Raw genomic sequence first — 72,089 nt, 5'->3', positions numbered from 1 at the left:
AATGACATGCTGGTGAAAAGTCAGGACGAGGGAAGGCGTCTGGACGACCTGCAAGAAACGTTTGACACACTCAGGCAGTATAACATGAGGTTGAATCTCAGCAAGTGTGCTTTCGGAGTGTTATCCGGGAAATTCCTAGGGTTCATGGTTTCACATAAGGGGATTGAAGCAAATCCAGACAAGATCCAGACGATATTGAACATGGAACCTCCACAGAATATCAAAGAAGTTCAGTCTCTTACAGGACGAGTTGTTGCCCTCAACAGGTTTGTTTCTAAAGCCACTGATAAATGTTTGCCATTTTTTAAGGTACTTAAAAAGGCATTTGAATGGACGGACGAATGTCAAAAAGCCTTTCAAGAAATGAAAATCTACCTCACTACGGCTCCTCTACTAAGTCCATTCGTGCTGGGAGAGGAGTTGTATTTGTACTTAGCAGTTACCCCACATGTCATTAGTTCAACATTGATAAGGAACGAAGGAAGAGTGCAAAAGCCCGTGTACTATACAAGCAGAGCACTCAAGGGATTGGAAGGACAATATCCGCTAATAGAGAAGCTGGCTTTTGCATTGATAACGGCTTCCAGAAAGCTAAGGCATTACTTTCAAGCTCATGTCATCAATGTCATGACTGACCATCCGCTCAAGAAAGCAATGAACAAGCTAGAAGTTGCAGGACGATTGATCCAATGGGCTGTCGAGCTTAGTGAATTTTATATCAGATATCAACCAAGGCATGCAATAAAAGCTCAAGCCCTGGCAGATTTCATTGCAGAGTTCACTCCGAGTTATGAACACTTAAGCGAGGTGGAAAATAGAAACAAATGGGTCATCCATGTGGATGGCTCATCAACACAGTTAGCAGGAGGAATAGGAGTTGTTTTGTTGTCCCCGGAAGGAGATAAATTGAAGCATAAGGTTCGTCTACAGTATCAAACAACCAACAATGAAGCTGAGTATGAAACCTTTCTTAAAGGATTGGAGTTGGCTAAATCCGTAGAAGCAGAAATGATACTCGTCCTGGGAGATTCTCAGCTAGTTATGGGCCAAGTAAATGGGACATGCGAAGCCAAAGAAAAACGAATGAAGAAGTACCTTAATAAGGTGGTACGTCTTGTAAAGAAGTTTAAGGAAGTCGATTTCATTCAGATCCCAAGAAAAGAAAATATGGAGGCAGATACTTTAGCAAAAAAAGCCTCAGTAAGCGAAGGACTGGACAAGTTTGATGAAATTCAATACCTGCCCAGCATAGACTTTCCAGAGGTGCATCAGATAGAGGGTGAAGAAAATTGGATGACTCCAATAATATCATACTTGAAGGACGGAAAGCTTCTAGAAGGAAAAGACGAGGCCAGGAAGCTCAGAGTCAAATCAGCCAGATACGTCCTCATAAATGAGGTGCTATACAAGAGGAGTTTTTCACAACCTTATCTGAGGTGTTTAGCTTCGGACGAGGCCAACTATGTATTGAGGGAAGTTCATGAAGGAGCATGTGGCAACCACTCAAAAGCCAGATCACTTGTCCACAAAGTCATCTGCGCAGGCTATTACAGGCCAAACATGCAAGCTAATGCCAAGGCATATGTCAAGGTCTGTGATCAATGCCAAAGATTTAGTAATGTTCCCAGACAACCATCAGAATATCTCACCCCAATGATGGCCCCATGGCCTTTTGCACAATGAGGGCTAGACATCTTGGGTCCCTTTCCACTTGGGACGAGGCAGATGAAATCTCTGGTGGTAGGTATTGATTATTTCATCAAATGGGTAGAGGCAGAACCCTTAACAAATATCATGCAACAAAATGTCAAGAGTTTCATCTGGAAGAACATTGTATGCAGGTTTGGGGTGCCCAGAGTATTAGTTTCTGACAACGGACGATAATTTGACAATGCACTTTTTAGGGACTTTTGTGAACACTTCGAAATTCAAAATCATTATTCCTCGCCCGCCCATCCCCAAGCAAACAGCCAGACTGAAGTTGTAAACCGATCCTTGTTGAAAATCATTAAGACTCGGCTTGAAGGGGCAAAGGGAGTATGGCCAGATGAGCTACTAGGTGTTCTATGGGCGTACAGAACAACGGTAAGAACCCCTACGGGGGAAACTTTTTTCAAGCTAGCTTATGGAAGCGAGGCAGTCATACCTACAAAAGTGCACATGGCCAACCACAGGGTGACGATGTATCAGGACAAGGATAATGAAGAGCAACTCCGTTTAAACCTCGATCTAATAGACGAGGTAAGGACGGACGTAGAACACAAGACGGCCGTTGAACACAAGACGTCAAGGTATAAAAACCAAATGGTTAGGCAGTATGATGCAATGGTGAAGCCGAGGTGATTCAACATAGGAGACCTCGTCCTGAAAAAGATTTCTTTGGCAACCAAGAACCCGGCTTATGGGAAACTGAGGCCTAATTAGGAAGGACCCTACAGAGTTATCAACTATAAAAGGCAAGGATCCTACTACTTAGAGGCCCTGGACGGGAGAAAATTGGAGCATTATTGGAATGTTGAGCACCTAAGGAGGTACTATCAGTAGAAGTGCTAGCTTGGACGAGTGTTACTATGGACGAGCTTGGAGCCTGTTTGTCTACTTATATTTTACTTATGTTTAATAATGCTTGCTGCTACTTTATTATTTATGTTGTGGTTATGAAAAAAGTTATGGATTTGTTTGTACTTGTTAAACTCCCAAGAAGGTATTTGCTTCTAAGTATATGCCTCGTTTGTGAACAATATTTATGACATGTACATAATTTTGTGTGAATCTTAGTTTCTATGCTATTTTTCTTTCAAATTAATTCACAAGATGGCTGAAAGGCCCAAGACGAGCAAATTCTGTAGACGCGGAGATGTAACGTCAATAAACTTTCCTAAGGGCAAAGCAAAGCAAAGCAAGGCATCCTCGTCCAAGTAAAGGACGAGGTAAAACCTTAGCTTTCCTAAGCAAAACACAGCAAGTTCAGAGGATGTTTGTCCATATAACGGATGAGGTAAAGCGCAATGCATGTCCAACCCATGGACGGGGAAATGCATAAGTAAGTGGTTAACTTATTGATTAAGATGCCTGCTAAAACAATCCAGTTTATGGACGAGTGAAAAGTTGTATCTTACCTTTGTTAAAGGTGAAAACCAGCTAAGTCCAAGGACGAGTAATGCTGATAATTATTATCTCATAAACGAATTACACTTGGTCGAACAATGGACAATGGACGAGCTGAGCTTGAAATCTGTTGTTTATAAAAATAAAGCTTTCTTTCATATCATGATAAAGGAAAAATAACATTCATTCAGATTGTTTAAGGGCGGACAACCAATGTCCAAACACCCTTACGAAAGTAAAGCTAAGTGTTGATAGCCCGTCCTAAAACTATGGACGAGCTTAGTGTAAGCAGGGGGTGCATTAATGTTGGGGTCGTCCTGGGTCAGCTGAGTAGTAGCATCATCCTCCACATTAACATCCTCGGAGCTAGCCTGAAGAAGAGAACTAGTTGCAGTAGCAAGGTTAAGCTTGATGGAGCTAAAGTCCACTTCAGGGAAGTTTTCCACAGCATCCATTCTAAAATCTTCAAAGCCTGCTGCGTAGTGTTCATTTAGACAATCAATATATTCTTTGGACACCTTGAACTCAGCAACTGCATCTTCTTTTGCCTGGGAGAGAAGAGTATTCAACTTGTCATTCTTTTTCTATAACTGATCAAGATGAATATCTTTCTCAGCTACATTGGTTCTCAACTCTCTAATCAAATTTTGCTACTCTATTACTTCCTCCTTAGCTTTGGCAGCCACCTCAGCCCATTTCTTGCATTTGTCCCTTATCTCTTGAATTCTAGTCTCCAGCAAGATTCTCATCTTATCTAATTCAGTGGCTTGCCTAGACGCTGCAATGAATTTTGACATGCCCTATAAAAAGACAGATTCAAAAACTGCTGGTTAGACGAAGAAAAATTATGGGATAATAAGGATGAGACAAAAAGTACAGTCAACACACCTTAAAAAGATCATGAACACTTGAGTGCTCAAAATCCTTTAGGGACATGTCATAACAAGCAGTTATGTCCTCGTCCTTCACAGCTTCTCCAAAATGTTCCCAAACCAAGTCTTCATTTTCAATAATATTTGTGGGAACCCTGGGAGGAAGCTGGGATGAAGTAGGTGCAGTCGTTCTAGGCGGAGAAGCCTTGGACGGGGTAGTCTCAACTGGAGTGGACGAGTCAACATCAACTATATGGACGGGAGGCTGGGATTGAGGAAGCTTAGGTTTAACCACTTGGGACGACCCACGCTTAACCCTTTTCTCTTGTCAACTATCTCGTCGGCTGGGAAGACTTCCCAAATCAATGTTCTTTGACAGAGACTTCCTTTTCTCCCCAACCAACAGACGAGTCTGGGGTTGGGCCTCAGGACGACCCTCCTCGCCCATAATCTCCTTACCTTTATTTTCTTTCATTGTTGCCATTCCTAAAAAAAAAAAAAAAAATTTAACTAAAGCAGAACATAAATATTATAGTATTTATCTAAAGTTCAAAAACTTACTCCTTCGTACTGTGATCACGTGTGCAAGAGCTTCGTCGGACGGATTAGGGCCTAATTTCCACTTGGCAAGACATTTGAGCGTGACCAAGGAATGGAAGCTCCTATCCATGTGTAGACGAGCTCGATGAACACGGTCTTGATGGAACTTACTTAAAGACGGTCGTTCAACAGCTATAAACAAACAAGTAAGAAAAAGTTAGAATATGAAGGAAAGAGAACAAAATGAAGAAAAAAGGGGAGGGACTTACCTTTAGGATGAAGGTTCCCTAGATCCCCGGTGCAACGACCAAAGACGTCCTGGCCAACGTCCATAAGATTCCCAGCCCAGGAATTGGAGACGAAAAAAAATTCCTTCTTCCAGTTTCTGTCAGACGAGGCCAAAGACTTTATCAATCTACAATCTATACCCCTAGCTATGAATTGGTAAAAGCCAAGGGACCGATGTATTTCTGAAGGTTTGTAACAATAGAGGAACTCGTCCACAGTAAAAGGACGATCCCCTCCAAATACTTCCCTCCACAAAATTTGCATGGAAACAATTAATCTCCATGCATTAGGATTGAACTGACTTACTCCTAAACCTAACCTAACTAACAATTCTCTAGCGAAAGCGTTCGAAGGTAACCTTAAGGCCCCCAAAAAATTAAGCCTCATAGACGCATATTCCGAAGTGGGGGTTGTAGCACCACTCTCCACGGACGGGTAGCCTAGGGTTAAGCTCGTCCGGAATTTGGTACCACTTCCTAATATTGTTAAGTCTTTATTCATCCGTCTTAGAAGGGATGTCTATAGCACAGCTATAGACGGTGATCTCCGTCTCGTCCAAAGGACTAGACGAAGGGACGTTGGACGAAGTACCAGCTTGAGACCCTGAATCCTTCCTAATTTGTTCTTGTATGACTTCTAAAGGAAGATCGGGGACACCAGAAGTATACCCTTCGTCTGTGGAACTTCCCCCACTACTGCTATGGCTAATGCTATTGTTAGAACTACTATAACTAGTTGAGTCACGGTACTCATCTATAGCTTTCTCCATACTATCACTAGACGAAGAAATAGTCATTTTTTTGAAAAAAAATGAAGGAAAACCTAAAGACGAGAAAGGGAAGAATACCTGGCTCTAAGACGGAAGGAAGCTACGGACGCGAAGGAACTTCTAGACGGGGCTCTAGACGAGGAGTGTCTGGAAAGAAAATTTTAGAAGTGTGAAGGGTAGAGGAGGAATTCCACTATTTATAGATAGTTGACCTGGGCATTTGAAACGACGCAACCAACCCGGATATGACACGTGGCTTACCCCTCGAAAGAATAAATCGACGAGACTGGTCACCGATAAAATTAGGACACGTGGCATATCCAACTGTAGATATTAAATACACAGGTCTAGGGAAATAGTGCCAAACTACACATCCTTTAGACGATCCCTATGGACAAGGGGGCAACTGATGGTGTTATAAAAAACGCCAACTCCTGTGCTCGTCCATATGGCTCGTCCTAAGGAAATGATGGATGATTATGGCTTGTTCGTCCATGATAAGCTTGTCCGTCCACAAAGTCAGTTGGACGACCTTCTCGCGTCCTGAACATGTTGAAGTTGTTCCTGTTTTCTTGTCAGGCTACAAACCACTCTCCAAATAAACGGTTATGGAAGTCAGACCCCAAAAATGTGACTTCCTTGGTGGTTGTTAGGGTACTTTTTTTTTTACACCTAATTTTATTTGGGTACCACCTATTTATTTTCAAACACCACTAATAAGTTATTGGATTTTCCCAAATATTTTTTGCTATATTATTATGTTAATCACAAATGTTTTATATCTCATTATCTAAATTGGGTTATGATATAAACTATTACAAAAAGCCTCAAAACTCATATTTTATCCAACTTTATTATCATATTCTATTTAAAACCCAAGAATACTTATGCTTGGCAATATTTGAGAAGCCCATGATTCAAGTACATGACAAAACAATTTTATAAATGGAATTCAAATCCATGATTAAAGCCCATGATTTAAACCCATGGCAATTTATTTATCCAAAACCCAATTCTCATTGGCAACATCAAAACCCAATTTTCATTGGCAACATCAAAACCCATTTCTCATTGGCAACTTCAAAGCCCAATTCTTATTGGCAATATCAAAAGACCAACTTATGTTGGCACTATTTAAAACCCAATTTTCATTGGCAACATCAAAACCCAATTCTCATTGGCAACATCAAAAGCCCAACTTACATTGGCACTATTTAAATCCCAATTCCCATTGGCAATATCAAAGCCCAATTCTCATTGGCAATATCAAAAGTCCAACTTACGTTGGCACTATTAAAAGCCCAAGCTAACTACTTGGCACTATTTTATCAAAAGTCCAAGGTTATTAATACTTGGCAAAATACTATATCATAATTATTTCACTCAAAAGTCCAATAGTGAACGATACTTTAAATTCTTAAATATATTACATGCTCATGGAATTTATGAATTACCTATTCTCAAAACCCATGACAATCATCTTGTAAAAGACCATGGAAAGTTATGATTGTTAGACCCATGACATTTATTTATTTCATGTTATAAACCCATGAAATACATGGACATCATTTGCATCGCGACATCCATAATATACGCCTTCGACACTCATGGTAAACATTCAAACCCACAAGATCATCATTTAAGTTATGATGCGATTATTAGAAACCATGAACATTATTGCAACATGGAATTTATCAACATAAATATTATTTACAAAAGCATTTTGAAACTTGTCCTATTGTCTCAAACATTACAACTGATTGTCCAAAGGCCCATTGCAAGTATTTATGAAAAACCCAAAAATATTTACTAATAAAATCCATGAGGAATGAAAGCCCATGGCAACATGTGCATACAACCCAGCCCATGTGAGCAAGCCCAAGCAAAAAACATAAGCAACTAACCAAAAGGCAACTAGAGACTCATACAAGAGAACCAAGCCTTTGAGAATGGACTAAGGGCTATCCCATCAATTTTCTACCACCCTTTGCCTGACATGAACAGTGCCCAATGGCTGTCATATCAGCTGAAGTCAAAAGAATGAAGAGACTCTATGATCTTCCTCAAAATTGCACCTCCAGCGGAAGGGGAGCTGAAACCAAATTATTCAAACTTCAACAAATTGATGCTATAAATGTTAAAAACGATCAAGACATGATTCATGTACCAAGCCCATGAATCCTAAAGGGGAAAATTTGGGAACATGTGGTTTGGAGGGCATAAAGGGATCTCCAGCGGAACCCCCTAAAGTAGACTAGAACTTGACACCTGGCTTGGGGTGTTGAAATTTTACTTCTTGGGGGACTAAATCTCAGTTTGCAGCATTAGGATTCATTCTTTATACACAATAATTAAGCTCAGCCCCAAAAATCTTGGCACTTAATGCAAAAAGCTCTGAAATTCCATCATTACCAAAAGAAGCAAGACAACCCCTCTAAGTGGATTTTCCTACTTCTGATAAAAAATCTCAAGAAAGTTAAACCTTGATTTCATCACCCTTAATGAGTCATGCATTCTTGGATTCTTGTCAATCAATGCTTCTCTAAAACTCCATTATAAAAATATACACACCTCAGCCCACTGGGGGAGGAGGAAGCCTCTCTAAGAACTTCTGTCATTGACTACATTCTGTAGAAATTCAACCCCTATTAAGCTTTCTTTAAGCTCCCCAAGCTCTCTTGAGCTCACTCATAACTTTTCTCAGCCTATAGTCACCATAACACCAACATTCACCACCTTGCTTACATCTTCCTACTCCATAAACATCCCATAACTTACCAGGACAGCCACTCCCCTTGAAACCCTTGGTTTATTTACTACTTTGCTCGTGGTTTAGCTTTCCTTAAGCTCGCCACTCATCATCTTCAGCCTACACTTATCTAATCCCAGATATTCTCCCCACCCCTCTACACAACCACAGCTCAAAAATGTCCTCTAACTAGACACAAACAACCCATTACTCACAAAAAGCTTCAATCTCAGTGTTAATTCCATCTCACTCACTCAAAATAGCCCACATTCACCTCATTCATGCCTTATAATCATACACTCACCAAAATCTTAGTTTAATACTTGCTGCACTAAGCTGGGGATCTTTCTCTCCCTTCATTCCATCCTATTTTTCCTCTTTCATTTGTAACTATGGAGCCTTTAATCATTGTTTATTATTATGATGAAGAATATAATGTATTTGTAACAATTAAATTTTTCCCTCACAATTGATGTAATGATGGCTGAAAGTACTATAAATTCCCTTGACCAAGACACACAAGGACCCCCAGGAGTGAACATTTTCCTAAATTTATTTAATTATTGGTTGCTGGACTCTAAGTATAATTTCACCCCTACCGTTGGAGATAATACCGTACTGCTAGAGGACAGATTTGAACTATGACGTCATAAAAAGACTAATAATATAACAAACTAACAATACTAACATAGTTATTGGGCTTTATTGTTATCTTCTTGTTAGGGTGCAGCCTCTATCTCTTGCTTGGGCGGACTTACACCACACTAATAGCCTTTGGGCTTTATTTCAAGGGCCCATCGTTGAGTTTCGGCTTAGCTACCCCATATTCTATTTGGGGACATCAGAAATTTTCCCCTCAACAGTGGTTAGGGAAGTTAACTCCGAATCCTCCGAACTCTACAACGGTAGAAGAAGGTAACTGTCTCTGGCAAGCAGTATATAAGAGTTCTTCTACGATAAGGTAATTCATTCAGACATTATTTTCCATTCAACTTGGAATTCTGAGAATACTAACTTTACCATCGGAGGATACTTGACCCGTCTTCCCCGGTCTACTCTGACATTGTGTTCATCTTTTCAGGATATTCCAAGTAACACAGATCAACGCTCGAAACATTCAGCCTTACTGATTTCCTTGTGTTCATCAAATAACACAAGTTGGAATGAAATTCCTAGTGCTTCAACTCTCAAAGGACTTCAAAGTTTTGAAAAGTCATCTCTACCAAGCCAATGACACCATTGAAAGGTGCATCAATTTGATCAAGCCTATGGTTGAGATAGCGTCTCAATTGGATGAGAATATAGAAATGTTCTTAAAGCTCAATTTAGTTAAGGAAACAATTCAAAGGAGTATAATTAAGGCTGAAGCACAGATCAAAGAGCTATAGCAGAAAGTAGACACCTTCCCTTTGGCTAAAGGACTGATAAATGAGCTAAAACAAAAAATAGATTCTTTGACCAAACAGAAGGGAAAGGGAAAGCAAGAGAAGAAAATGATCTACACCAATGGAAAGAAAGAAAGAAAGAAAGAAAGAATTCCTATAAAGAACAAACCACAAAAAAATATTAGAAACTCAAGTAAGACTAACAAAATTAGAAGTTTATGAACTACACAAGTTTCTAGTATACTTTAAGATGGCCTCAACTCCATTGCAGTAATTAACCAATGATTTTTCACCTATTCCAACACTAAAAAATTCATAATTCAGCTTGTTTGGTAGATGGTCTCAAGGAAACAAATCCAGAAGCAATTAAACAGCACAATTGACACTCAAATAGAATTCATTACTAAAAAAAAGACTTTGAAGGCAAATCTAACTCTGAAATTCAAAGGAAAATAACTCAAAATGCCCACAAAATCTGAATCTTATTGCAAGCATTTGAATACAATGCCACACAAAAAAAATTGCACAGTCATCAATAGAAACAATTTTTTCAATTATATTCCCCACTGAAACCAAAGATGATCACAACAATATGAAAGACCCACAACACTGATCCACACAAATAAGCAAAATGACAAGTGCCCATCAATCTCAGCAAGTATCTAATGGCACACATACATTAAAAAAACAAACTATAAGAAATAATATGGTACTGGGTATATAAGAGTTAAAATTTAACTTAAGTAGAATGATAATTGTAACTCAACTTAAACTTTAAAACTGAAGGATGAGTACCATAACATTCTACCCAATTTCGTTCATTTGTCATGTCCAACAAAACAACGCAATAAACCATCCCAACTTTCATGAACCAACAACTGCCTAAAATAAAACTAGGGCTTCCAAGCAATCAAAAACAAAAGAGTAAGGCAAGCAAGGATTGACACCATCCTTTATGTCCCATGCTTTCCGAAATACTATTCAGCAAATCTGCAAACCGAGATGAATAAATTTAGTCTCACCTAACACACTAAAAAAAAAAAAGCATGCTTGTCACTTTTCATGGTACAACAAAGTCCCAAAAGAATGTCAATTGAAAGAAAGAAGATGGTCACTTCAAATAAAAGAATGAGTTTTCAATAATACTATTACAACAACAATTGGATATTCCATATTCCTAGATTGTTAAGCTAGACAACAGCATGCCAATATGGTAAGATTCAAAACACTAATTTCCTCTAACTATTGAACATTATATAGAAATATTGAGGTGATACTCAAGAAAATCAAGCCATTTCTGCTGCAAGCAGGTCAGCCGTTTCCTCTTAAATATTCATATATGCCAAAAGCAACTACAAACACCCAAAAATCTATAGGAATCAGTAAATGCTTGAAACACAGAAATTATTGAAGTCGTGAAAATAGAGTTTTTATCTGGCCTCATTGGGTGCCCAATGGCTTATAGAGTGACCAAATCAGCACCATATTTCCTATTCAAGGTCTCATTAAGAAACCATTTATAAAAATTGACATTGCTTCCATAAAAATATCATTGGGTGTCCATTTCTCTCACTAAATCTCACCATATACTACTGGTTTCTTCACCAATGTAATCCTAACCCATGCTTTTCAGGCAGATTAGTGAGAATTCATTTACCAAAAAGAAGAAATGGAGACTCAGAACCAATTGGACTTTAATTATTTGTTCTCACTCAGACTCAGCCAAGTATTTCTTCTTTAATTATTTGTTCTCACTCATATCCAAAAAGCTAAGAACTCCCGGTTAAGTTTACAAAGAAAATCTACAAGAACAACATTATGCACTGCAATGGAAAAGTTTCTTCAAAATTGTGACACTAGACTTGTAAAACCACTCATTTACTTAGCAAATTTCAAGAACCACAGGTCCATAGCTATCATGGTCTGATGACTACAACACCGAACTTACAATTAGGGAAGCAAAAATGCATCATATCATTAGGCATTTAATTAGAAATAAATTAAAAACAACAAGTAATCCAGAAAAAAATACTTGGCATTTAATTAGAACTAATTGAGTTGGAATTATTAAAATTACCTAAGCCTCATCATTATATTAATGTGTCCAGAAATGCATAGGTGTTCAAAATCCTCCACAAGGTGCTCCTCATCATGATCAGGTATAACTAGCAAAGTAAAAAACTAGTAAGTAAATATAAAAAGGGAAAATGCATAATTTAATAAAAATTACAAGTAGATGAAAAAGAGATTTACCCTACCCACAAAACAACCAGCTGCAGGAACATAACAAAACCTCTACATTTTGTGGCAATAGAAAACTGTGGCACTTATCAAGAATTCGACCACCAATGCTAAATGCAGACTCTGAGGCAACAGTAGTGATAAGAATACTCATAATGTCACGAGCTATTAGTGAAAGTTCTAGAAAGTGACCACAATTTGATTCCCAATATTGAAGAAAATCCAAGTCCATATGAGTGTTATGGTCAAACCAGGTCTCTTCCAAATACACATCTAATTGTGACTTACTATCGATTGAACCAGAAATTTGACTCTCAAATGTATCAAAACCAGCAATATCAACATCTCTCACCTTCTCATTAGCACTACTACTAGATGCATTTTCAGCAATATTGTGTGCTTCATAATTAGTGGCGCGTAAATATCCATCGAAAAGGGAATATAACTTGTCACGAAGATCCATCACCATTTTTGTACCATTAGTGCCATAAAGTCATCTATAACTGAACTCCACAAACTGCAACTTATACCGAGGATCTAAAATTACAGTAAATAATAGCACAATGTTGTAGCAATCCCAATATTTATCAAATTTTTTCTTTCATGGTTTTTGCCATGTCACTAATTACTATATCATCATCTTTCATCTCTTTTAAAGTACGCAAATGAATTTTCCATACACCATGAAAGTATAAGTTGGCAGTAGGGTATTGAGTGCCTGAAAAGAGAGTGGTGATGTCATAAAATGGCTTCAAAAACTTTGCTATCTTCCAGGCCTTATCCCATTCATCATCTAAGGGACAAGTGTGAAAACTTCCATCAACAATACTCAAATTGTGAAATGCATTTCGAAATGATAAGAGCAGTCTCAATCATTAAATATGTTGAATTCCATCTTGTTGCACTTTCTTACTAGTTAGATTAGGGAGTTCTTGAAGACATTCGGCAAATCTTAACTTCCTCATATCATTGCCTTTCACATATTTAACACTTTCACGTATGTTGTGCATAGCTTGCTCTATAACTTTCAAAACTTCTTGTACAATAAGGTTTAAAATATGAGCACCACAATGAACACAAAAGAACTCACCACTACAAGGCAAAGATGATCTAAAAGAAGGGTTTTTCTTCAAACTATTCACCAAGGTACCATTGTAAGAATCATTGTCTAAAGTGATTGTGTTGGGGGTGAAAAAGTTTTTCCTTCTGACAAATAAGATTTGTGTTGGGTTGGAGGCCTAAACTGAAACTCGATGATGGGCTCGAGGCACAGCCCAAAGGCTATCGGCGAAGATCCGAAGAACTCACTTTATTTTATGCCTTGGGCCTAGGTTGAGACTGATAAGAATGGCCCGTAAACAATTTCTACAGCAAACATGTCAGCATGATTAAAAGCATATTGTAAGAAATAGCCCAACAATAAAATGTTTTTGTAGAAAATAGCCCAGTGGTAAAATGTCCTAGCCGTAAAGTAAGACAAAACAGAATAAACCTCCAACTATTATCTATTTTATAGATTAAGGAAAATATTCACATTTTCAAACTCATCATCCGTTGGCTCTAGAGAAGAGTCTTCTAACACAACAATATGAGGAAAAAAAATTCTATGGTGATAGTTACATCATAACTTTCAATAGTAAATGAGTAAATGAATATTATGGGCTCCATTATAACAAGTAATGTGAAAAACTTGGTGTGAGATGAAGGGAGAGAGAGAGAGATCCCAGCTAACGCAGCAAGATAATTATGGTGCCAAGACATTCTCGTGAATAGAGTAGAAGTAGTGAGTAACGAGGGACATTTCAGGTAGTATGAGTAGTGAGAGAGAGTGTGTATAGTAAAGCTGTTGGAGCTTTCTGCGAGAGATAGATGAGTGTTTATGAGTAAAGGTATGTAGAGTGTTTGTGAACTAGGAGCTGGGGAACTTAGTTTCTAAGCTTGAAACTAAGAACTCAATGACTTTTTCAGAGCTTAGAGAAGGCTAAACAGAGAGTTTAAGGAAGACCTCCTTTCTATTAGTGTGTCACTTAGTGTATCTCGGTCCCCTCGAAGGATTAGTGGAGAGTTTCATTTATAGTTGAGTTTGAGGGGGTAATTAGCAAATAATTTCTGCTAAATCTTCCTCAATCTTCAGAAAATCCTTAGAGAATCATTCTTAGAATCTTTGGCCAAGAGTAGTAAGCTCAGCTTTAGGATGTTCTTGCTATTTTGGGTAATACAGCTGAGATTTTGGCCTAGCATTAAATGCTGATTTGGCCTTAGCTGATGGGATTAAAGCATGTATTAGGCTAACGATCTTAGTTTTGCTGATGCTAGAATCAGAGTTCCCTAGGGCAGATTGTATTAGCCTAAGCTAGGTGTCAATCTTGGAGCCTTACGCTAGGAACTCTGCTAGGATCCCTTTGGTGCCCTCCAAACCACATTTCCCTAAGTTTTCCCCATTTGGGTTCATGTGCTTGGTCCATGAACCAAAAAGTACACATTTTTGGCATGATAATGAACTGATTTCATGTTGTTCCAGAAGCTTTCATGGCCTGGTTATGGCTGCCCTTAGTGCTTGACAGAATGAGTTAGAGAAGGAATGAGATATAGTTGGCTGAAGCTTCCTAGCTTTTTGTCATGTCACCTCAGCTTTATGTCACATGAGAAATGATGGAATTCAGCTTGGCAAGGAAGGGTTTAACTCCTGTTGGACATGTGTCACTCTTCTGATCTAATTGGACATGCTGGAATTGATGGTGATGGGCTCCAACTGTCAGGTTATGTTGAAATTTGACTGGATAGCTCACGTGAGCTTCAGGTGCTGGGATTTGTATATGAGCTAGGCTAGCTCAGCTGGCCTTTGAGTTTCCTTTGGCTTGGTCATCCCTATAAAAATGAATAGTTTTACCATGGGTAATGTACATGGGCTTTTGTATTTAGTTAATTATGGAAAAATAAGCATAGTTCCCATAAATTTTGTGAAAGAAATTTTTTTGAGAGATAACTGATTTATATTTCCCATAAGTTAGGGACTTTAGTATATATTTTGCCAAGAAATAGTTTTGGACTTTGAGCATAATGTAATAGTTTTTTCCAAAATAATATTTGGGCTTTGTAAAAATGGGTGTCAAAATAGTATTTGGGCTTTGTAAAATAAATGCTAAAATAGCATTTGGGTTTTGTAAAATAGGTGCCAAATTAGTATTTGAGCTTTGTCGGATAAGTGCCAAATTAGCATTTGGGCTTTATAAAATAAGTGCCAAATTAGTATTTGGACTTTGTAGGATTTCGTAAAAATATTATCGTGTAGCAACAGACTTTAGAGGTACCGTATCGTAACGGGCTTTAAAGGGGTTGTATCATAACGGGCTTTTAAAGTGCCGTGTCGTAACGGGCTTTAGAGGCGTCGTGTCATAACAGGTTTTGGAGGCGCCGTGTCATAACAGGTTTTGGAGGTGCCGTATCGTAACGGGCTTCGTAAAGGGCTTTAGAGGTGTCGTATCATAACGGGCTTTAGATGTGTCGTATCATAACGGGCTTTTAGAGTGCCGTATCGTAATGGGCTTTCAGAGTGTTGTGTCATAACGGGCTTTAGAGGTGTCGTATCGTAATGGGCTTTTAGAGTACCGTGTCGTAATAGGTTTTAGAGGTGCCGTATCGTAATGGGCTTTAGAGTTACTGTATCATAACAAGCTTTTAAAGTGTCGTGTCTATATGGGCTTTAAAAGTGTCATATCGTAACGGGCTTTAGAGTTGCTGTATCGTAACGGGCTTTTAGAGGGGGTTTTGTTGGGCTTTTTGAATTTTCCCACAAGGTAAATGTTTTTTGGGCTTTTTTGTGGAGATAGTATGATTTTGTGGCCCAATCTTGGTGGTAATATGATGGGTATTTTTTTGTGGAAACCCAAGTTGGATAATATGTGTGAGAGGGCCCAAGATAATTTATGGGGCTTATATAGGGAATATTTGTGAGAGCCCAAGGTAATTTATGGGGCGTATATAGAGAGTATTTGTGGGAGCCCAATAACATGGAGAATATTTGAGTAATATGTGGGGAATATTTACGTGGGCTCAAAATAGTTTATGGGCTTATGTGGTTATTTTTGTGAGTGGGCTAATGAAATTAAGGCCCGAAAATTTGTATCTCAATAAATTGTAAATACTTTTTTTTCAATGCCCCATTCTTTTAGAATGTTAAACAATCTGTCTGCCAAAATCTTACCACTACGAGGAGGTGGCTTATGAGAAAAACATAAAACCCTCATTTGTAACTCCATATATGCATCAATGTAGTGTGCAATGAATACCATGCACTCATCCGTTGTGGAAGATTTCCACAAATCTGATGTTAAGCAAATCTTGCCTGAGACTAACTCTAAAACATGTTTGAGATTTTCTCTTTCTTTCTTATAGATTTTCAAAACATCTGACTTTGCTGTATTCCTAGATATTAGCTTAACATCAGGATTTAGAAGGATATGAATCTCTCCATTAATCTCATGCTCCGTAGATGAAAATGAGAAATTATGCCTAATAATTGCCATTGCAATCTTTTCACGTTACATATCTTGATCAAGGGGAGGATGGTAAGGCCCACTATCATTTTCTTGATGACATTTCTTAGCATGACGCGTAAATTACTAGTTCCATTCTCCTTATCTGCCGTTAAAATATTAGTACATTTTCTACACTTGACTTTTTGATGGTCATCTTCATATAAAGGTAATATTTCAAAATCATTTCACACTTCAAAAGTTCTACCCCTACTTCTTTTGCTAGCACTTGAAACTGTTTGTTCAAATTCATCCACCCCCTCAGTTATAGACATGGTTCACCTTAAAAGATAAGACAATCATAATCACAATTTCTACAAATGTATATTTCAAATTAACCAAATCACAAAAGGTAGAAACATAGGTGACAATTTGAACAAAACCCAAAAGGTAAAAGTGGATAGATGCAAATCATCAAACACCCAGAAAAGAAAAAAGACTTTAACTTAGAACTCAAAACCCAATTGAGAGAGGGATCTTAATCTTACCTTGAAAACGGGTCCAAAGCCACCTTCACCGAGCTTGTGAGTTATGTGAAAATCTTTAGTAGCAGCAACTAAGGTCTCAAAGGGAAATAGCTTTTGTTCTTGTTGAGCTATCTTTTCCAAGTCTTTTTCATTGCTTCCCTCTAATCAAACCCAAAAAAAAAAAAAAAATCATGGTCAGCAACAATCACAAAACAATAAACAAAAAAATACGAAATGGGCTTTCCTTGTTACCTTTGCTTGAACTGAATTTGAAATGCTTAAACATATTTTGAACCGAAATTTTTTTGTCTCCAAAAACCCCAAACCCAAAATTCTCGAAGACTTTAACATAGAATTCAACCCAAGAATTAAGTGACTTGAGAAATCTGATGTGAAGATTGGAAACCTAGTTTATGTTGCACTCTAATATGGCCTTCGACAAGTTTTTGAGAGGGAAAGTGAGCGAAGGAGACAAATAGACATGACCTTCAACGATGCCTTCTCACTTCTATGCACCGTCGAAACCCGACCTCAAATCTACTCTTCAGGTACCTTCTATCTCTCTCTAGAATTTCCTTAATTTGAAGTTTTAAGCTGTTTGGTTACTAAGAAAATCTAAGGGAAACAATGTATTTTAATGTTAAGGAGAGTGAGATTGAGGGCCAAATTTTTTGGTTTAGAAATTTAAAGGTTATGTTGTTTATTTAAATTTTAGATTTTAAATGGGTTTAGTGGGTATTTGTGGGTTTATTTAAATTTAGATTTTAGATGGGTTTAGTGGGTATTAGTGGGTTTATCCATTTAGACCCATCTAATTAAATAACCTAATGAGTTTTTACCCATTTAACCCAAATATTCAAATGGATTAGGTTAAGACTTATCCAAATAAGGTGGGTTATGAGTGGGTTCATGGATATGGATAAAAATTGCCACCCCTAGTGGTTATTACCTTAAGCTATAACTCATGTTTCATTTTGCACCTCACCGGCAATTTGGCTATCAACTTGGATGGAAAAGCATGGTGCCACGTGAAAAGATCTAACTGCTCATTTTTTCAATTCTCTAAAAACAAATGAGAAATTATACTTTACCATCTTAAATTATATTTCCGATTATAGTTCACACCCTAAACTTTGGTTTTCAGTCCAAGATAATGAAAAAATTGATGGTGGGGTGTAAAATTTAACACGAGTTATAGTTTAAGATACTAACTGTACATTCTGAAAGTTTATGGTGTGTATAATTTTGAGTTTTTTTTTTTTTTTAAATGTAAATTAGGGTGGTAAGGTGTAATTACCCTTAATTTTCTCATTCAATTATATATTTTTCGAGACAATTAAATTTAATACAAATATGTGTTTGAATTTAATTCAGAGCCTTATATACAATAATAAGGGCATGTTTGGTGTACTATAATAAATTCAATAATGGAATGACTATTCATAGAGAATAGTTATTTGATTGCAATTTTATTACGAAGAATAGCTATTCTTTAGTAAATATTATTCCTTGAATTGAGAAATAGATATTCCTCTCTAATATAATTGTAATAGTTATGGCATATTTGGTATACTGAATGAAGATTATGTTAGAAATAGTAATCTTTATTATTAGTAATTAGTAATAAAATATTTTGTAATTTAATAATTATTTATGTTCATAAGTTTGGTTATTATATATGAAAAGCTGGTAAAAAATAAATGCACATGGAAAGTTCGGATATTTTGGAAATATATTAATTTTAAAAATAGTTACATGTAATAAGAAATAACTATTACAACAATTTTAAAGATGAATAGCTATTCTTCGATTTAATGAATATATATTCTGAAAGAATAACTATTCCCTCTAATATAGATACAGCCAAATAATCGAATAATTATTATACATGAATAACTATTCCATTACAAATCTATTACAGCATACCAAACATGCCCTTTATTCTTCAGTAGGTGTAATAACTTTTCAAATTAATATATTTCTAAAATTCCAAACTTTCAATATGCACCACTAAAAAAAAAAAAACCTTCTCTTTCCATATGCACAATTAGAATATATGAATAGTAATAATTATTACAAGTACATTACATCATCGTTTATTTCCCATAATAAAGATTACTAATTCTTATTGTAATTTTTGCACCAAATGTGCCCTAAGTCGAGGGGAATAGTTATGTAAGGGGAGTTTTATTTGTGTTGATTAGGAAGTGCTTAATTTATTCGTTTACATTTTGTATGGACTTTGAGTTTGTGCCCCCTTTCTATTGAGCCTAATGATTATATCTTTAAATTTGAGTATGTTCTTGTCTGGAATCCCATAGAGATGCATGTCATCTTGAATATAGCAACGTGATCACAAGGATCTTGGGACCCATCGTATGAGTCTAGAGTAGGCATCCTGAACTTGGGAGGTAGAGGATGAGTTGTGATTGACGCAGTAAAGGGGGAACCAATTTTGTGGATAAGGTCATCTATGTGTGTTCTTCCCCTCATGGAGCCCTCAATTCTGTCATGGCTATCTTCATCTAGTCCACTTTTTACTCCAACTGTGGTACCCTCTAGGTTACTATTCCCGTTGACCGATCTTCTCCTTCAACGCTACTCTTTGCCCTCCTATCCTCTTGGTCTTGTCCATGCTCTTCTCGATCTGCATGTCGATGTTGATAGTGCTTTTTCTTGTGGACTTTCCGGGCAAAGTCCTAGTTTTGTTGCATCAATTCCGCAACTGCAGTTGCCATAGACTGCAACTGTTGTTGGACGAAAATTGGTGAAGGATCATGGTTGTGGTTTGGACAATTGGAGACGTTTCCAGTTTCTAGATTTTATGGACTTATGGCCATTGATCTAGTCCAAACCATGCAAACTTTTTGTCTTAAGGAGCAAAGTGGCAGTTCCCTTCCCACAAATGGCACTAACTAATGAGGTAAGAAATCAGTAGGCCGCAGGCTCCAAATGCTAATGCAGACCAACAACTTGGAAAAGAAAGAAAGACTATCGAAGTTGACCAGGGTGGAACCAGCCAAGGACCCTTCGATGGTTAAGTTAGTATCTCTCTCTGAGACTTAAGTGTGAGAAGTGGATGAATAGTTATGTATACCTTTGCTTGGTGAGGTTTAGTCCTTTTTATAGAGAGTTTGGAATAGGGCTACTTGTTAGGTGCCACTATCATCGTGAGAGATGTGTGGACTTAGTAGGGAGTGTATAGAAAATTTCGGGGAATTCATCTCATGTCTTGGAATAGTGGATTGTGGCGTAACCATTCTTGGTTTGCAGAGCCATTCTTGGTTTGCAGAGAACACCTTAGAACTTACTAAGTGTTCATCCATCATCTATGGTTTCTTGTCTTTAGATGACCTATCTTCATCTTAGACGAACTTGCGCCTTCCTAGTACTACTATGTTGCTCTTTCCTTCTAAATGATGATCTTCTTCTTATTTGACAAACATTGTTATCTTGGACGACCCTTATGGACGATTTTGACTTTTTAATTACCCATCAAAAGCTTTTTATCTTCTTAGAATTATATGAACATTAGACATTGTGTATAGACCATAAGATGCATTGTATGTGATTCAAGTATGGGAATGAGATTCACATGCAAAATATCTAAATCACAATTCCTTATAAACTCATAAATATTCATAGTCAGTGATGAAATTGGGCATTTCATTTGATAAGACTACAATCATATCAATCATGATGATTTGTCTTGATTATGAAAATGGAGAATTCTGGTTGATATTTTGGTGTATTTATATACATTGAAATAGACCACTATGAGTCGTTCTATAAACTACTGTCAATTGAACAAACAATCTCATAACTACTAAACGTATTTACTCAATCTTGAGAGGAATGTGATTTCAAACATGAAATGTAAGTTACTGTGATGTATTCCGAAGTGAGATTTTACACATTTAATATCTCGGCATTTGTGGGTAATCACAAGTAACATTGTGGGAACACTATTCCTCAAGACGAAATATATAATCTCAATAAGAGACAAGATTTAGGTAAGTTTCATTAATGTCCTTAGAGGTGACGAAGCTATAACTCTTGGATTTTCTAGTTTTCTTTTCAAGGATTACGAAGTATTCCCCAAGCTTGTCATAGGAAGAAAAGAGGTTGTGAAGGCTTTCAGCGGTGGTGTCCTAACCTAGTCCATGAATGAAGAGTTTGAGTTAAGATGAGTCCAAGTCCTTAAGAGATCGGATGGCATTGAGGACGTCCATGCGATGAGAGGTAGCATTGGCTATGATGTCGATGAGTTTCCCCTTGTCAACAATGTGGTCCACAATCTTACACACATCTTCGGGTGGAAGTTTCGGGACGGAGGGGTGTATGTTAGTTAGATCAACGCCGTTTTTGTTGAGCTTTCACTTCTTGGTAAGGTTCATTGGATTTTAGAAGAAGTGTAGAAGTAGGATCGGTGAGGTTAAACCCCACCCTAACCCTAACAAGCAGACACAGAGTGTGTGAAGGAAGTTTGCTACTGCTAGTAACAAGTACATGCAAATAAGGTGTGTTCTGTTTCACTCTTATTTATAGATTATTGTAGCATTAGTAGGGTTTTTTTTTTATTTTTTTTATTTTTTTTTATTTTATGGGATGAGCTTGCTGTTGGAAAAGGTGATGTTTTAAACTGGGCTTACTTGGTTATTCCAATTCTTTTTAGTCACTTAGATTACACTAGGATTTTATATATTTTTTTTTGAAATTTTATTGGTAGCTCGATTTTATATTTTTAAAAACAATTAAATTCAATAAAACCACGTGTTTGAATTTAATATATAGTATATAAGGAACTATACATAAATCTTACCCGTTATTTTAATAGTCAATACTTACTTAGAGTGCATTTGACTTTTGCATATTTTAGGTAGCTAATCTTGTAAACAAGAAAGAGTATGCTTATAAATGATTTTGTGACAAAAATCTAAAAAACAAAATTAAAATTCTAAATTACCAGAAGAGAGACTTCCTTTGATTGATCAACAACAATAAGAAGAGAATGTGTGATCGAAATTTATATAATTAAAGAAATGCTATATAGATATAACAGAAAAAAATTTGGGAAAAAGTGAGTAGTTGAAAAATAAGAGAAATATGCATAGGTAATTGGAAAATAGGGTTTTTGTCTTTTGCAAGTTGCAACAATACTTGTGAATGTGATATATGTGCTTTACCTATTATAACAAGAATTTGGATGTCATATAGACAAAATTTTTCCTATGCAATTAATTTAACTACAATAAATAAAATCCATAAATGAGTCCATAAGTAAAATCCAAGAAAATGTAAACAACTCGAAATGTTATATTTGTGACCTAAATATGATTTTAAAGGAGAGAGTGCAAATCCAATCTTGCTAATCTAATAAACAGGAAAGGGTATTGATGATGCAAGGAAAATCAATGAGCCAATTGTCCAAATGAGGGGAGCTGGAAGACCTATAAGCAAAGAACACACTTGGAAAGCGTCGACGTGATGCTAGCCAAAGGCTCTCCCATGCTTGAGTTAAAATCTCACAAGAAACACAAATGAACTCTAATAGCAGAAAAGTTGTGGGGATTTCACCCATGCCTTGGAATGGAGGAGATCTAGTGTTTATATAGGAGCATTGGGTTGACTTCTTCCATGGTTTTTGTCACTTTCCTTACTAGGAGCGTGACAGAAGAATGAAGTTAATGGTAGTTGGATTCATGGGATTCATGCCTATAATTGGAAAATGTAGGGATGGTGGCATATGCTTTAAACTTAATGCCCAAGGACTTCCATAATTATGTTGCACTAAAGAATGGTCGTCTAGAGGGACAGATGAATGGGCCTTGGATTTCGAACAACCTAAGATGCTGGGTTGCTAGAAGTGCAAGTGGGAGTACTAGGTTAGAAGAATGGTGATTTCCTTAGGATGGGAGATTTGGCAGGCAGTATGGGTCAGATGAGGCTCACACCTTGTCGGATGAGTGACTTTGTTAGTAAGGCTCAATTTTTGAGAGGCTAATCTCCATCAAGTATCTTTATGAATGAGTTCATGACAAAAAAGAAAAGAAAAGAAAATTAGATTTCTATATTACAAGAAGCGAGACTTCCTTCAATTGCTTAACAATAGTAGGAAGAGTTTTCTTTTTAAGCCTCACGAAAATTTCTTTGAAACAAGTCTTTTTCCCATGAGAGCCTTAAGGCTAGAGAATTTTTTGATTGGTCCTATACCACCTTACATGTGCAAGAATGGTAAATTGATTCTACGGCTTGTGTATTGGTATATATGTATGTCCAACAATTTAGCTGACAATGCTGGCATTTGATTGAACAAATTGCAATTCACAACAAGAATCAATATGTCCTTAAACTTTACTCTCGGTATTTTCGACTACTCGTCAATCACTCCAAAAATCACCATCTCTGCCACCTTCCTCTCTTACCAATGCTTATGTTCACTAGCATGTGTAATAGTACTTTGGAGATGTATGGCTTCTCACCATACCTTCACCTATCCAAAAATTTCTTTTGAAATGCTAAATTTTCTTGAGAAACCTAGAATCAACAGGGGTTTTCTTATGAAATTAAGTTTCTCAGCTACCTATTAGAGTTGAGTGTTGGACTCTTAAAAAGCAAAATTCAACAAGTAAACTTGTCTTAGACGACTCATCATGCTGCATATTAGTCATTAGAGTTGCTAGGATAACTATAAGTATGACGCATAGAATTATACAAGATTGCGCTTAAGGTGGTCGAAGAGATGGATGAAAATTTGTAGAACAGGTTCACATGTGCGTTTATCAACCAAAAAAAAAAAAAAACCAAGAAGAAGAAGAAGAAGAAGAAGAAGAAGAAATAAAAGAAAAGGTTTGATCACACTATCATTAATACTAGGACATCCCAAAAAAAGTAGCTTTAATGACTCTATATTAATGGCATGAGAAGTAGTGATTTATCACCGTTAGATCTAATGAGGATCTACGGTCTAAAATTGGTGTAACTCTTGTGAAGTTATACAAAGTGTAACTTAAAGTCTTGAACCCATCTCTCTCTTTCTCTCTCTCTACACACACACTAATGAATAGTGATAGACCTATGCGTTGCATGCTTTTTAAAATAGATTTTTTGTAAATTAGTATTATTATTGTGATGCATGGAAACTCATAAGCATTGCTATTTAAAATATTAGGTAAAAATAACAATTTAATAAAAACATAATTATAATCCTGGAAAAAAATGTTGTTTTTCCTTCCAATCGTTGCTAATCTATAGACATTATTAGTGAAACAAAGAATAAAATTTTATTTCTATTATTTGAGTTAATAATATTACATAAAAAGTCCACTAAAATCTCTTAATATATTAACATTATTTATATAACACTTAGAAATATTAATATATAAAATTTGAGACTATATGATATTAAAATATTTATATTACAATATTTATATCATTCTTAATGTAAAAAGGAAAAAAAAATAGTAAAATTTATTTGATAATGAGATACAAATTAGGGGAAAAATAAAACATCTAAAAAAAATGTTTTCCTTTAAATGTAGAGTATTAATTTTATCATGTATGTAAGTAGTGAGTTTCAATAAGAATATATAAAACAATATGTAACCAATTTTTAGGAGGTAGCGATTTTCTCTTCCAGCACAAATAAGATCAAGCAAGTTAATCAAAAGGGAATTGGAGACTTATTGTTTCTCTCCACTAGAGAACGTGGGTCTTCCCTCTTCTCATAGGGTGTAGAATTTGCGGTCCCTTCTTGGAAGGTGCAGTAGTACCTCTGGGTAACAAGTTACCTGGGAGGCTTGGTGGGTTCTTTTTTGTGGGATACAGGGAAACACAATTTAGTTTTAGGATTTATCAACTGGGAAACAATGGAAGACCTAACAAAATCCTGGAGTTGCCTTACACTGTCAGAAAACGAAGGTTCCAGCCTTTGCTTGACGGAAGAACAGGCTGAGATAGAACACGTTTTGGCTGTGAAATTTCTAACTAAGCGTGCTCTTAATATAGATGCTATTGCAAAAACCTTCACACCTTTATGGAGAGCAAAAAACGGGTTCAAGATACAGAAAGAAGCGGACCAAGTAGTTCTTTTTACCTTCGACGATGCAAGTGAGATGGACAAGATCGTAGCAACAGAGCCTTGGAGTTTTGACAAGCACTTAATGGTGCTGCAAACCTACAATAAGGAGATAGACCTGTCTGAGATGGAGTTCAAGTGGGCTACTTTTTGGGTGCAGATACATGATCTCCCAATCTGTTTCAGAAGCAGACGAGTGGCAGAGAAGATCTGTGAGGACATTGGAAAGGTGAATGCGATGTCGGATGAAAACGAATCGGAAGGGGATGGTTTTGTTTGAATTAGAGTCACCATTGATGTATCAAAACCTTTGTGCCGTGGACGAGTGATCTCTCTGGATAGCGGTAAGGAACTTTGGGTGTCTTTTAAGTACGAAAGACTCCCAAACATTTGTTACCGATGTGGCTGCCTTACGCACGATGACAGGGATTGTGATCAGTGGGCTGAACCGGAAGGAAGCGTGACAAGGGATTCTCAACAGTTTCGGTCATGGATTCGTGCGCCACCTTTTTTCCTTCCAGGAAAAACGTTGTTAAGGTTCCGGGCTTTTACACTCGACAAGCAAAGGACTCCTCCTCTTCTCCACCACCGCCAATGGGGAAGCCACCAGTAGTAGTTATTCGGACAAGGAAGCCGGCACTGGTGGTTGTTAGATCAGAAACGAAAAGCACAGATAACGGGATGCAGGGGAACACGGAAGCGGATTATCAGGAAGATCCTTTGCATGATTCACAGTTAGATTCCTATAATTCAGGGATATTAAGGAATTTGAATTTAAAGATGCCAGCTGTGGGTGAGATACGGTCAGCTGAGGAGATATTTGAGGAAAGGATTAATGAGATTGATAAAGAGCTGAATAAGTTTGACCCAACAATAAATACTGCTGCCAAAAATATAAAAGTCATAGAATCACTCTCACTCTCTGAGGACCAGTCTGAGTACACTCAAATACCACGTGCACAGCAACATACTTTATCAAGTCCACTAATTGGGATATCACGACCAATTATGGACGAAACCTCAGTGCATAAAATACAAAGGGTGGCAACGTGGAAAAGGTTCAACAGAATGGAGATGGGGATAGATGTTGATATGGAAGAATTCGTAGGGGAAAAAAGGAGGGGAGAGATTAGTGATGACCAATCTGAGTTACTTAAGAAAAGAAAGGTTTCTCAGGAGGGTAAGGATAACAAAATAATATTGGCGGAGGCTGGTTCCCAGCCCTGCCAGAACCAATGAGTATTTTATGTTGGAACTGTCGGGGGCTTGGGAACCAACGAACAGAAAATCAGCTTGCAGAGATGGTGTGGGCAAAAGATCCCTCCGTTGTGTTTTTAGCCGAAACATGGACGGATGAAGCTAGGCTAATGTGGGTGAAAGAACGTTTGAAGATGAAGAATAAATTTGTGGCTCCTAGAAGAAATAAAACGGGATGTTTGGTGATGTTTTGGAAAGAGGAGTTTGACTTAACTGTGGAGACCTATTCGGAGTATCACATTGATTGTACAGTAAACAAGAATAAGGACGGGGAATGGCGTTTTACAGGTTTTTATGGGGAACCGGATACTCAAAAGAGGCATGAAGCATGGGGGAGGTTGAGAAGTTTGAAAGTAAGAAGCAAGGCGCCGTGGTTGTGTGCGGGTGACTTCAATGAAGTAACTAAGCAATCAGAAAAAATTGGGGGTAGAGCACGACCACATAGACAGATGCAAGGGTTTAGAGATGTACTGGATGAATGCAGTTTTATGGACTTGGGTTTTGTTGGACCTACTTTCACTTGGCATAAACATTTTGAGAACTATACTGTATGGGAGAGGTTGGACCGGGCTGTGGCAACCAATGATTGGTTCTTAATGTTCCCAGATACAAAAGTGTACCATCTAGACACAACGGCCTCAGATCATAAAGCCTTACTAATTCGGCCTGAAGCATGGAGTGTAACCAGAAAAAACCTTTCAGGTTTGAGCAGATGTGGATGGCAGAGCAAGGATGTGGCGCAACCATTGAAGCGGTGTGGAAGAAGGAATTTGAAGTTAATGCTGGTAATAGGGTGATCAAAAAAATTCAGAATTGTGGTGAAGCACTTTTGAAGTGGAGTAAGACTAGTTTTGGGAGTGTAAGGCGTGAACTAAGGGAAAAGAAAAAATTATTATCCAAGGCTGAACTGGCAGCAAGCAGAGGAGGAGATGTGGCATGGGTGAGAAGGCTTGAACATGAAATTAATGTACTATTGGACCGTGAGGCTCAAATGTGGTCCCAACGGTCAAAAATCCAGTGGCTCCGAGATGGTGACAGGAATACCCAGTATTTTCATAGTAAAGCATCGGTAAGGCGACGGAGAAACTACATCAGAGGATTATATAATAGAGAGGGTAGATGGTGCACTGATCAGAGTAGTATGGTGGACACGGTGGTGGATTTTTATCAAGACTTATTTACCTCCTCAAATCTGACCAGCTTTGAGACAATTTTGGAGCAAATCCCACATGTAGTTACAGAGGAGATGAACTCAGAATTGATGGGGGAATTCACAACACAAGAGGTAGAGGTGGCCATCAAACAAATGGCTCCATTAAAGTCACCTGGTCCTGACGGTATGCCTCCAATTTTTTATCAAAATTATTGGTCTTTGGTTGGTAATGATGTTACAGATGCTATACTTATGTATTTGAATACGGGTACTTTTCCACCCTCACTTGGCCACTCCTTTATTACTTTAATTCCTAAAGTAAAAAACTCGGAACACATTTCACAATATCGACCTATTTCCCTTAGTAATGTCCTTTATAGGGTTTACTCTAAGGTCCTAGCAAATAGGTTGAAAAAGGTGCTGCCTACTATTGTGTCTGAGCATCAAAGTGCTTTTATGACTGACCGACTGGTTTCTGATAATATCATGGTTGCCTTTGAAACTTTGCATTATATGAGAAATCATAGCACAGGAGGTACAGGCTTTATGGCTCTCAAACTGGACATGAGTAAAGCCTATGATAAGGTTGAATGGTTGTATATGGAGAATCTGATGAAAAAAATGGGGTTTTGTGAGGCTTGGGTGAAGCTTATGATGGGGTGCATATCCACAGCCACTTATTCGATCTTGATAAATGGGAGCCACAAGGAAACATTGTTCCAACTAGGGGGCTTCGTCAAGGAGACCCTCTTTCCCCATATCTTTTTCTTCTATGCACCAAGGGCTTTCATGGTTTGTTGAAGAAAGCTGAAGAAATGGGAGAAATTAAAGGAGTCTCTATTTCTCGTAATGGTCCTAAACTAACCCATCTCCTTTTTGCAGATGATAGTCTTATTTTCTGCAGGGCACAAGATAATGATTGTCAAAAGTTGTTGGAGATTTTAAATACATATGAGAGTGCTTCAGGGCAGCAGATAAACCGAGAAAAGACCACTCTCTTCTTCAGCAAGTCCACATCCTCAGCTATGCAAGAATCTATAAAGCAAGCTTTAGGAGTTCCGGTGGTCCAACAATATGAGAAGTACTTGGGGTTGCCATCCTTTATAGGAAGGAAGAAAAGGGAGTGTTTTGACAACATAAAGCAAAGGGTGTGGAAAAAGTTGCAAGGATGGGAAGGGAAGTTGCTCTCACAAGCAGGAAGGGAGGTTTTAATCAAGGCGGTTGCTCAAGCGCTTCCTACCTACACGATGTCATGTTTCAAATTGCCAATCGGGTTATGTCATGAAATTGAGGCCCTCATCAAAAAGTTCTATTGGGGTCAAAGGGGAGAAGGTCGAAAGGTCCATTGGATTAAATGGGAAGAGCTTTGTAAACCTAAATCCCAAGGTGGAATGGGGTTTAAGGATTTATCAATGTTCAATGATGCATTATTGGCAAAACAAACTTGGTGGCTCTTGCATGATAAAACATCCTTGTTTTATAGGGTGTTTAAGGCGAAATTCTTTCCGACAAGTACAATCATGGAGGCAGCCACCCCGAGCTCAGCTTCATATGCATGGCGTAGTATAATAAGAGGCAGAGAGGTCATAAAAAAGGGAGCAATTTGGCGGATAGGTGATGGACATTCTATAGACATATGGGCAGATAGATGGCTGCCGAGAAAACACTCTCCCAGGGTATTATCACCTCGGCCTGAAACACTGGTGGAGTCAAAAGTGAGTTTCTTGATAGATGTGGAGCAGAAGCAATGGAAGACAGAGGTGCTGGAGAACATGTTGCCCAGTTTTGAAGTGGAGATCATAAGAACAATCCCCTTGTGTCGCACTAATCAGCCTGATGTACTCACATGGCCCTATAATCCTAATGGAGAATATTCCGTGAAATTCGGGTATCAACTTTTGCAAAAGGAATTCCAGAATCCACAACCTGGACAATCTGATACGTCAAGGTTGAGTCCTCTGTGGCAAGCCATTTGGAAGCTTCCTGTGCCTAGCAAAGTGAAGAATTTGGTCTGGCGGGCAACTAAAAATTCCTTGCCTTCTAAGGACAATCTGGTTCGGCGGAAAATCATTCAAGATGCAGGATGTGAAGCATGCAGAGAGCACACTGAAGACGTGAAGCATGCTCTCTACAGTTGCCCGAAGCTGGAGGAACTTTGGAAAAAAATGCCGATATGGTACCACGAAAATTTGAGAAGAACCATGTCCTTTGTCAACCTTATAGGGACAGTTTTTGCGGAAAATAGAGAACCAACGCTGTTTGCCATGGTGCTCTGGGCTTTATGGAACCGGAGAAACAACCTTAGACTGGGTAAAAATGCAGAAAACTTGGACCAATTATTGCAGCGAGCCTGGACAAGGGTGAGTGAATTTCCACAACACAACACGGCAAGGGGAGTGACAGGGGGAACTCAAACAGCAAAATGGCAACCTCCAGGTCCTGGTCAGTACAAGGTGAACGTGGATGGAGCTCTTTTTGCTGCAGAAAATACAGCCGGTTTGGGTGTGGTTATCAGGGACGAGCATGGGCAGGTAAAAGTTTCTCTATCGGAACGCATTCTGCTGCCCTCAACGGTGATAGAAGTGGAAGTGTTGGCTGCTCGACGAGGCATGGAGTTAGCAGTGGAAACGGGGTTCAGAAATATAGTGTTGGAAAGTGATTCTCAGATCCTTATTAAAGCACTAAGGGAAGATTCCTACTCTTTAGCTAGTTTTGGTCACTTAGTGAAGGATATTCAGGTCATAGCCTCTTTTTTGTCATCGAGTAATTTTAATCATGTTAGGAGGCAATGTAACGGTCTAGCTCATTCTCTAGCAAGGCGAGCTAAGAACCTATCTCAATTAAACGTCTGGATGGAAGATGTACCACCAGATATTTCATCTGTTTTACAGGCTAATCTATTTGGCCTTCTTTAATATAAAGCATCGTTTATTGATTCTCAAAAAAAAAAAAAATTTTTTAGGAGGTAGCACTTGCATAAAAACGGAGATAAAACATCTTATTTAAAACATGAAGGGAAAAAGTTGTATAATTTAAGGATGAATATAAACAATTCTAACCTAAATATTGGATACAAAAATATTGACATAACCATTAAAAACTTTCATATACACAATGAATTCCACAATCATGAAAATACTAATAAAAATTTGGATCACAATTGGACAAAAGTTATACGAAATAACAAAATTGAACATCACCTACAAATTAATTCTTCCAAAAAAAAAAAAAAAATCACCCACTAATCAACACACCAAAAGAAAATATATTCGCATTAACATCAAAATAATAAAAACAATTTCTAAACAATAAAATGTATAAATCAATCTTTTGCCTTAATTATTGCTCAATCTTTAATTCCATATACCAAAAACAATATGAAAAATGAAAAGTATTAAAGCAAATCAGAGAATAAGGTTAGAGATTAATATATTATAGATGTGCATGTGTGGGTGTGTGTGTGTGTGTGAGAGAGAGAGAGAGAGAGAGAGAACAAAAACAAAAATGCAATTGTGAAATAAATTTTTCATCCAAATTTCTAAGCTTGTTGCTTATAAGAAGGATAATGAGAGAACATATTTATATTTTAAAAAGAAGGGGATGAGGAAGATGAAAGGTTAGGGAAGAGGATGCAATACATGTAGGTAATTGAATTAATTGCAAAAACACTTCCTATCAACACCCAAAGCAAATTATATATATATATATATATATATATATATATATATATATAAACACACACCTTTGTGTCAAAAAAAGAAACATCAAAAGCTAAAAGTTAGGAGAATGTTGTATACATTTTATTGTTAGGTGTACAATTTTGATTTCATGTGTTCAAAAAGTGGGAAAAAAAAAGACTTCTAGACTTCTTTTCTAATTGTGATGTATTTAATTATGGTTCCAAAATAATTTTTTTAAAAAAATATCAATATGTAGTATATAATATCTAAATAGATTACACATATATTACTCAATTAAAGTATTTTTTCCAACAAATTACTTCTTTTTTTTTAACAAAAATACTTGAATAGTCTTTAGAATGGGAATGGTTAGGAAAATAAATAGACAAATGATAAATTAAGAATTAGTGGTCATACCAATTAAATATAAGAAGTTGCCACATGTAATTGTAGGATGCTTCATATGGGTTTGTTCATTGTCGTTGTTGTTTGGTAAGAGATTTCTAATAACGTTATTTAAATATTATGGAAATATGTGTAGATGAAAATATATGGTAGAAATATGTGTTTTGGTGTTTAAATAACGAAAACTGTTATTTAAACAACGTTACCAAACAGGTAAAACTGTTTGGTAAGCAATTTCAAATAATAGTTTTTAGTATTTAGACACGGGCTCGTTTGGTAATGTTGTTCTAGTAATATTGTTTGTATTTTTTGGAAATATGTGTGAGTGAAAAAGTGTGTAAAAATACGTATAATGTTGTTTTAAAAATGAAAACATGTGTTTAAACACATGTATCAAACGGACCCTAAATTTATAGGGTAAATAAGAGTGTTTGAGTCATGATTCTCAATTTAGAGTCTGTTTGGTACATATGTTTAAACACATGTTTTTAGTTTTTAAACAATATTACATGTATTTCCACATATTTTTTCACTCATAAATATTTTTAAAAAATACAAACAATATTACTAAAACAATTGATAATAGGCTCTTTGGTGTTTAAAAACTATATTCGGAGAACTCTAAATATCAATTTTTAACTTTTATAACATTACTGAATGACAATTTTTATTAAATTTAGGAAAGGGTGAAATCCATTTGACAACACCACGCCTCTTTCTCACGCTGACCAACAAGCCTCATTTTTTTATTTTTCTCCTCTTTCACGCTTCCTTCTCTCCACTCTCAGATTTATTCATCTCTCTCTTTTCACCTTCATTACTTCTCATCTCATCTCTCTCTCTCTCTCTCTCTCTCCAAATCACAGCAAAACGATTGTGGTTTCTTACAAGTTACTGTATCTAATTTTCGGGCAATCCCATTCCTCCCCTCGATCTAAACTAGCTTAAAAAAAAAAAACCGAAGCTCTACTACTGGGTTTGGTTGCAAGCGGGTCATCATCCACTCTCAAATCAAATGCCACACTTTAACTTGTAAGTCCCTCTCTTCTCAACCCATTTCTGTAACTGGGTTTGCTCTTAGTCTTAGTACAGTGAGCAGTCTTGTGAGTTTCGAGTTTTCCTTTCTTTACTTTCACGGGTTTAGCTTGGGTTTAAGCTCTGCCACTTGCTTTGGGATTAATTTCTTCTTTTCTTGTCTAACTTTAATGCATCTTATTGGTGAATGATTGGAAAGAGGATATCCTAGTTTCGACACAAAATTTCATGTCATCATAAAGATAATGGATTTGAACCCATCATTCACATGTTTAATCATTTTAATTTGACGATTTACTACGAAGTTGTAATAGTAAAACTGTTGATGTGGCTTGAATTATTGTGCACCTTATCACACCTCATAATTCCCTCCCTCTATTTTTGTTGTTGTCGAGAAGTCTGATATGCTAGCAAAGTTTTGCGGTTTGTTCATAGTGTGCTGGAAATTAGAGTTTTAAGAATATAATTAGGTTTTGTGAGAGTGGCTCTGAACTTTCCCCTTGGCGCATCCCATGGACGTAGGCCTAAGTTCAAACCACTTAAATCTTTTTGTTATTTTTCTATTTCTATTTTACACACCCACTATTTGGTTTCCCCTATCTCAACAAATTGGTATCATATTTTAGTTTGCTTTTAAGTTCTTTGTTTAACCAAGTAATTGTTCCAATTGCCATCGCATCTATTTGGTTGTGGCATGTTAAGATGCGTTCTTTGCTAGTGCAATAACGATTTTGGAAAGCACTAAACCCTTGCCAGCAATGCTATCAAATAAGGAAAAATAATATCTCTTAGTGCAATTTTCTCTATTTCTAAAGAGGTTGTAGAGAAGAAGAAAATTGTAGGGTTCTGGCTTAGGCTAGTCCAAGTCTCTCACAAATCAGTTGTACCTTAAGTAGCAACTATACTCATGAAAGATGGTACCTTAATAGAATTATTCTTGATTTAAAGAATATTGATTGAAAAGTAAAGGATAAGGATCAAGCCCTAAATTTTTTAGTGATTACCTACTTTTAGCACGAAAAACTATCTCTATTAATGATATAAAAGATGCATTGAATTCCAAGGAGTTGAAGAAGAAGCTTTCTAAAAATTGGGGCAATAATTATGTTGAATATTTGGTTGCCTGAGGTAGATCTAATGAAAAGGGACCTAGTAGTAGTAGAGGAAACTCTAGTTCAAAATCTAGATCCAATAAAATGCTTAATCTTTTTACCAGTCAACTTCTCAATCTAGACTTTGATCTAGATTTACCTCTATTGCTATTGTTGGATCTACCTTTGGCAACAAGAATCATCCCAATTTTTAGAAACCTTCTTCTTCAACTCATTAGATTTCAATCCATATTTCATATCGTCAATATAGATAGTTTCTCTATTAGATCCATATAAAATGGTTTCAACAAAATGCTCAAAAGAATGAGTGAATGAACATAACAAAATTAGGGCCTGATCCTCATCCTCTACTTTGCAAATTGCAATTAATATTCTTTAAATCAAGAATAATTTTATGAAATTCACCTAGATGGTTAGATACGGGTGTACCTTCTTCCATTTGAATAGGTGTATACATGTACATGCTATCTGTGAGAGACTTAGTCATGTACTGACTTTCTAGCTGTAAGGCCACAATCTTGCAGCAATCTTCTCCTCTACAACCCCTCTTAGAACCTCATCTGATACCATTGTTAGCAAAGCATCCTTGCCCTTTGATGCTTTCACAATCCTTGTTGCACTAACAAAGGACACATTTTAATATGCTACAAACTAAAATCATTCTTCCCATTAAATTTTTCTATCTAAAATTTTGCCGCTGATGAAATGTTTGCCATCATCTCGAAAAACCCAAGTAAACCTCTAATTACACAACCAAATAGATTTGATGGTTATTGGAACAATCAGTTGCTTTAACAAAGAAGCCAAAAGCAAAACTAAAATAGCCCCCCAAATCCAAACAAAGAACCCATGACTTTGATACCAATTTGTTGTGATAGCAGAAGCTTTGATATTTATTTGTTATGTATGTAACCAAAAAATTGGGGGTTTATGCAAAAATAGAATAAGTAATTTCACATGGGAACACAAAGATTTACGTGATTCGGCCTTAGTCCTACGTCCATGGGTTAAACAAAGTTGAGGAGAAAGTTTCAGTAAGAAAATAAGAGCTACAAAGGTGGCACAGAGGCACTCTCACAAAACCCAAACTCCAAATACACCCAAAGAAACTCTCTCTCACAAAGAATAGGAAAAACCCTATTCTATTTACTAATGTTGCGACACGGCATAAAGTGAAAGCCTATGTATATATATAGCATTAAGTCGGTTCAGCTGTGGTGCACAAAACCAAGGTTTTGTGTATTCCTAATAGCACTAGAATACAAAAAGCTAACTGGCTTTGGTACCAATGTCAAGCCACATCTTTATAGAATTCTGCAAATGGCCAAAAAAAGAGTTAGAAAACCCTCTACTTAAAGAGGAGAATGTTGGCAGTAGATGTTTGAATTTCATCAATCATCTTATATTTAACATTTTTGTTGTATGAAATGAAATCGTGTTGCAATTATATTTCTAATTTTCACATGGCATGAGAAACTACCCAATGCATAGTTGGAATGTATATGAGTCTTTTGATAACCCATGGATTAGATTGACATTAAGGAGCATACCCTAAGTTGTTGCTTTTTTCCCTTACTGGCGGTGCCTATACACTGTACCAATTTATATGATACATGTGAGGTTATTATTACCACCTGCATTTAAAGGAAATTTTCATTCAGCAGTTGTTTGATTTTGCAGTCATATGCATTTCTTTTTGTGATACCCAGATTTTTTGGATTTGTTTGTGGATTTGGAATTTGAACATGTTGCATGGGTGTGTGTTAAGTATCACATCAGGCATGTGCTAAGATACACATTGAGCGTATACTAGGTTGAACTGAGCTATATGAGTGATTGCGATGAGACCTAATTGTTACTACTTACTAGTTTTTTCTTCAGGTTGTAACAAATAGTATCAGAGCCAACTCAGTAATTCCATGTGGCTCAGATTTGGACCTTGAAGTCGCATAAAATGTATTAACCCCTTCAACTAGTGGCTAGTATGTTTAGTATGACATTTTAGTGAAGTTATGGGAGAAGCACATAAAAATTTATTAATAGGTTGAAATCGTGTCTATTATTTGTTTTTGTGACACAAATACGACTAGATATAGATAGGTTGATAAATAGATTTATACATATTTATCAAAGAATATGAATGCTAACAAGGAACCTAAGCATCAGGTTGTTGCATATATATATATATATATTTTTGGTAGGTAATCAGAGAACTGTTATTATTGAAAAAATAAGGAATAGTACAAGTTGTCCATGATGAGGAACAACAAGAAAAAGATAAAACAAACAGCAAAATAGAGGGAAATCAAGAAACTAATCTAAGAGAAAACATAAACTCAGAGAGAGAAAAATAATTAGTAAAACCCCAACAATGAGACCACTCAAAAAGACTACATTGGCATAAAACCTTTAACTCATCCAACGTCTTCTCAATGTCCTCAAAGGAACGACGATTTCGTTCCAACGAAACAATCCACATTAAGCAGCCTGGAATCAAATTCCAAATGTTTGAATTATGCTTCCCAAGCCACTGATGCCAACAAAATAACAAACCTGCCACCGATCCTAGCATAACCCAATGTATACCCAAAGCCTGAAGTATAAAAGTCCATAAGGTATGTGTAACAGGACAATGAACAAGAAGGTGGTCCACCAACTCCCCATCACAACAACACATACAACACCGATTTGCCAAAGGCCAACCCCTAAGCATGAGTAGGAATCTTTGGTTTCCAAACACCCTTCCAAGGAAACAAAGAATTCTGAGTACCCCGAATCACATGGTAGTAAGACCGGGTGTCAAACTTACCATCTCCTTTTAGCCGCCAACAAAGAGTATCGCTCCTTTTACCCAGAGGAAAATGAGATTGGATAAATTGAAGGAGAGAATAAGATGTAGCTAGCTCCCAATCTTCAAAAGCTTTATAAAACCTTAAATCCCACACTCTAACAGTACCCCCCTTCGGAATCCACAAAACCTTAGAAATACAAGCATCCTTGGTTGCTGAACACATGTAGAGCTTCGGATAGAGGTTTTTTAGGGTATTATCACTAATCCACCTATCGTGCCAGAAACGGATATGAGTACCTTCACCCACTACAAAAGACAAATGCTTAGAGAAGCTCTCCCACCCTTCATGAATGCTTCTCCAAAGACCACATCTATGAGCCCTCTTGCAAACTTTAGCACTCCACCCCCCTTGACCCTCACCATATTTTGTGGAGATAACTCTCCACCAAAGATGGGTAACTTCATGACCATACCTCCACAGCCATTTCCCTAATAAAGCTTGGTTAAATGACATCACACTTCCTATGCCCAAACCGCCCAATTTGATGGGTAAACAAACCTTTTCTCAAGCCACCAAAGGGTATTTGAAACTCCTCTCAGAAGACCCCCCAGGAAAATTCCTCTGAATACTTTCCAATCTAGCAACCACGGCTTTAGGAATAGAAAAAAAAGATAAAAAGTATATTGGAAGACTTGAGAGAGTACTCTTCAGTAATGTGAGCTTACCACCCTTAGATAAATAGAGACGCTTCCACTTTGATAATTTCTTTTCCATCTTCTCCAAAATAGGATTCTAAATCAAAGTTGTCTTAAAAGTTCCTAACGGCATCCCCAAATATTTCATAGGCAAACTGCCCACTCTACAATGAAGAATATTAGCTAGTTCATCTAGATTATTCACCCCCCCAATAGGGACAATCTCACTTTTCCCAACATTGATGTTCAAACCCGTAAAAGCCTGAAAACAAGACAACTCCAACCTTATGGACAACATCTGTTCCCTAGAAGCATCACAAAATAAGATAGTGTCATCAGCAAATAACAATTGGGAAATACGCACACCGACAGAATTCATTGCTCCCACATGAAAACCCTGAATAAGATTACTCTCCTTTGTCTTCCTCAAAAGTATGCTTAAAACCTCCATTATCAAGAGAAACAAAAGTGGGGATAATGGGTCACCTTGTCTCAACCCACGGGAGCTTCCGAAAAAATCTTTAGAGGATCCATTTACCAGGATTGAAAAACGGACAGAAGTGACACAAGCCTTAATCCACCCCCTCCATTTCAACCCAAAACCCATCCTCCTCAACAGGTAAAACAAGGCCTACCAGTTCACATGGTTGTATGCTTTTTCAATATCAAGCTTGCAAACCACACCCAGTAATCGGCTCTTCAACCTACTATCCAGACATTCATTTGCAATGAGAACTGAATCCAGAATCTGCCTTCCACCAACAAAGGAATATTGAGTATGAGATGAAATTATCCAAAACCGCTCTCAACCTGTTAGCCAACACCTTGGACAGTAGCTTGTACTCACTACCCACCAAACTGATAGGGCGAAAATCCTTTATATTAATGGCATTACACTTCTTAGGAATTAAAGTGAGAAATGAAGCATTCATAGATCGTTCAAACATAGAGTGTCGATAAAAATAACCAAAAAAATCCATGACATCCTTTTCCACAACACTTCAACATTTGTGAAAAAAAGCCACGGTGAAACCATTAGGACCAGGGGCTTTATCACCCTCCATCTCCCTTAAGACCTGGATGACTTCCTCATTCGTGAACTCCTTCTCTAAGGACAACCTCTCATCCTCTTCAATACCTGCAAACTCTAACCCATCCATAGTAGGGTGCTCCACCTCAGTTTCCTCATACAACCCTTGATAGAAGAGAACTAGCTGAGAGCGCACATTAGTCTCATCCTCATAAAGAACAACATCCAGCTCGATCCTTTTAATTTAATTAGCATTTAAATGGGAATTTGCTAATCTATGAAAGAAACGAGTATTATTATCTCCCTCCTTCACATACAAGGCACGAGACTTTTGTCTCCAAGAAATCTTCTTAAGAGGAGCCTAATGTTCTATGTCCCCTTTGAGTTGAATACGACGAATCTGATCCTCATTCGATAGACCCACCAACTCCTCTCTAGCATCTAAACCCATTAGTTTAGTCAGCAAATTCTTCTTTCTAAAAGCCAAATCACCAAACACCTTTCTGTTTCACTTTTTTAAATTTGCTTTTGGAGCCTTCAATTTTTGTGCCAAAATAAAACTTGGAGAGCTTGCGAAACTATAACCATTCCACCCTTGCTGAACTCTATCAACAAAACCCTCAGCTTTCAACCACATATTTTCAAATTTAAAGGCACTTCGACCTTGTTGAACAACACTAGCTTCCAACAAAAGCGGATAATGATCTGAAATAACACAAGGAAGCACCCGTTGGGATACATTCTCAAAATGTTCCTCCCAATCTAGGGAAACCAAAGCCCTATCAATTCTTGACATAGAGGGGATACCAGAATCTCTAAACCATGTGAAGGAAGCTCCTTTAATGGTAAATCAACTAAAGAATTACTCTCTATAAAATCCAAGAATGCAAACATAGCAAGAGACTCACAACCAATTCTTTCACTCGGGTACCTGATAATATTGAAATCACCTGCTAAACACCATGCCATGGGCCTTTGGCACGCACCCGTGATAACTCCTTCCACAAAATAGACCGCTGTCCATCATCATTGGGGCCATACACACTTGTACAAGCCCAAACAAAGTCATCCACCATCCCTCTCAATAAGACACTGAAAGAAAACTGTCCAAAAATTACATCCATCTTTTCAAAAATCCTTTTATCCCAAATCAGCAAGACCCCTCCCGAAGTCTGGACAGCATCCAAAACAGCCCAATCAATGAAAGGACTACCCCATAAACTTTGAACAAAAGCAATGTCGATGGAAGATACTTTCGTTTCTTGAAAATATACAATATCACATTTCCACTCTTTTAGAAGATTCTTACAAACCTCTCTCTTTCGAGGATTGTTAAGCCTCCTTACATTCCAAGAAAGCAGGCGTAGAGCCATTTATAACTACCAACAACCCCCACAGCATCTGAAGAAGCTCTGCTCCTACTTCTAGAAGAGACACCATCATAATTAACATTAGAAATAAGCCCCTTAAGCTCCCCGAGACCTCGTGTCCTTGAGTTTGCTGGTTGCTTAGGCACCCCATCATCAATCACCTTGAGACATTCTTGTTCAAGAAGGTGAAATAGAGCCAAACATTGAGCTTCATGTTTCACAATAGGAAAACCCACCATATTACAAAAATCTTTAATCAGTTGGGACACCCAACTTGAATTTGGTTCAGCATCTGCCATCCAAGCTCCTCCTGCATCATCCTGAACCATCACCAACTCACTGAGTGTATTGGGATCTTACTGAGACAGAGGATTACACTCCAAAAAACAGTTTTCTTTCACCCCACTACCACCACCACAATTATTGGCCCCACTGTTGTCCCACAGCAGGAAAAGAAGCCCAGAATCATTCTGACAAAACCCAGCAGTATCCACTGACCTTGGCTGTACTGCCAGTTCATGGTACTCACTAAAATCCTCTTCTCGATCTTCCCCTTCCCCGAACTCAACACCCATCTCATTACCCAGCTCAGACAAAGGGGAAAAACGATTTTGATCCACCCACTGATGCTGACGATGAGACTGTGACCCATTTTTCAGAATCGGAGACTCCATTGCCGTAATCACTGAGGTAACCAACGTATCTCCGGTGACCCCAGAGGGTCAGAGTGCCTCACCATCCTTGCTAGAGTCGGGATCCACCTCGGACGAGCTACGCACTCTTTCCATGTCTGTCTCGGCCCCCGGTGCACAGGAAACTTCCATTGGCATGCACCCACCAGCGTTCGAGCTCTCATCGACGCTCCCATGTATCGGCTTCAGACCCCCAGTCTCCAGCGCATGAGATTGGGCTAAAAGCCCTTTAGCTTGAGCTTTAGGATTTGCCGTGACCACTCTAGTTTCGGATGAGCTTCTCCCAATTATGTTTGGTAATAGAATGGGGCGGCTTGCTCTGACCAAGACTCCACTTTTCCCAGGCCCAGAATCAGCTTGCAATTGCATAGTATTAGAGGGAATAAGAGGCCTTTGCACCTTTTCATTAAAGAGCCCATCCTTATCACTGGGCTTAATCCAGGTTTCTACCTTTAAAGGCCCATACTTAGTATACTTGGGCTTTAGCTTAAAGCACTTTCTCTTCCCATCTTCAGGTTTAAAAACTCTCAAAGCCAAGTTCTCAGTAGTCAACTTAAAAGTAAATGCATGTGTGGGTCTACCATTTAATTTGGTAGAATCTCTAAGAATCACATTATTACCCAATTTATCTCCCAAAATTTCAAAATTCCTAAGTTTCCGTTGGTTCCCATAATTATTCCTAGCTAGTCTATTCCGGCCACCATTGGCTGGCAGAAAATCACCGCTCCCTCCTCTGTTACATGGCCTTGATTTATCACCGGAGAAGAAGAAACCCAACTCTTTGTGAAACAAAGACCACCCCAAACAGTTAGTGCTTGCTGGAATCATAACACACCCTTGACGAGCCCCACCATAGTACTCTGCTATGACCACAAAAATGCCAGCCTTATTCGATCTCCCACAAAATTCCAACGGCTTATTATTTTCCTGGAACCATTTACAATGAGAAACTTTCCCCAGAACCCAATCATGAATATCAACAAAACACAAAAGAATCCACTCAAAGCCTTTACATCCTACCGAAATAGAGTGCTTGGCATGCTGGCTGCACTCGTGGATAGCATACGAGTCAGGCCGGCCTCCGTTAAAAGAAAAAGAGAAAAACTTTGCATCAATACGGAAAGAAACTTTTCTGCCCTCATGATCAGATAAAGGTGAAGAGGTATTTGGTTTGGTGACAATATTAGATAGTGGAGGTGTAGTCACGGAAGTTTTTTTAGGCAGTGTAGATGATTGTGAGGGGTGTGATGGTGGGATTGAACTAGAGGGGATATCTGTAGAGGGGTGACAATGTGGATGGTGGAAAACCAAAAGGTGGGAATTGGGGTGGGAACAGAAAAGGATAGGGAGAGAGAGAAGGAAAATGTGGGACTGCTGGTGGTAGGAAGGGGAAAAGAGAGGAAGCTTGGGGCGGTTGGTGGGGAGGTTGAGGGTGGGAGAGGGGGAGGGGTGGGGCAGAGGTCTCATGTCATTCGACTAAATCCAATTTTCTAGATTCAACGGATCAAATGTAAATTTTTTTTTCTTCATATTTTATAGTTAGTGATGAATGTTTCTTTTTAATCACTCATTTGATCTTCTATTAGGAGGTATTGCTTGCTACACTATCCTTCCATTAATGTTCCAACTACATTTTTGTGGCCACTCTCTGGTTATGTGGTGGAAGACACTCAATGCAACGTAAACACAGTGCACTTTAATCATCATGTAGCTATGGTGAAGAACATGTCTCCCTCATTTACCTTTGTTAGCTGTCCAAGAGTTCATCCTTTTGGAGCCTTACAAATCAGTGTTGGTGTGGGAGATGCATCTGATTCTGGCAAGTGTGACCAGTCAAAAGTTTCTGAGATCCAAATTTTAAATGAGGATGATCAAGTAGTTAGCAATGACTCTGAAGATACCATTGAAGATCATAAGGAAAGGCAACGGCGGATAAAGATAGGGTTAGCAAACAAGGGAAGAGTGCCATGGAACAAAGGCAAGAAACACACTGCAGGTAACTACAGAATGTTAATTTTATATGTCGTATTTTGATCTTACTGAATGTAAATATTTTGTTTCACAAATATATATATATATATATATATATATATATATATAAATTTAATAATTTATTCTGAAGTGACAATATACTATATAATCAGAAACCCGTGATCGTATCAAGCAAAGAACATTAGAAGCCTTGAGAGACCCCAAGGTGAAGTCATGTAAGGTTCAGTTAACTTTAGGATCTTTTCCTTTTGCACAGGATGTTGTTTAAATAGTAGGTAACATTCATATACAGAACTATAGCATTGTTTGTGCAGAATTTTGGATTTTCGTTTTGTCAAAACCTTTTGCAGAATTTTTAGTGTAAAAAGAAAACTTATTCTTGCTGCGTTACAATCAAAAGGAAACCCTTTTGGATCACATTTTCTTGCTTCCTTAATTCTATATCTGTTAATAGGTACACACCATACTTATTCTTTTTGATGTTGCTGTGTTTTTTTTTTTTTTTTTTTTGAAACATTTTTTCCCATTTCTTTGTCAACAATTTTCAGGTTAGGAAGAAGATGTCTGAACATCCACGTCCTCACAGGTAATCTTTGTAGTCCCAAAATCTTTTTCATATTTATTTTAATCAACAAAAATGCTAAATGTTACTATATTGAAAATTAAATATTGTGGTTAGGCTTTGGTTTTGTGGAATGTGAAGTGAATAATAAACTCTAAAAAGCTTAGAACCAAGTATGAGTATTCTGGTTTTAAACATTCTTTTGGTTGATATTCTATTATATATGAGAACCAAAATTCATTTAGGAGAAGGAAGGATATGTTACTGACTTCTGTGTTGAAGTATAGATAGGCTGGAAAATAGAAAGAAAAAAGAGATGTCAAATCAAATTTTAACAATTCAAGATTTTTATGGAAGGAATTTGGTTACTAGACATAGGGAATTGAAATTATAAGGATCATAGGTGTTTTATAACTGCCATTTTATGTTTTTGGGGACACTAAAAAATGCTGAAGTTCCAGTGGTTGCTGCTTGTCAGATTAAATGCCTTTGTGGGGCATGTGGGCATTGAATTTGTACGTTAAGTCTGTTTGTGTGGCTTTTTTTTATCTGAAAGAAAGCAACTGTTTGTGTGACTTAAATGAAGTAAAGTGGTTTCTTTAACAACGTAATTCAATTTTGTGTGTGGAAATGTATGTATATGGAATGAGAGCCCATTTTACAAGAACTCTTTTCTCTGTGAACTTAAAAGAATTGAGCTTCAAACTGTAACAAAGAATTCATTTGGTTTCTCTTAGATGGGTCTCCAAGAAATTTTCTTAGCTGTGAAAATTTCATTTTAGACATTTCATTAACTAAGGAAAAAGAAAGAAACAGAGAAAGAAAAAGTTGTAGGATTATCTCAGGGTTGGAAAGCTAGTTCTTTTCAATCACTATCAATTATCTGTCTCATGGTCAACAAGAAACTTCTTGGGGCTGGTAAAATTCAATCTTCCTTTGTTCTAGGTTCACCTTATGCTTAAAGACATACCTGAATTTGAGGTCCTCGTCCCCTTTTGACTCATAGCTTGTCTATGCTTGATGGTGTCCTACAACTTAAGTTTTCTTGACCTCTAGCATGAATGGTTGCCATACTGAAGTCAACACTATTAACCTTTTTGCAGTGATCGTATCAAGGCGAAAATAAGCTCTTCACTTCGATGTGTTTGGCAAGAGCGTTTGAAATTGAAATATTCAAGGGAAAGGTTCTTTTGGTCATGGGCAGAGAGCATAGCGAAAACAGCTAAGAAAGGTGGTAGCAACCAGCAAGAGCTAGAATGGGATAGCTATGATAGGATGAAACAAGAAATAGTCCACCAAGAGCTTCAGTGGGTTGCAGAAAAGGCAAAGGCAAAGGCAAAGCAGATGGCAAAGGCAAGAGCAGAGAGATTCATTCTTTCATGGGCTGAAAGTATAGCAAAAGTGGCTAAGAAAGGAGGAAGTGGCCAACAAGAGCTAGATTGGGATAGTTTCAATAAGATTAAACAAGAAATGGTTCTCCAACAGCTTCAATGGACTGCAGAAAAGGCAAAGGCAAAGGAGATGGGAAAGATAAGATCAAGGCTTGCTCAAAAGAGAAAAGAACGGGAAGAGAAGGCAAGAGCAAGAGGAGAGATTAAAAGAAAGATACACAGAAAGTTAAAGGAAGACAAAGAGGACTTTGCAGTTACCCAAGTGTCAAAACTCAAGCAGAAACTAACAAAGGTAAATCACCTAGGGGACTTCATGGATTTGAATTATGATTTTAAAGAATTAATATAGTTCACCATTTAGATTCTGTATTAAATATTCCATCATTAAGCTTGTCATGGTTGTTGGTGAATAAGGAGGTTAATAAAGCAAATGTTTCTAGTACTGGTGAATGGTGATTAAATGGCAAAAAGGTTGCTCTAGCAGAAAAAAAGAAGTATGAAATATAGAAATTGAAAAGCAGAAAAAAATCTTTTCATCTCTTGAGAGTGACAAAAGGAGAATTTATTAGCAGAATTTTGTTACTCGTCAGTTCCTAAGCTAGACAGAAATGCTTTCTTCGGTTTTCTCTTTAAGGTTGCCTCTTATTTTTCTTTATAGCTTAATGACACAACTTGGAGTGAGTTGGACCCAACAATCTGGGTTTTTATCTGGGAGAGATGCTATACCCTGAGTTCTTTATAGCGAAACAGGACCATTCACCATTGTGCTTCGATTTATCTTTTGACCCCTTGAAGTATATTGCCTATGTGGTTTTAAAAAATTATACCTTGTATCTGAACCCCAAGGGTTAGCACAAGATAACTAGTTTGAATCCTTTCCCCTCCCCTTGGGGCCATATTTACTCATGTGAAAAACATTTTATACTATGGATCGGATTTTCGGTTTGTTCAGGTACCTGTACCACACATTGTATTTATTTGTATCTGAATAATGTAATTCTGTAATGAAATTCAAGTGTTGTATAAACCTATTTTTCTGTCTTGTCTTCAGGTTCACATTAAGGAATCCGTAAATGTTCAAGTCACTGGTTGGGGGAACACAGTGGTTTCGCATTTTGGAGGTTTAGAGAAATTGGACCTAGAAATTGTAAAGAGAGAAAAAATGCGAAGAGAAGTCTCACTTGCTGATCAGATCCAAGTGGCCAGAATAAAAAAATCTGAATCCATGGATAGAGAAGCTCTGGCAGCATCATCCTCTGATTACCGATCCAATAAAAATACTGAGGAATGAGCTTAGGTGACCACTCTTTCTAATTTTGATCGTCTTCTTGTCTGAGTTATACCTTGTGCATTGCTCAATTGTTGATGGTTATTAATTTGAAGAAATAATGGAATTTTACAATAGCCATTCCTATTTTAATTAGTTGTAAGATTCTGATTCTCATTTCTTCGCCCTTGCATAGTTTTCATCATAACTGCTATCTCAATTCTTCTTTTCCCAAACGGAGGATAACAAATTCTTCTTTCTCTATATTGTTTTGTTTGCATATACTCTCGTGTATTCTAATCTACTTATTTTGGCTTATAATTAATAATGGGGCCAACTGCCCTTGTATATTATGATATGCTTATTTTGGCATATATGTACTAATGATGCAACCACCCCTAGCTTAGATTGATGGCAAAAGGATGTCAATTTGGCTGGGCTGCAACCATTCTAAGCTAAGGTTGGGTTTCTAGGTGAAAAATTTGATGTCTTTTTCTCTACCCTGCTGCCATACATGGTTTAGACACTTTTGTAGAGTTCTAATGCTGCTGATATCAGTTGCATCTGATGAGTTTGATGGCTTTAAGCACGTTATTCAAAGACCTTGAATGTTGTTTTGGTTAATTGGTTTTCAGATGTAATCCATTCTCTTTACTTACTCGACAAAAGTTGACCACAAGACAACTTATGAAATTTAATTGTAAGAGCATTCACGTTGCTTTCTTCAAATTGGTTTTATTTTTTATAATTTAATTTAATTTTTTTAGCCAAAATAACTAGCAATGTAGTTAAAGTTAACCAAAAAAAAAAAAAAAACTTTTGGTCTCTACATTTTAGGCCAATTTCTATTTTGGTCCCCACTTTTTTCTTTTTTTCAAAGGTAGTCCGTAAAATTGAAAAATTGTTTTTATTTTAGTACTTGCCATTATCTCATTAACGAAAATTGCCTATGTGGAAGACAGTTCGTTGTTGACACACTAAATGCTAACAAGGTCATTAAAATAGTATTAAAAAATTTGTTTGGTATTCTAAAAATGCCATGTTAGCATTTTAATTATAAAAATAATAATTAATATAAAATTTTATTTTCTTTTAATTATAAAAACATTTCTAAACTTCTTATTTTTTTAAAATAAAATAAAATAATTAAATTTCTCTTCTTTTCATTATTTTGTCTGTCCCAAATAACATGTTTGGTTGTCCAAAGAATTAATTTAAATTGAAAAAAAAAATAAAAAACTTACCTTTTCAGTTTACCACTTACCACAAGCATAAAAACATAAACATTTTCTTGGATTATATAATTTCACCCTTGCAGAGACTAATCACCTGCCTTAGACCCTTTTGAGTAGTAATGTTCTGTTGCTCTTAGCTGGAAAGAACGGTTGAATTGTCAAAAAGAGTAAAACCACTCTTGTCCTCTCAATTAATGTAAACAAATGCATTATATCATAACCCTTCCAAAGTGTGAAAGAAAGGAAAGGGTTCTAGCATTTTTGCTCAAAAAAAAAAAAGGGTTTCTATCTCTCTCTCTCTCTTAGATTGGTGGGTCTCTCTCTTTGCTCAGATCATGGTTTCACTCTCTTAGATTGATGGGTCCATGGCTAGCGATCCTAGAGTCCCTCCTTTTCTCTCTCATTGAGCCCGTATCTACTGTTGGGTTTGGTGGTATTGGATCTGGGATTAGAGGTGGTGTGGGCTGTCAGATCTAAGGTTGTGTAGCTATTTGTGGTTTCGGATCTAGAGTTTTGTTCATTGATTTGGGATTTGAGTTTTGTGTTTGGTTTCTTAGAAAGTATAAGAAAATCTGGGTTGAGTTTTGTGTTTGGTTGTGTTTAGGGCTGAAAATCTGGGTTTGAGTTTTGTTTGTGTTTGGTTTCAAAGCATAAGAAAATATTGTTGAATGTCTGTGTTTTGTAAATTTGTGGGTATGTCTTTGTATTTTGCAAATTTGAGTGATTTTATGGGTTTGGTTGCTAAGAAAATGCAAGAACAAAGAAGAAGAAATTCTTGATTTCTTAATTTTTTGGGGGTAAATTGCAAATTACACTTCTAAAGTTTGGGGGTGTTTAGATTTTATACCCTAAAGTTTTACAATTTGGATTTTACCCCTTGAAGTTTGGGAGTGTTTGGATTTTACACCTTGACGTTTTAGAATTTCGATTTTACCCCCTAAAATTTGGGGTTGGTTGGATTTTACATTCCCAAATTCTAAAACTTTAAGGTGTAAAATCTAAATACTCCCAAACTTTAGGGAGTAAAATCAAAACACCCCTAAAATTTAGAGGGTAAAATCCAAATTCTAAAATGTCGTGTGTAAAAATCCAATCATCTCTAAACTTCAGGGGGTAAAATTCAAAATTTGAAACTTTAGGGTATAAAGTCCAACCATCCCAAACTATAGGGGTGTAATTTGCAATTTAACATTTTTTGGGTAACCAAATGTGATAGTTGGGGAAGAAAATGAAGAACATGACTGACTGGGAAGAACATGAATAATCATGTTTTAAGTTCTTCATGATCTTCCAAAAACAAAAGATTTTTTTTTTAATTTCTTTTATTTTTTTAAAAAGAAGTTTAGAAATGTTTTTAAATTAAAAAAAATAAATTTTAATTTCATTATTATTTTTGTAATTAAAAAGTAGATGTGGCTTTTTTAAAATGCCAAATAAATTTTTTAATATTATTTTAATGGCGAGGTCAAGATTTAGTGTGCCAATAGTGCACACCGTCTATTACATAGGCAATTTTTGTTAGTGAAATAATGGGGGAAAATGGGCTTTTGCTATTATTTTTTAAAATATCCAGCAAATTGTCTCTATTTTGAAACTATTAAGCACCGTGTCCTTGTTTTGAAACTTGATTTTATGATTATCGAGTTTTAGGTAAGTTTTTGACACACTGGATGAGTAGCTGTGGCTTTTCCCAATTAAAAAAAATCTAGTTGGAACTTGATTTTAGAAGATCGAGTTCCTCAGAAATTTTTTCAAAGTTGAACTCAATATTCGTAAGACTGAGTTTTACGTGAATTTGAAATAATATTTGATATTACGAATTTTTTGTCATGTTTGCAACTCGATTTTAAAAGTATCGAGTTATATTGGGATTTTTTAAAAAGTGAACTCGATTTTGTCATTATTGAGTTTCACTAATGTTATATCCAGAGCAGGTTGTTCTGAATTAGCATTTCTGGCCTCCTTAACTTCAGTGTTCCTCACAGATCCACAACTATACTTTGGATTCGGTGTTATCTCTCAAGCGATCATCTCTCAATCACCTCAGGTACAAAACCTATATCATAAGTTGATGCACAGAAAAATTTCTGATGTAGGTGAGGAACAGTTTTAGATATTGCAAATGTTTATTTGCCAAGGTGTATTTTCATCTTGGGGAAGTATTTTCATTTGATATGTTGTATTGTTTGTGCTTTGGTATTTGGTCGAATGAGCGTTATGTGAGTACATTGGGGTTATATTGGTATTTTGGTGTTGTAAATTTGAAGTACAAAAAATGAAAATTTTTAGATTTGCAAGAAGCAATGAAGGATCTTATTTTGGTAGTGACTCTTGTTATTTTCCCCTTTAAGGGACAATGAAAATGTTTTCCCCCTCTAATGAAAACAAAAACTAGTTGATTTTGACAATGTTATGATGAATTAGTCTATCATTATGATAAATATTATTTAGGTACCGTTGATGTAATTTAGTATTGTTGATAATACTAGAAGGCTTTTATTATGAACTCAATTTCACTATGAAAAAGTATGCAGTTTTTGGTTTTTTTAAAATGCGTCCATAGGTTGTGAGACTCGCATATCATACTTCAATGCATATTATACTTCATGTTGAAAAATGAAAATAAAAAAAATAAAAATTTTCATTATGCAACCGAATGTGTATGTTGTAAGCACAAGTTCTTATTTTGCAAAAGTTGAACGTACATAATCACCATTGTTAGACTTCATACTAAAACACCTAGACATTAAAAACAACGTCTAGGCATTAACGACAACGTCTAATCTTTGTAGGTAGAAATTTCTGGAAATCATCATTGCTTGAATTTGAAAAGTTTGAAATATCTTTGTCATCATCTAACGGAGTAACTTCATTAATGGACTTGATGGCTCGCTATTGTGCCTTCCCCTATAGATGTTTCCTAGCCTTTTGGATTGCATGAAAATAATCTAGTCGCCTTTGCATTTGATTGTTCTCTTTTTCAAGACGAGCAAGTATGTTGGTAGGTTCATCTCTAGGTGACTCGGCTGAACATGCCTTAGGAACTCATAACTCGTGCCATTGACAATACACTTCCAACTCACACCTCTTCCTGTATAGCGTTGACCACGGTGGTTCTGCTATGGTGACCTCTATTATGGTGGTATTTGTACTCAGTTGTGTAGGTTTGTCGACCATGATGTGTCTGACACTTCCAAGACTCTCATATGTGTATATTGGAACATTAGGCTGTGTTTGGTTCTATGTAAAATGTTTTCCAAGTATAAAATATTTTCAGGTGAAAATATTTTTCGGAAAAGAAAATATTTTCAAGTGTTTGGTGGTATTTTAAAAAATACTTCGAAAAATATTTTTTAGTGTTTGGTTGTGTTCTTGAAAATACTATAGAAAACACATTTTCTAATTGTTGCTCACATTTTCTCAGCTTCCAAACAAATATATAATATCATTTCTCAGTCCACAAACACAAAAAAAACAAAACCCAAAAAAAAAATTCATCAAATTCGATCAAAAAATTCATCAAATCCGGTGCGATCTGCAATCCATGAGACCGGTGAGATCGATGCCATCTGGTGTGATTGGCGCAATCTCTCCTTGTTGTTTCTCTCTCTCTCTCTCTCTCTCTCTTTGCGCATCTGAGTCCGGAAATGGTTTGAAGTGAAAATAGAAACGTAAAATGATTTCCAGGTCAAAGCCTTTATTTTTACGGTAAAATGAAATGCATTTCTGGAAATTCTATTTTCCATGCGCAACCAAACACACGGTTTTACAGAAAATGATTTCCTGAAATGGTTTGAAGCCAAAACAAACAGACCCTTAACGAAATCTCTTTTCTTTCCAACCCATTTCCGTCCATAGTGGTTTGTGTATGTTTGTTGTTGCTCTGTTGGAACTTGTGATGATGCATATGTTGAAATAGATCCAAACTTGTTTCGCACGGTATGATTTGATTTTGAGGCATTGCGATTCATACCTTAGTCAATCTAAGAAGCTAGTGGGGTAGAAATAAACTATTCAATATTGTGGTGCATTTATAACCTCAGTTCATGGTCCAAGCATTATAATATATATGAGTTTTCAGGTCTTGTCATATCAATATAGGCTGGAAAAATAATATATGAACAAGATTACCAATGTTCCCAATGTTACAGTGATATTTTAGCATGTGTGCAGTAGTTTAAGTCAATTATATCTTCATAGTTGCAACGTACTTTAACAAAGCTCCATCTTTAATTGTCACAGTGCTATGCATTATGCACCAGGGTACGATTATTCATATATTTATGTTCTGTGCCACATGTGAGTGTTAGCATTTAATTTCCAGGATGTAATACTACATAAATTTATTAATGTCTTTGTCGCATACCATCTTATGCAGCTTTACATTATTTACCAACGGTTGATGCACATTGTTAACTCAATCATTTGATGTTATTGTAGACAACGTGAATGTCTTATTATGGTGATTATTCAATTTACAGGTCATGCGATGTGTTCACTGCGATATGTCATTGCTAGGTACTAGAAGATGAGTTTAACTATCTAATTGATCCCAATCTGCGAAATAGCTTACGGGTTCACAATACCATGAGGCAGGAGTGGGCTTGGTTACTCCGTGAATAGGGGATGTTTTATGATGAGTTGGTCGGTTATAAGTTGTTAGTGCCTTGTCGACTTGTATCGTAGATGCTAAGAGACACTATAAATGGACTTCGTAGAGCATTGAACCATATAAGAGAAGAAAATAATCAAATGAAGATATGTCTTAATCGATATTAGACCTAAGTTGAGATTCGAGAATTAGTGGAGTGTAAGTTATATGAGCAAGCACGATACATGCAATCACTTCTTATTGGAGACATTTGTTAGTTGGACTTGGAAATATCAGATGAAGAGTAATCGTGTTGTGGCACCATTGCACATTGTTGTATAACTATGTTTTCTTAACTACGTTTTAGACGTATGTATGTCATTGTTGTTGTATTAGTACCGTATAGTAGAAAAATGTTTTACTTTTAGGGGACAATGTAAACCTTATTAGGGTTGGAACAAACATGCACATTATTTGTAATCTTGAATGACTATTTAGGGCGAAAAGGTAGACAATAGAATTATACGCATAACACACAAAACATAAATATTCTTACACGGGATACCATCAATATGCATCTACTGCATATTGAACACTAACAGTACTGACATTAACTTAAACCCAAAGATAATACACACACACCACATAAATTGTCTTCAGGACAATGCCTTACATAGGCATTCATTTCAATAGTTAGGGGTCATAGTTGAGGACATTATTACGTTTTGTTGGTGTGAGTTGCTTGTTGGTTGCAACGGCCAGCTCTTCTGCAAGTTGTAGCATATGATATCTTGCCACTGCACGACTACATTAGTCCATGTTTCTCCTTGATTTCGTAAGCGAGATACGATCCACCAGAGGCGCTCCGAGTAGTATGAGATCATTGTGCAGAGTGTTTGGCTCATTAACGCAAAACTCCCACTCTCGCTTAAGTCTGGTATAGTATTTCCTCTCATCGGAATCTCTCTCACTCTTTTAGTTATCTGGAAAACAAGGTAATAGCCAATTGCGCATTGCCATTGAAATATGTGACTTCAACTATGGTATATCTAGATGGCATGCATATACAACCAAATATAGGAGTTCTGAATGGGTAATTATATGATGTGGTAATGTCAGTCATGTGCAACTCATTCATTTTTAATAGTAATTGGTACATAATGTTGACTTGACGAATGATGAATTGTAGAAAAATTTGTTATATAATTTATGCATGTGGTAATGTCGGTCATATGTAAAAATATTTAAAAAACTATTTTGATGAGACGCATGACGGACCAATGTAGGGTAGTAGGGTTATACACGGGTCGCTTCAGGTTGGGTTTGTGCCCAACCTGGAACCGACCTGATAGAATCGGGTGGCAGAAAATCTCACCTGCCACCGATCGAAGAGGAGATTGGATCGAATCGGTTGTCGGGTGAGGCGGATTGGGTTTCAGTCGAAATTTTAGGCGGCAGATCTTGGTGGAGATGTGATCGAAGATGGTAGATCTGGGTTGAACTACACATAGATTAGACAAATTGGGGCATGACGAAGATAGATCGGGGCATGGCAAGGTAGATTGGGGCATGACAAAGACTGATCTAGGCATGGCGAGGGAGATCCAGCGTGGTGAGGAGGGAGATCGGGCACATCGAAGATTGATTTGGGCACAACGAGGGAGACCGAAATGGCAAGGAGGGAGGTCAGGGCATGACGAAGACTGATCTGGGCATGATGAGGGAGATCAGGCACGACAAAGGTAGATCTGAGCGCGGCTGTGGACTAATAGAGTTGCCACCTAGATTAGGTCTAGGAATTATATTGGGCCCTTTGGGCCAATCACTCACACATATGAATCCACGTACCAGATAATGGGTCCAGAGTTTCAGTATGGCTTATGGGCCGGCCTCCATTATGTGTTGCTAGGCCATATTTAATTAAATAGTTTATTAAGAGAGTCCTAATCCTTAACCTAAACATACATCATGCACTTTAAATGAAAATAACACATACAACATGTTAAAAACATATCACAATATAAAAGGAAATAAATAAAACACAATCAAACAAAATAAATTAGACATGGAAAGTTGACAATTAAATAAAACACACAAGAAAATAATATCAAATAGACTAAAAATGGAAAAAATACTAAAACAAACATGGAAAATAGTTAAACCTAAATAATTAACTTAAAACAGAGTCAAGCAGAATCAAAGATTACATGAAAAATGATTAAAACAAATAAAAACAAGAGTTTACCCTAATCTGGATTCGAGGTGTGTGCGTATACTCAACTATGCGTACGCATGGTTGAACCACTGCATGCATACTCGATGATGCGTATGCATCCTTTATACAGATTCGAAAATTACATTTTTAGAGATTTAATCAAACAAAGATATAATATGTGAGATCAAGCAAGCATGTTAGAAACCCTAAAAGCTAAACTAAAAATAAAACAAAAACACAAAGCATCAACATAAACAAACAAACATGAAACAAAACAAATAATTATACTAAACTACATAAAATAAACATCCGTGTTATACGTTACATGAAACTAAAATAACAAACCAAGGACAACAAAAATAGATTATAAACAACCTAAAATCGTATTAGAACATGTCAAACATAATTAAAACATCAAACACATCAAATATAACATATGGAGAAACTATATCAAGAAAATTATGTAAATCATATTGAACAAGGTGGGAAATCATGGAAAAGAGGCTCACCTTGCTTCAGAATCACAGATTTGATGTTATTTAACCGGCCCCTAAGTGCCTACAATCACAAAGGTTAGATGGAGAAGACAAAGATAATCAAAGAACACAATATTTGTTGGTAATCACAACTCAAGAATAAAAGGTTTTGAAAAGGTTTTTAGAAAAAAAATTTGAAAAAAAAAAATTCTGCCTTAGAACTAACTAAAGAGAGCTTTTTTGATGATTAAAAAACGTGCTAAGGGGCTGCCCTCCAGTTTTGAAAAGAGAAAAAAAAAAGTTTTAGAGAAGATGGAGGCCAAAAAATCATTGTCACTAGCTAGGGTTTTGATTGGATACATAAGATCAATATTTATAAGTTAAAATTAGGGGTTTTGAGGCTTTTTAATTGTCTTTAGACTTTCCAAGGGTCTATGGGCCAGCCCACATCAAAGCATGATGTTTTGGGCCCTCCAAATGAATTTTTAAAACCCATAAAATCGGACTGCCCAGTTGGCCCAACTTCAAATGATCATAACTTACTCAATATAAGTCCAAATTAGGAAAAATTTGTGTTCAAATTGAAGCCCAGGATGTCTAATTTCCAATTAAACAAATCTCACTCACAAATTCTTTGTGGATCAAAATTTGTGGTCAAAACAGTGAGGAAAGGTCATTTTTCAGTATTGATTTCAAAGCGATTTGAGCACTTTTGGCTGTGATTACTTCCAAATCATTGTGAACTCTTTAATTATCCTTGGTTGACATATTTCAAGCTCACCATTGAGGCCGGGGACCAAAATTGATTAACGGGTACAAAATGCAACGTCTACAATGATAAACGCAGATTTGGACAGAGGCTAAGGGGGTGGCGGTCGGGTCGGTTTGGATCGGGTTTTGGAGAGGTGGAATTGCCACTGGACCAAGAAAAGGCGGGTTTTGGATGGGAGCACCCACCACCAACTGCCAAGGCGTCGGGTCGGCCAATGCTCGGCTCAATTTCTGGCGGGTTTTTCAGGTGGGTCGAGTGGCGGTTTTTGGTGGACAGCCCTACAAGGTAGTACAAACGTATTCAAAATTCATGTGCAGCAAAGTATGTAATATGAAAAAAGTTACAAAAGTATGCATAGTTAAATAGTACAAATATATTTAATGGGATAAGACTTGGTTCAACAGTAACGTTTGTTGGCATCTGTATTTTGTTGAATGTGTTTGATATGACTAGACTTGGTACAATAGTAATGGGTTGATGAAGTGCAGTGCATAAGTTTGCATAATTATTCATGTGAAGATTATTGTCTGTTCTTGTCATTTGTTGGCATATAGGGTATTTTCTGGTTGAATATGAGGACAAAACATGGTGCAACAGTAAATACGCTTGGTCAATGAGAGTTGACATGATGCATGATGAAGGGTAGTACACAGGTGCGCAGAATTATTCACGTGCAAATGAACATGTGATTCAAGATAAACTCAAATAGAGAAAAACCAAATTTCAATGTTTGCAGGGCCAAAAATGTGATTCAGGTTGCTGCTTGAAAATCATAATTGTTTTTAGCATTTTCCTGAATGGAAATCATATTAATACTGATCGATATTATTTAGGTTCCAATCAATACTGATCGATATTAATTAGATTTCAATTAGTACCGATCGGTACTAATAATTTCCCAATTAATACCGATTGGCACTAATAAGACAACTCGAAATAGTGATCGGTAATAATTTGATTTTGTGAAAACTGTTATTTTATTACAATCCTTTTTTTCAAGTATAAAATATGGTTTTGTCATGATTTACATTTTAAATAAAATAAATATTCAAATAAGCAGAGACAAGGGATGGAACCTAGATTCAGCAAGTCAGATAAGACCATACCAATACAATAACCAAAAGACTATGCTCGCTTGATGCATTATTTTTGGATTTGGTATTTTATTTGTTTTGAGTTTAGATTATATTTTTTCAGTTTATTTTATTACCCGCTCTCAATCTATTATTATTTAATAATTTTATTTGAGGTTTAAGAACTATTCTTTTCACATGTGAATATACAATTTATTAATTAATGTTGAAAATGATTTTGTTTAATATAATTTTATTTTCTATTTGAAAGATTACTAAATAAATTTTTTTTACACTTGTTTATACTTTATTATTTTCTATTAACCTTATAAAAATTGTGAAAATTCATTTGAAAGTTTTTAAATTTTTGTAGACGTCTTTCAATTAGTAAAAGTTTGTTCATGTTTGCCATTTTAACACAAGAGAATACTAAATACAAGTGCACCTATAGCAGACAACATAACTAAGCATATCAAAAATCCCAATCTAACAAGAGAAGACTAATCTTTTGGATATAATCCCTTTCTTAATATAATTGTTTGGATAGCTTAGCTGAACATTAGGATACTAATACTGTTCAAAATATTATCCAATACTAATACCGATAGCTCTATCGTGCCTTGGCAGTAGCCAATGTAGCTTGTTCGTGGGGGTTAGGGAGTGAAGGTTCTTGGGTGGGCTTAGCATGAACTAAAGGTGGTGTCATGCTTGCTCACTCCCAAGTGCAGGAGATCGTAGCAATATAATTCTCGGAGTACCGAGGTCGAACCACAAGGAGCAAGGTAAATCCAAAGACAATATAATTAAATAATAATTTGGGTGAAGAAGAAAAATACTTTTGCTTGGTGATTGTTAACAAGAATAATAATAAAAACTTATTTAAATCAATAATGTAAATACTAGGGCATCGGGGTGTTTCTCTATATCGATATGAAATTCTTTGTGATCTAAGAAAATATCTATTTCATAATTGATTGTTCTTATACAATTAAAAAATTATGATTCGGTTGAACTGAGACAATTCAAGAACGCATGATAACCTTCATTAATAATGCGGTTAGAAAAGTTTTCAGAAAAACTCATTCACTTTAAAACCTGATTTCTATTTGAAACTATTAGAAATTCATCTAAACAATAAGAAAAACATGATTGAACTTATTGAAAGCATGGAAGAACTAATACATCAAAAGAAATCTAATTGAACAATCAAATATGTTGTTGATAAAATCTTAGAAAGAATCACATTGAATATTTATACCGTATAGAAGAAACATAACCTCTAGCCCTAGCAAAGAGTTTAGGCTGCCATTAGAGAAAGAAAAATACAAGGTTTTCTCTGCCAAAATTTGTTCTGCCTAGACTCACTTCAAAACCCTAATGTCTAAGTGTCCAAAGAAAATAGAACTTTTACTATTTTAATTTCCATCCAGGTTTACAGCAGTAACTTGTGAGTTAATTTCGGCCTTCAAAACTTGAGAATTTTGAAAAACTCAAATTGAAAAGTTGTAGATATTCAAGTCACCGTTCCAACCCATCTAGTCTTGTGTCAATTGGATTTTTGAGGAGAGAGATACACCCAAAATATTGATCAGTGCTCAAATCAGATTTTTCTTTTCCAGATTCTACCTCTTTGATTTCTTTCCTTATTTGAAGCTTCCAATCATGGCAGACGATCCAAGCACTCCAGCTGCACCTCCTTAGACATTTAAGCATGGTCCTTTAGCTCCACTTTAATTCTAGTTTGGCCTCTATTTTCTCACAAATTCCTGTAAACTCATATTTCTCACATAATTTCCTGAAAGTAGAAAATTACACACAATGAATGGCATCTTATTCAAGAAATTATGTAAAGATAAATAATAGGGACTAATGCAAATCATGGCTTAATTATACAAATTAAGCGTAGTAATAAGGAGATAACGCCCACATAAATATATAACACGTATACATTTTAAGACGTTATCACACCCCCCAACTTAAATCTTGCTAGTCCCTAGCAATCCACAAAGCACCCATGTCTACTAAAAGTGAAAAATTAAAACTAAAATACAAGCCACTTTCGTAAGCTACATGACTGCACTTCCCATGTGCAGCAAGTCTTTGAACCCCTAGGTCACCCTAGTGGATGAGTTTACTCTCGTGAGGGTTTGTAGTGACTCTACCCACAAAAGTCAAAGGTTTCTTGAAAATTCCTGCAGCAAATGTTAGTTTGGTTTATCATTATATCATAAAAATGAACTTTCAATTTTTGAGTTGGGATACTTGTTGACATCCTATTTTGCAACCCGCATTTAACCTCACATGGAGGGTAAAAGGGTAATTTCACCTTAAAAATATGCATCTTGATTCTGGTCATCAGATTCTTAATCTCATTTTACCAAAATGATCTTGATGTTGTAACGATTAAATCAACTGGTCATAAGCCCGAATCGGACCACCAGATTGAAAGTTATCATCAAATCAAGTTTTAATGGCTGAGATGCACCATCACAAATTGAGTCCGACTATATGTGATTATGAACAATTGATTTCAATTAGTTATAAGTATAATCAATTTGAGATCAATGATGTGTCATAATTTGATTGGTTAGGACTACATTATATGGTAGGGTTGCACACACCTAATTAACTAGATAGTTAAACATTAATTATTCAATGAATAATTTGTGAAATTATCTTTTAATTAGAGTAAATTTGGAACCAGTTAAGTCTGAAATGGGAGTGATTGGAGCCATTTAATGTTAATTGGGAGCTAATTTGGGACCTATTAATGTTAATTGTACTGAAACCATTTTCTAACAAATGACCTCTGCTCACTATTTCATCAATATCTCTCATAATATTTTGAATCTATAAATGAGGATAATTTTTCCAGAAACTAGACATCCGGGGCTTCAATTTGAGCATAAGAATGAGATAATTCAGATCAAAATTAAGTCAGATATGATTTTTCGAAGTTGGCTCTACAAGCTGTTACAGCAGCTACGGGAAAACCGAACTTTACTTGCTCCTCACTCTCACCAATCTCCACATTTAATGCACCAAATTTCCCTAAAGGCTAAAATGAGGTCCAGGTTCATAATTCTTTGTCAACCCTCATTAAATGACCTTCCATTCATATTTCCTCCACCACTACTATATAAACCCCTCTTCTCCTTCATTTCAAAACACAAAAAAAAAACCCCTCTCTTCTCTTCTCTTGAGTTCTAGTGAAATTGAGTGGTTTTGTTATATCTTGGTCTTCTTGAGACTCAGGGTATTGAGTGAGACTCACTCTCCCTCTCCTATATCTTCTTTTCCTCCACCCTTAGAACCTCCATCAAGAGTCCCCTCATCCACCGTATGAATCTTGCATGAAGGTATAATCCCCTTCCCTAACTGTTTGTTTATGTTGCCATGATGAGAATTTAAGATTAAAGTATGATAATTCCCTTGAATATATTTGAATGTTCTTAATTGTTCTTATGTGTTCTTTACATGTTCTTAGTTGTTCATCACATGTTCATGCATATTACTAGATTTAATCTTAAATCCACATCAAAAATATGAAAAACATGTTTGTTTAATAATCCTTTTAAATTCTTTCAATCCAAATGCAATGCTTAATAAATTGAATTAAGGTTTATCACATTCACACACATTAAATTCAACATGTAAATTGATTGACATATTGGATGATATGATATGAATGTTGGCCACCATAGTCTAGAAGACCGGTTTCACCGGGTAAGGTAGGTGCCTAACACCTTCCTACCTTGTAACATAGCCTCCGAACTTAGATCAAGGGTTAGTAGAGCAAATACTTATCCATATAATTTTTAATTTCTAGATTGTAACTAGGAAACAAAGTAATGTACTTTATCTTAGATTGTATCTAGGACCAAAGCCGTGTAATTTTCCTAGGATCAATGTAAATTCAATTTCAAATTAATAAAATGAGGAATTTTTCAATTATGGTTTTCTTATTTTTCCAATAATTAAATAAGTGGCGACTCCATTGTAAAACCCTTAATCTAAAGGGGAAAATATAATTAGTCGAACCTCCATTTTGAGAGGCAATGACACGATTCCACACATTCACGTGGGTTTGGCCCAACATCCTATAAAAACGGGTCGGGAGCGCGGTCTCTCACAATACTATTCATCATATTAAAGAGCTTTCACTAGCTTCACTTTTAGAGTGTGTGTGTGTGCATAGCCCATCCAATCAAACCGGCTTTTCCAAACATGCATAGACCAAGAATAATCTAGATTAGAGTCTCTACTCCAAAACCTCTTTTAAGTCATCAACACTCTGAAGGAACACACATAGAAGTAATGGTTTCTCTCTTCAAATCACATGTGAACAAAAAGGAAAGAAGAAGTTTTAAGAATATCACATGTGTATACAAAAACAGCCGTTAAAACAACGGAAAAAGATCTCTTGGAAAGGATGTTGAATTCCTGGAAACATGAGGTTAATACCATTCTCATCCCTAGTTTTTATCCCAAACACATACCAGTCATGCACCTTTAGGATCAAGTAGGACTTTAAGCTTAGTGGTAGTATAATCTTATGGCTAGGTAAAGGCAAACTGCTCTCTTTGAAATATGAGGTATATGAATCAAATGCAGAAAATTCAAGCCAAACCCAACTCATAGCAGTAACAACCAACTTGAATCAAAACAACCTTTACTCAACCATATAACCCTTTTGAAATATATGAAAGATGTGTAAGACACCAATGGTTTATTGATTGATTATGTATGTCTCCTCTTTCTTTTTATTTTTTATTTATTTATTTTATTTATTTTTTTTAAAGAAGAAAAGAGAGACAATGGTGGTATCTAAATGCTTCAATAGCTCAAAACTTGAACCCCCAAGAAAATACCCATAAATAAAAATGTTTTGTGGTATTGTAGAAGTATTTCTCATGGCTCAAATGATGATGACAATTGTTAATGTAAAGGTAGGCTGAATGTTTGTTTAGCTGGTGACAAAAGATTGATGGCCTTAAACTCTCATCTCCTAAAATTCCACATAAACCAGCATGCCTAAGGACAAAAATAAGTAAGATCATGGTATATCTCCCTACAATGTTTCCAGTAGTCAACCAAAAAAAAAAAAAAAATAGAGATCTTTTACAAAAACTGAAGTATATGAGAGAAATTTAAGAGTTCAAACAAAGATATAATCTCACAAAGAAAAGTAAGGCTCAATAACTCTCTATATGGGTTGAGTTTTAGCTTATATCTAGTTTGTTCATGATCCATGCATATCCAACATCCAACCATCCGCTAACCTGGCTATTGTGCTAAAAAATTTCCAATTGTGCTCTTCATGAAAGAGTCTTAATATAGCAAATAGTATAACCAACTCAGCATTATTCATTCCATCACATGATATAAAAATAAAGCTTATAACTCTACTGCATTCAAATTCAAGGTTTTTTTTTTTTGGAATAAAATAATTTTTTTTTTTTTTTGGGAACAGAAAGAAAGAAAAATAATGCAAGGTGTAGCAAAAAGTTTAAACCTCTCCCCCCAACTAAAATATTGCATTGTCTTCAATGTATCAAAGCCAAAATAAATTCAAGTATAAAGGGAAGAAGTTAACTTAAGCATTTAAATTGTTTTTTTTTTTTTTTGAAATTTCTTTCACACTTGCAAATGTTAGCTCACAAAAAAAAAAAAATAACAAAAAATAAATAAATAAATAAAAGGCAAAAAGAAAAAAAACAGAAAGAAAAGAAAATTAAAACAAATGTGGTACAACTTCATAAAGCTCTTTTAGAGTTCACGTAGCATCCCAATAGGCAGGGATCTTCAGTGACATAGTCTCCTCCTCTGGTATAACTCCCCTTAAGAATGGTTTTAACCTTTGTCCATTTACTTTCAAAATCCTACCACCGCTAGGGTCCTCAACTACTACAGCTTCATGGTTAAACATTTCCCTAACAATGAAAGGGCCATCCCACCTAGGTTTTAACTTACCTGGGCCTAAATATGCATATTTAAGACCACCGGGTAGTGGCTTAAGCTCCAGCTGTGGTGCCTCTTCACTTGAATGCATGAGCTTTTTTTCATTTTCTAGTAGCTCTTCAAAGCAAGGCTTCCATCCTTTATTAATTGCCATCATCTGTTGTTCTTCCAAAACCTGTGAGGAATCCAACAAAGAAAAATTTTCTGAAACATGAATATCAAATTCTAAATCATAAGAACCAACAGAATTATTAAGAAGAGTTTCAAGAGGATCAGAAAAACAATTTTTATTGAACTCTTCTTGAACCATCGCCCTAATGAGGTTCACATAAGCACAATCATCATCCTCATGTGGTTGTTTAGCCACGTGAAATATGTTTAGCTCCAAAGTCATGGAACCAAAAGTAAGTTGCATCCTTCCATTCCTGCAATTAATTAAAGCATTAGCTGTGGCAAGAAAAGGTCTACCCAAATAATAGGGGTATGAAACTAGGATGTAAAACAGGTTGGTAATCTAGAACAATAAAATCAACAGGATAATAAAATTGTTCAATTTTCACCAACACATCCACAACAATCCCTCTCGGTTCCCTTATAGAGTGATTAGCCAACTGTAAAGTTATTAAAGTAGGTTTCAACTCACCAAGTCCAAGTTTTTGATATACACTAAAAGTGATCAAATTAACACTTGCCCCAAGATCTAGCAATGCATGCTCCATGATGTAATCTCCAATAGTACAAGAGATCGTAGGACAACCTGGATCCTTATACTTTGGTGGGGTCATATGTTGGATAACTGCACTTACCTATTATGTTAGGAATGTGGTCTTCTTCACATGATGCTTTCTCTTGATAGTGCATAGGTCCTTAATTACCTTGGCATATGCAGGCATTTGCTTGATAACATGCAATAATGGCAAATTTATCTTGACTTGATGCAAATGCTCTAATATTTCAGATGTAGTGTCCAATTTCCTAGGTAATTTTAAGGCTTGTGGAAATGGTGGAGGGATTGGGCATTGTTCAATTTCACTAAATCCAAGTGACTTAGTTTCATCCTTCTCTTTCTCAACTAGGGTCTCCTTAGATTTCTTAGTTACTAAAGGAGAACTTTTATTAATCTCTTTACCACCCCTCAAAATGGTCACAACTTTTACTTCCTCATGTTTATCCTTAAAGCCAATTTTTAGATTTTGATTGATGGGATTGGGTTGAGTTTGGGAAGGAAGCTTCCCTCTCTCTATCCCACTCAATGAATTTGTAAGCCTAGTTATATGACTCTTGGTCTCTCTTACCTCTTCATCTAGCCTAGTGATCATGGATTCAAACTTTTCATTTTGCTCACTTTGCCTTTGAATGAAAGTACTAAGTGCATCCTTCAAGGAAGGTCTAGATGATGATGATGATGCATCTGGTGAATTAAAATTCCTTGGAGTAGGAGGATTCAACACATTGTGACTCTTATAACTCAAATACGGATGGTTTCGCATATTTGGGTTATAATTGTTAGAATATGAACTATTTGGCCAATATGAATTCAATGCATGCACTTGTTCTTCTGGCACATTTAAGAATGATGAAAGTGATGCACATTTATTTGTAGCATGGTTTATCTCATGACAGATTTTACACACCTCCATTGGGTCCTCTCTAAAGATAGCACTAACATTCTTACTTCCTTTCATTTTGAGTGCCTCTATTTCTTTAGTTAATATGTTGATTTTTGCACTCATGTTATCATCTTCCCTCAACTTGAAAACACTTCTACTAGAAGTGGTAGCGTTAGTTCTAGTCCTATCAGTGGAGTCCATAGGGCTAGGTCCAGTCCATGTGTTAGAGTTTTTAGCTATCTCATCAAGATAATCCATTGCATCTTCGGGTTCTTTTTGTAAAAAATCCCCTCCACATGAGAGTTGAACAAACTATTGGTCCCTAGGTGTAAGTCCTTCATAAAAATAGCTAACCAACCTCCAATCTTCATACCCATGAGTTGGGCAGAAATTGAAAAGATCTTTGTACCTTTCCCAAGCTTGGTATAAGGTCTCATTTTCTCCTTGGACAAAACTAGCTATCCTTCTTTTTACTTGCTGGACTTTGTGGGGAGGAAAATGTTTCTTAAAAAACTCTTGGGCCATCTCCCCCCAACTACCTATAGACCTAGGTTTCAAGGTGTAAAGCCAACTTCTTGCCTTATCCTTAAGAGAAAAAGGAAAGAAACATAACTTAGTAGTCTTAATAACATTTTGTGCATAGAAACTACTAATTACCTCGTCAAAAGCTGTAACATGGACATAAGGATTTTCATTTTCTTGTCCCCTAAAGTCAGGAAGTATTGCTAATAAACCTTGTTTCAGTTCTACATGTGGTGCATTAGGTGGAAACATGACGCATGAAGGAACAGAATTTTGTGTGGGATGCAACAATTCATACATAGTTCTTCTATTCTCCTCATGATTATTACGTGTTTCATCACCCATGATTGATGAAGAAGGTGAAGGTGAAGGTGTGTCAAAAAGATTACCAAAGTAAGTTTCAAAAATTTCTAGTCTGCCTCTCTCGTTTCTAACCCAAATGCTCATGCAACGATGAATCCAAAATCAAATAAAATATAATAAAAACAAACAGAAAAAAAAAAAATAAATAAAAACAAGGGAAAAAAATGGAACGAAGTTACCAATAGAAAAATTTCCACCAGTTATGCTTTGCTCCAAAAAAAATTGCCTCTGAACACGTAGCAGCTCCCCAGCAACGACACCAAAATTGTTTGCTCACTCCCAAATGTAGGAGATTGTAGCAATATAATTCTCGGAGTACCGAGGTTGAACCACAAGGAGCAGGGTAAATTCAAAGACAATATAATTAAATAACAATTTGGGTGAAGAAGAAAAATACTTTTGCTTGGTGATTGTTAACAAGAATAATAATAAAAACTTATTTAAATCAATAATGTAAATACTAGGGCATCGGGGTGTTTCCCTATATCGATATGAAATTCTTTGTGATCTAAGAAAATATCTATTTCATAATTGATTGTTCTTATACAATTAAAAACTTATGATTCTGTTGAACTGAGACAATTCAAGAACACATGATAACCTCGATTAATAATGCGGTCAGAAAAGTTTTCAGAAAAATCCATTCACTTTAAAACCTGATTTCTATTTGAAACTATTAGAAATTCATCTAAACAATAAGAAAAACATGATTGAACTTATTGAAAGCATGGAAGAACTAATACATCAAAAGAAATCTAATTGAACAATCAAATATGTTGTTGATAAAATCCTAGAAAGAATCACAGTGAATATTCATACCGTATAGAAGAAACATAACCTCTAGCCCTAGCAAAGAGTTTAGGCTGCCATTAGAGAAAGAAAAATACAAGGTTTTCTCTGCCAAAATTCGTTCTGCCCAGCCTCACTTCAAAACCCTAATGTCTAAATGTCCAAAGAAAATAAAACTTTTAATATTTTAATTTCCGTTCAGGTTTACAGCAGTAATTTGTGAGCTAATTTCGGCCTTCAAAACTTGAGAATCTCGTAAAACTGGAAAGTTGTAGATATTTAAGTCATGGTTCCAACCCATCCAACATTGTGTCAATTGGATTTCTGAGGAGAGAGATACAACCAAAATACTTATCAGTGCTCAAATCAGATTTTTCCTTTTCAGATTTTGCCTCTTTGATTTCTTTTCTTATTTGAAGTTTCCAATCATGGTAGAAGATCCAAGCACTCTAGCTGCACCTCCTTAGAGATTTAAGCATGGTCCTTTAGCTCCACTTTAATTCTATTTTGGTCTCCATTCTCTCATAAATTCCTGTAAACTCATATTTCTCACATGATTTCTTGAAAGTAGGAAATTACACACAATGAATGACATCTTATTCAAGAAATTATGTAAAGATAAATAACAAGGACTAATGCAAATCATGACTTAATTATACAAATTAAGTATAGTAATAAGGAGATAACGCCCACATAAATATATAACATGTATACATTTTAAGACGTTATCAGGTCGGTCAGCTAGGTGTAGGTAGAAATATACAGCCACCCTTATGGGCAGATCCGATGAACAATGGGGGAGACATACGGGTGGGTAGTAGGGATTGAGGGTTGGCATGAGTATGGGATGTGTGTTCCTCACTATCATCACGGGGGGACGTACATTGGGATGGCAATGTTTCCTCATGGCCAACAATGTGGGATGGCCTAGCATCAACGTTAGACATGCATCACGGTGTCCCGACGCCATCGACATACATGTCACAAGCACCTTCTCCCTCTGATTCCTCTGTAGTTGACTCTTCCTCATCTTCATAGGTGTGTTCCGACTTAGGCATATGGCCACGACCAGCTCGACGAGCTCCATGGTGTCCACGCTTTCGACACCCACCACCTCACTCACCACAGCATGTGGCCTATGTACTCGTTTTGCTTGTTGCATGCGGGTTGTCCAACGTCACCTAATTGAGCTCTTCCACAATCTCCAATTTATTTTTAAGGTGATTGTACATATCGGAATCTTGTTCGCACGTCAGTAGTAATTTAACTTTGGATTCAACTTGTGAAATAAGGGAGTAGTGTTAGTAGGGTGGATGAGAAAGCATGCAGCAACACACATATATCGTTAATCCATAAAAGCACCATTGAATTGTTTCCTTACCAAGATTTCCTAGTATGTAGACTCTCACGTAATGAATCATCTAGTGATTTTAAGATATCACTTCATGTAAGTATCAAGGTACATCATGTCAACATTCAAGATCGGTGCATCGCGAACACATTTCCCTCGGTTGGCCCATTGTTGAATATAGAAAGCATGTTCTATGACCCAATCCTTGTCGTATTTACCTTAGAGTGATATCATATGAAGCTTAGTTGAAGTATCCAAAAAACCCGGTGGCAGTTGCTTTATCCCAAATTGACGGAAGACATGTTCCGAATGTTGCTCCTTTATTACACAGAAATAAATCAAAGGCACAATGGACCTTCGTATATGTTGGCCGGCAGTGCAATATGTGGGCAGAGAGTCCAACACATCCTTGTACGGCTCCCATAAAATCTGAATAAATGGTCAAGAGAAAAACGAATATAATAGCAATTTATTTGTCACAAATGTCAGACATAAAAACCATATATCTAATACAAATGGTGCAACTAGATTTTTGAAAATTGATAAACCCATATAAAAATTGCAATTTATATTGTAATACAAATACTACAATTTATCATAAACCTATATGGGGCTTTATTCATGGAGTAAGAACTTCGTTTTTTGCCTACTTTGTGATTTTGAGAGATTTTAATATTGCACGAAATGAGAAAGGAGTGGAATTTTTCGAGTGATCATGGACCACGTGGGTAGATCATAACTATATCCTCATGACATTAAGTGGTAGAATACCTAGTGTGCCTGTATTGTAAACCACGCACAATACGTAGCCAGGACATATGTGGCATGCTGGATGGTGTACTTTGGCCCGTTCCATCTAGCAAACATACAGTTTGGCCAAATGCTCATTAGTTATTTACACAAAATCAATGCGAATTTATAACATTACAGGATGCATATTAACATACCTATTGGCGAGAGGACTTGCTTGCACCTGCTGTTGTGGCAGCCTCGTAATTGGGCATATCTGTGGAAACCTTGAATAGGCTCAGAACTGCACTAACAAAATTGCTTCTCCAATCTGCTTAGCCTTCTTGTTCAATGCCTTACATTGGTGCCTACAAAGCTAGCTTAAGGCTGCACTACCCCAGCTATACTTCTTCGCATTGCTGATTGGGTCGAAGAACTATAAAGGCATGATTGAGATCTGTTGTGCCCACTTTTCCATAAACAATATGGACCCCAACCGAACAAGTATATAATAGCAGGCATATGGCTGCACTACTACGTCATAGGCATTCGCAGCTAGGGGAACTCTAAACTGTTCAACAAGCCAGTTGATTTGTATCCTCGCACCAACAAGGACGGTCTTGTTTTCATTAGGATGGGGTACCGAGGGTGGAGGAGTAAAACCCAAGAACTCCATGCACACATCCTTCCATTTCAAATTTCTCTTTCCAACCACAGGCAAACCATCCATGGGAACCCCTAGCTCTCCTCAATATCTTGTAAGGTGATACCCATTTCTCCATGAGGTAAGTGGAATGTGTGTATCTTCGAATGCCAACGCTCGACCAAAGCAGTGATCAACGCGTAATCAATTGTCAAATCTGGGACGTGGAATAACCCTTGAAAACCGCCTTATTGATACAATGGGTGATCCGTGGGTCTAACCCACCTCAGGGTAATGAAATGGATCGGAGCCGACACTTTAGTACGCCTAGCACTTGCTGCACAAAGAAGAACATTGGGTTAAGAAAGTGCATACAAATTAACAATAAAACTACTATATAATAATAAGATACAACAATATATGATATAGATACATCAAGATATGATGGAAATATATAGCAATAAAACTACTCAAAAGTGCTAGAGATATTCTATGATGACTGAAAAAGGAGGTAAATCAATCCACTACTCAAAATGCAACATATAATGGCTTTTGTGGACACAACAAAGAGTCGCCACCTAGTTTTTGTAATGGCCTAGGAACCATATTGTTAGGACATATGTGATTCACTTGTTAGGAACATATGTCACTATTTTATGTAATTGGCTAATCTTTTGACAAAACGCACTTTACTTGTATTTGGGTAGATCTAGGATGTATTTAATACTTCAAGAAATTGTATTTCCAGATCAAGTGTGGAAGACATGCAAGTCTGTCCAAGAAACAAGCTGAAGATTTGCCTGTCATTAGAGCTCGATAGCTAGCTATCCAACGACCTTAAGAAGCTGTTCCAACCCCGTGGCTAGACAACATCTCGACAGACAGGTATCTGTCGAGCTTTACGAAAAACAGAATTCTAGTTCTATTTTGACTCCAATCCGTTTTTATGTGTTTGGGCTTTCTTTTCTCATAACCCTAGACATATAAAAGGATTATTTTAAGGGCTGTCAAAGTGTTCACAAGTTGTACAAGTGTTGAGCAAAGTTTGTTTAAACAAATTGTGACCGGAGACAGAATTTGCCCTAGTTCATCGTTCTTGAAGAAGTTGTTGTGTTTGTGCACTGTAGGGTTTTGTGACCAAACATCTTCTTGATCTTCATCGTTGGGATGAACTGAAGAACTTTGCAGCCAACAACTTTGCAGCCAACAACCTTCTCTAGTTGGTGATTGAAGTCGTGTACTGGGATCCATGCAATTGGTTAGTCACGTACTTAGGAGCTGTGCATCAAAAGGAGAAATTGTCACTACAAAACAAGTCCAATTGGGTATTAGGGTAAGGGTTTAACTGTAGGTTGATATAAGGTACTGGGATTCCTTTACTTGTAACCGCTTGTTGTGATAATAGTGGAATTTCGGGAGTGGTGACCTGAAAATCACCCGATGGGGTTTATTGGTGATTTTTTTGTGCTACCATGTGTTTGCATGTTAATTAACTTAATTAATTCACTTGACTAAATTAATTGGTTAATTAATCACAAATGGTTAATTCGTTTTTGGCCTATCAAGTGGTATCAGAGCAGGCACACTTTGATTAGGGTTAATCTTTGCTGTGTTTGATCCATTGACCCCTGTTTGTCATGGATAGAGGACGGTCATTAATTATACCTCCTTTATTTGATGGCATTAACTATGCATACTAAAAAGTACGCATGAGAGCTTTCTTGCAGTCTATAGATGAAAAGGTGTGGCAAGCTGTAGAGATTGGCCGGACCAAGCCAAATGAAGCACCGACCGATTGGGATGATGCTAAGTTCAAGGCGACAAACTTCAATAGTAGGGCATTGAATGCTTTATTCAGTGCAGTCACCAATGAGGAGTTCAAGAAGATATCCTCTACTGAAACTGCTAAGGAGGCATGGACCATCCTCCAGACAAACTATGAGGGAACCAAGGCTGTCAAGGATTCAAAGCTCAGAGGCTCACTACAAGCTTTGAAGAGATTAAGATGTAGGAGGATGAGTTGTTCGATGAGTTCTATGCCAAGCTCAAGGACATAGTGAACTCAGCGTTCAATCTTAGGGAAACCATTCCTGAACCCAAGATTGTGACAAAGGTGCTCAGATCTTTGCCCGAGAGATTCCATGCCAAGATTACGGCAATTGAGGAATCAAAGGATATTGACAAGATTCCTTTGACAAAGCTGGTTGGTAATTTGCAGACCTACGAGCTAGGGTTAACAAGAATTGGCAAGTCGGGTAAGGGCAAGAGCATGACATTGAAGGCCAAGAGCAGTGACACTGATGAGTCTTCAGACGATGAAGATTCTAAGATGAAATCCTACATCACCAGGAAATTCAAGAAGTTCATGAAGAATGCCAATGGAAAGGGCTTCGACAAGGACCGTAGGCAATCCAGTTCTTCTTAGTTCATGAGCCATGACAAAGGGAAAAAGGATGCTAGGGATGGCGGTCAGTACACTGTTTCCGCATGACCTAAGTGCTTTGGGTGTCAAGGCTTCAGTCACATGAAACAGGAGTGTCCTACATATCTCAAGAGCATTGGGAAGAGTAAGGCACTTGCTGCTACCTTGAGCGACACCGAGCCTGAGGATGATTTTGACAATGAGGATGATGGAATTTTGAATGCCTTCACTGCCACTATCAATCCTACTGATGGGATTGTTAAAGATGTGGATGAAGAAGAGGAATTGGTGGAGTCCAAGTTTGAGAAGATGGATGATCAAGATGATATCCATACAGCCTATGAGAAATTATACAAGATTTTTGAGAAACATGAGAAACTTTATAGGCTGACCACCAAGAAGCTTAATGATGTGGAACTTGATCGTGAAGAGCTTTCTACAAAGTTTGATGAGACTAATCAGACTATTGGAGCACTGAGGTTCGAGAACAATTTCTTGGCTGAGAAGACCAAGAAGCTTGAAGCGGATCTGTTTCAAGTCAAAGCTCAATTAGAAAGGACTTCAAGTGCAAAACTTGATGAGATGCTCAGTCTTCAGAAATCTAATTCTGATCGAACAAGTTTGGGGTATGGTTTCTCTTCTTCTAATATTGCTTCTACTAGTACTACTATTTTTGTTCCTCCTAGCAATAATGTTGTAATTGAGAACAATGATGTTAAAACTGATTTAGCTAGTGAGAACTTAGACAAAGGTAAATCTATCTTAGGAGCACCCCCTAATCAAGATAAGAAGGAAGCTAAAAACCCTACGACTAAGAAGACTAACTCTCAAAATAAGCAACATCTCTATCATCATTATGTAGTTGCCAGTCATACTTGACCAAATTTCTATAAGTGGTTAGCCACTCAATAGAGCAACAGCATGATGGCATCTAGAAGCTAGAATCAGCTTCAATCCTCTCTTGCTCTCTTTGGAGATCTTCTCAAAGCTCTCATGTTCCTTTCGAACTTAAACGGTTTCAATTCTTCCCCCTCACCGCCGATTCAAGGGTTTAATCAAAGGAAAGGTTCTTCCAAGGTGTGGAAGGAAAAAGGCTCCAAGTGATTCTATCACCTTTTCTCTCTCTCCCTTCTTGTTTGTGTTTGCATAACTTGTGTGTTTTTGCTTTCGTTTTGAGTTAGTCTAGTTTTATGCTTTGCTTTGCTTAACATATTTTTATTTGCTTACTTTCAATTTTGTTTTATTTTTTTTTTCATATGAAAATAAATAAATAAATAAATTGAAAAATACAAAAACAGTGTGTGTTTTGTGTACATTGGTACTTGTGTACCTTGGATGGCCATTGAAATTGTTAGGACATATGTGTTTCACTTGTTAGGAACATATGTCACTACTTTATGTAATTGGCTTATCCTTTGACAAAACGTACTTTACTTGTATTTGGGTAGATTTAGGATATGTTTAAATACTTCAAGAAATCATGTTTCAAGATCAAGTGTTGAAACCTTCAAGTTTGTCCAAGAAAACAGGCTGATAGCGCAAATTCATTAAAGCTCAACAGCTGCATCTATCGAGCTTAAGAAAGCTGTTTAAAGACTGGTGTGCTCGACACCTGCTCAACACCTCCTATCTGTCGAGGTTTAAGAATTTCAGAATTCTAATATAATTTTTTTGGGATCCGTGAATATGTCTTTGGGCTTTCTTTTCTCCTAACCCTAGACATAGAAAAGGATTTTTTTTAAGGGTCGTCAAACAGTTCACAAGTTGCACAAGCATTGAGCAAACTTTGTTTGAGCAAATTGTGACCGGAGACAAAGTTCTTGCCCTAGTTCATCTCTTTCTCTTGAAGAAGTTGTTATGTATGTGCACCGTA

General features: G+C 36.7%; 3 protein-coding genes across 4 annotated transcripts; 2 read left to right on the top strand and 1 right to left on the bottom strand.

Annotated features, from left to right (window-relative positions):
- The first annotated feature begins 6 nt into the window (after positions 1-6).
- Positions 7-1,683, top strand: LOC115956670. The gene has a single exon (XM_031074978.1). It carries the CDS (start codon positions 7-9, stop codon positions 1,681-1,683), a length of 1,677 nt encoding a protein of 558 aa, XP_030930838.1.
- A 30,592-nt stretch (positions 1,684-32,275) lies between these two features.
- On the top strand, positions 32,276-45,746 carry LOC115955815. 2 transcript variants are annotated; one of them, XM_031074175.1, is made up of 6 exons: positions 32,276-32,558; positions 41,839-42,248; positions 42,397-42,449; positions 42,793-42,830; positions 43,910-44,489; positions 45,249-45,746. In XM_031074175.1, the coding sequence occupies exons 1-6, from the start codon at positions 32,542-32,544 to the stop codon at positions 45,486-45,488; spliced, it is 1,338 nt and encodes a 445-aa protein (XP_030930035.1). In that variant the 5' UTR covers positions 32,276-32,541; the 3' UTR covers positions 45,489-45,746. The 2 variants fall into 2 exon arrangements, with proteins under 2 accessions (XP_030930035.1, XP_030930034.1); XM_031074174.1 differs by having other exon boundaries at positions 42,397-42,464.
- LOC115955816 lies at positions 37,831-41,646 on the bottom strand. Its single transcript, XM_031074176.1, has one exon. It carries the CDS (start codon positions 41,078-41,080, stop codon positions 40,283-40,285), a length of 798 nt encoding a protein of 265 aa, XP_030930036.1. The 5' UTR covers positions 41,081-41,646; the 3' UTR covers positions 37,831-40,282.
- Positions 45,747-72,089: the final 26,343 nt, after the last annotated feature.

Source organism: Quercus lobata, chromosome 8 (genome assembly GCF_001633185.2).
Source record: "Quercus lobata isolate SW786 chromosome 8, ValleyOak3.0 Primary Assembly, whole genome shotgun sequence".
Lineage (NCBI taxonomy): Eukaryota > Viridiplantae > Streptophyta > Magnoliopsida > Fagales > Fagaceae > Quercus > Quercus lobata.
This window is presented reverse-complemented; position numbering and strand designations above follow the sequence as displayed.

What these genes read in the sequence shown, in the direction of transcription:
- LOC115955815 (XM_031074174.1), top strand. An exon ending in GAACATCCACGTCCTCACAG is followed by an intron (nt 42,831 to 43,909) that starts GTAATCTTTGTA and finishes ACCTTTTTGCAG; the next exon opens with TGATCGTATCAAGGCGAAAA. An exon ending in TCAAGCAGAAACTAACAAAG is followed by an intron (nt 44,490 to 45,248) that starts GTAAATCACCTA and finishes TCTTGTCTTCAG; the next exon opens with GTTCACATTAAGGAATCCGT.
- LOC115956670 (XM_031074978.1), top strand. Translation starts at nt 7, where the DNA reads ATGCTGGTGAAAAGTCAGGACGAGGGAAGGCGTCTGGACGACCTGCAA.
- LOC115955816 (XM_031074176.1), bottom strand. Translation starts at nt 41,080, where the DNA reads ATGATTCCAGCAAGCACTAACTGTTTGGGGTGGTCTTTGTTTCACAAA.